The sequence below is a fragment of the Vigna umbellata genome, chromosome 10 (genome assembly GCF_029865625.1).
Source record: "Vigna umbellata cultivar VRB3 chromosome 10, Vumbellata_1.0, whole genome shotgun sequence".
Lineage (NCBI taxonomy): Eukaryota > Viridiplantae > Streptophyta > Magnoliopsida > Fabales > Fabaceae > Vigna > Vigna umbellata.
Genome location: NC_142174.1, coordinates 11,869,820 through 11,941,908, shown reverse-complemented (window position 1 = coordinate 11,941,908; position 72,089 = coordinate 11,869,820). Strand labels below are relative to the sequence as shown.

Here is a 72,089-nt window from a genome sequence, read left to right as displayed (position 1 = left end):
TGTTTGTTTTAAATTAAATTTTATGAATTTATTTTTAATATCATTTTAAAAACTTTTTATCAATAAAAATATTTTATATGTATATAAATTTATGTACATATTTTTATATAAAATTTTGTTTGTATTCTAACAAACAAAATTATTTTAAATTTATCTTAATATTTATTATTTATGTGATGTGGTTGTTATCCTACTATTTTCAAACTACTCCCATTACTCACACAATATATCTGTATTATATAAATAGATACAAAATTGTATTTTCTATTGTCTTGGGTTAAGAGAAAAATTCTAAGTTAAGATTGTACTATTGTGGAGAATGATTTGTTAAGTTTTGGTGGAGTTGGTTTTCAGTGTGATGTGGATATTTAATGGGTTTATTTGGTTCTTATGATCTCTACATATGGAAGAAAGCAGGGGACCTCTTTCGGTTTGCAAAGATGTTACAGCTATAAATTGTTTTAGTGACAGCAAATCATCACCTATGCATGATGGTGATGTAAAACGAGTCGTACCAAAGAAAAGTAAAAAAATAAAAAAATAAAAAATCCTTAAGTAATATAAATTCAGATTCGAACCTTCAAGATATGTTTTAAGCATTCTTGTGTATAGCTCTTAGATTTTTTAGAAGCGTCCATAAGAAAGTGGTCCAATCATTTCCCGTAACAAATTTTGAAAATCTTATATATTTGAAGGAAACAGTAAAATAGTAAATATTATTAAAATAAATAAATTTTGAAAGCTTTATGTATACGAATAATTTATGTTTAGAAACACGATTTTAAGAATGAAAATTTTTATTTTCAAAATTTTGTTATTTCTAAAAGTTAAAATTAGGTTTTTTCTGTTTTAGAAATACTGTTTTTATTTGTTTAATAACTTTTCTTTTTATAACCATGTTTTTATTTTTGTGCTTGTCCTTGTTATAGCACATTCTTGTTTCTTTTTCTAATTTTAATTTTTAAGAAATTGTTGCTAAGATATTTATAAATTTTTTTGTTTATTAAATGAACATTTATTTAATTCAGTTTTTTTTTCATTTATTTAAAAATGTAATTTATTACTTTAAAAAAATAAAAATGAATTCGTAATCTTTATTTTTAAGTTAATGCTTTCATTTATTTTATATATTTTTGCATAGTGCAATCCATTAATTAAAATAGTAATATTAATTTATTGTAATTTTAAAAATGAAAAAAAATAATAAGTAGACCAATAATTTGAATAAAAAATATTAAGATGATCAAACATTAAAATAAAATAAAAATTAAAAACTCTCATTGTTATATAGAAAATTCTTCACTTTTACATGTTGTTAGGAGAATAAAAAAAAATCTTTATAAATAATGGAAATGTATTATTGTTATCCTCCTATTCAACTTACTATTCTCTCACTCAAATATATCACCATCAAAACTCAATTCTAAAGACATCTATATGAATTTTAGCTTAAAACAAGTTCACTTGTGCTCAAGTTAACATAAAAATAGCACATTACTTTTATTAGCTTTACTCCATTTTGCATGTTAATGCAAATTGGGAATAAATCAATCCATTTTTTTTTTAACTTTTTGGCTTAATTTTTATTTCAATAGATCCTTTATTAGTCTTACTATAAATATTAATTTTACTAGAATATTACATTAATTTTAGACTTTTCTTTTATCAAATAAATGAGGTGAGTTACCCTTCTACTCCATTAATTTGTAACGGCCAAACCAGGTTCATATATCTTTAATAATACTTTTTATATGATAATGAACATCGGGAAATGCTGAATGATTTTGAATCTTTTATTAGACCATGTTAAATTAAAAAAAAATTATTTTAATAATTTCACATGATTTTTTTTTATAAATAATTTTTAAAAACCAGTCTTCTCAAAATATAATTATTTTCTAAACATTTTAAAAAATAATCTATAAAAAATAGACATAAAAGATGCGTTAGTAGTGTTGTTTAGATAACAAACCAATAGCATGTCATTGATTATCCTTTGTAACTAATAAAAAGTTTCAATATATTGACAATCACATTATCTTATATAATAATTATCCTACAATAATTTAATTTCAGAATTTGAACATTACCTCTGTAATTTAATATTTTATTATTAAAACATGTGACATGTTCATTCTACATATAATTAGTTTGAAAAATTATTGGATAGAAGGCATACTAGACAGGAAAACGCTTTATTCTGGTGAGATGTTATTTTAGATATGTCATACCATCTAAAGATAATATTAAATTACAGAATATAAGTGGGGTAAAATTTATTTTATAATGATGAGTTAATCTTAAAATTTTATTTTCATATGAAATTAAAGTCATATAAAATATATTTTAATGAAACTCATTATTTATTAAATTTATCATGTAATTTATTATTAAATTATTTATTAATATTTAATTTTATGTTTGAAATGTATATGTTGTGAAGATTTTATGTTTGGTGGTAAAAATGGATGGAATGTGGAGAGATAGATGTTGTAAAGTAAGAATGATAATGATTTTGACAGAAGAGAAGGGTGGTCAGTGCTGTTTAGGCAGTGAGTTAATAAACTTAAGGTTGAAAAGCCCAATATAAGTACTAGCCCTACTCCAACATGTCCCCAAACCCACTACTTTTTGTCTCTCTCTATATTTATCTAACAATATCTATATTTACACACACACTTGGTAGATTCAAAATAATGAAAAAATACTTAGACAGTCAAAGTAAGAAAACTTGGCTTCGTTAAAAACATAGCAACAACCAACAATCATATCCAATCCATATATAAACAAGGAGGCACTTCCCTTCCAATCCAAAGGAGAATGTATGGATAACTACTCTTGGTACTTCGCAAACACTTCATTCAAAAACTTACTGTAACAATACATACTTGGCAACACAACATTATTTCTTTAATTTTAAGAATTTTAAATTTTGATCAGATCATGAAAACTGAAATGTCCGAAACCACCACATGATGAGCCTGCACTCCATACTGCCTGTATCCATTCGAGGTGCTAACTAAATTATTAACAATGTCGTATTCCTCCAATTACACCTCACTACTGCATTCACCAGATCCAATATCCTTCATTTATTTATCTTCATCAGTACGCATGTTATGTATACAGTTGAATCACATAACCGGGCATTCAAATTAAGGCAAGAACATTGATACGGTTGCATTGCTTCACTGCATGGGAGAATTTTATAATTGCATTTCTGTCCATATATATGTAACCAAGTTGTATCACACAAGGAGGTGGAGGCACGGTACATTTTGCATGTGCCTTTTATGATGGCCGTTCTGTGCGCACTGCAGAGACATGTAGCTTTGTCTTCAGAGTCCTTGGGGCCATCCTCTCCCTTTTCAAAACTTCATTAACTCACCTTCGCTCAGATACTAAATCACATACCCTATGCAACAATTAAGAAAAAAAGGAATAATAATATATGAACTCTCATCTTTTATGATCTGTTAAAACTCTGAAATCATATTGTTAGTAAATAATGTATATATCTTTCTTTCTTGCCTACATGAGCCTGCTGAGTTTCTGAGTTTTTAGCAGTGATAAATTTGCATATATAGATGGCAAAATTAGAAAGAAATGGAAAAGTAGAGCAGTATCTGCCATGAGTATCCCGTTTTGTTGAGTGGTCCTGGATTAGCTTTTTCAGATGAAGTATCCTAGAACGTCAGGAGATTGAGATCACAAAGAAAGGGTCCATGGCCAAATGTCAGCAAAGTCCCAAAATAATTTCGTACGAAACTCAGAAAAGGCTCACATGGTTGCAGGACTTTGTATGGCTGCAGTCACAATTCACAAGTCCACTGTCGGATCATCAACTCTGTCCATTCATCATTGTCCCTCATCCATCATTGAACATCGTGTTCAGACCTCTCTGACCTCTCAGGTAATCACCTTGTCCATGCTTCTGCCATTCGCTTTCATTGTAACATTTCAGAGGCCTCGTTGCCTCATGCTCGTTATTCATCAATTTTTCTTACATCATTACTCTAGCCTGCAACAATTCTCCTTTACCACTTGAAAAAAATGTATATGATTTTTTTCAAGTGTTGACTTAGAAAAATCAGACATGCTTCCAAACTAGGAAAAAAAACCAGAAGAGCAAGCGGCATAAAAATAGGTATTGACCCAAAAACAAAGCTAATATACGCTAATACTTTCATATGTTTGCCTTTGTCCACGAATCTACCATTAACAACGGTCCAATTCCCTGCGTCTCAATCACTTCTCTTGCAACAAAATAAGAAGTATTTTCGCACACTACCTGGAACCTGCAGTTTCCCTTTTTTAATAATGCAATCATGAAAAAGAAGTTCAATACAAATAAATGAGGAAGAAGTTCAATTCAAATATCAAAAATTTCATGTTCTAGTTGTAATTAAAACACATGTTTCGTAAGAATGAAATTAAATAATTAAATTATAACTATACTGTGATTTAGTAAAGCTTTATATAATGATAAATGATGGATGAATTTTAAAGTGTGATCGTATTATAACTATATTAATAATAATAATGATAATTATATACAGACATCAAATTCTAAACAAATCACATTTCCTATTTCAATTTCCACAAACACTGTCCAAACTTATAATAATATATAATATCAAAAGAGAAAAAAAAACTATATAGCAAATATATAATTTTATATTCTCCTCTAACCATTGACCAACATGTTTCATAATTTTCTTAATGCTTTTACAGAAATATCTTAAAACTATATTATATAATGTGTTATAATTAATTAATCGATAGTGTAAAAATTGTTTCAGCACAACACATACCTACTAAACTTACATCAAAATCACCTGGCATGTGTCCCACAAAATACAAAGTTCCAATGAAAGCCAACTTCTGGCAGTAACTTGTTCTCTCTAAACAACACATGCCAGGCATGCAGTTGTTCATGACAGTGGTAGGCCAGTGAAATTGTGGTGGATTCCACTACCAGTTTCAGCAGTAGCAAGAACAATCACCTTACTTCTAAATCCAAGCCAATGCATTGATCATAACCTAAATGTGGATGCAATTATTCAAAGAATCATAAGAAACAGACATCATATGATCCATATAGTGAAGCTAGGTTCAGCCAATCAATATCTCAGCCTATCACTGTTTCCTCCAAATTTAACTGCTTAAAATTATCTTGGCAGTAATAGCCAGCAGTCCCCACCTGTAAACCCAATAATGTCATAAATATTATTTGTTTCACTGGTATTAGTGTTTTTCACATAATAGCAATGCCAATTATGCTGCCAGCACTCAATATAATAAAACACCGTCAACACCGATATGTCACTTCATAAATTCTCTCCAAAATTCAAAAGCATGGAGCTATCAGATAAGATATTGGTAGATGTCAAGACACTTATAAGATATATAGAATAGAACATTCTAAAGAAATAACTAATCCAACTGATAGGATCAAATTCTCAGAGATAAAACTCAGAGGCACATGTCTCAAAAGATGAAATCATATTAACATTTTAAAAAGTATTTTATCGCTTTAGGAATTGAAACAATTGCACTCAACCCACCTGAACTGACAGAGTATCATCCGAGACACGATAGGCATAAATCAACTCCAGCACCTGGCAGTAGTTCTCAGAGATATGATAACGGATTTCGATTCTTCGGAAAGAGATAATAGACCAAAGGGTTTCTGCATCAGTGCCTCTGCAAAACATCTGACAGCAGCAACAAATTTGCACATGGAAATAGCATGAACAACTGCTCATTTGCTTTTGTCAGCAAACACATCCTGTTGTTCGATGGAAAATGAGACAAAAGCTGAAAAGAAATTTTATACAGCTCTTCTGTACCTGGATGATGCTACAATACGTGTTCACAATTACGTGTCGGTAACTTTGTAGAGACCATCAACCGCAGATAATCAAACGCCAAACAACAAATTATACAACATAGATAAAATCTAAGCAATGATAACAGAAGGGTTTTCTCAAGAGTTCTGAGCAACTTTTTGCAAGATTTTTAGTGACAGAGGTTTGCAGTAGTTTCTGCCTCCGTATAAGGATTCAAATGCTCACGGATAAGAGTTTTCCGTCGAAAACAAATAAGAAACAAAAACCAGTCCCGTTTGAATGTGCTTCACGATAACCTAAATTATTAGGAAGACAAGACCCCACATCCATCACATTCTAAATCAATCTTGCAAAAAGAAATTACGTTGCGTCAGATTTTGCCGTGTCTCACTGTTACAGTTACTTTCTTTGCATCTATTCTTTTCATGTGTTGAATCATACAGTTTTTTAAAACTAATGACAAAAATATAAGGATGTTTGAAATACGAAAACTCGATTTAAAATGTGAAATAAAAACGTTGATAAAAATCGCATTAAAGTATGAAATAATAGAAAAATATTAGTTATAATATTTTTTAAAAATTTGCACATGTTTAGTATGACGTTGAGGAATTAGTTTTATGTCTTGAATTAGTTTCGTTTAAAAGTAATTTTAATCAGAATGAATATGACACACAGTGATCTTATGTCGTTTTTCACCAAAGCGGAAACGTGAAAGAGAAAGAAAAGAGAAATTAAATGGTTGTAAGTACAGACAAAACTGCCAGGGATGGTGAAGGAAAAGACTTGAAACAGTTTTATGTTTGCTAAAGTAAATTACTACGAGAGAAAAAAAAGGGAAAAGGACGTTCTCGACGATGCCTCATGCTTACCAGAGTAAGAACATTCATGTCAAACCCAATTTATACATGCATTACATAAAAAATTATGTTATAATTATCCGTTTTAATCTTTCTTTGTTATATTGAATATCTTATTTTACATATAATCAAATGCTTATGTTAATTACACTATAACCTATGCTTTTTATTTATATAATTTCACCTTAACCAGTTTATAACTGATATTTTTTAATTTGGAGTTTCAACAGTTTTAGCGGTCATGATTCAATATAGGTTATTGTTGGGCCGTTTTGTGATGAGGCCCAATAGCCTCTTTTTCGTGCTATTCAATGGAGCCCGATCTAACTGTACACTACAAATAAAAATAGAATCAGAAATAGATAAACAAACCTTCAGATTATTAACTAAACAAAAAGATTAACTGACAGTTTATGACACGCACGCTGCATGACTTCCCTCATTTCTATCTTAATTTTTTTTATACAATCAATACATATTATTAGTCTCTAAATCGTCATACTTGAATTAGAGCAAATTTATAAATCATTAAAGAACCTTTTCTAATCCACTATATATCTTCCTTTTAATTTCAAATTAAATTTTAAAATCTTCTAAAATATCAACAATTTCTAGATATTATAAACTATTTCATTTAATAAAAATATAATTTATATATAATTTCAGATGAGGGATCGAGGATAGATTTCTCTAAGTACTTCAAGTCTTGATCGTTCACTTATTCTAATTATTACTCCAACTAATCGGTATATTGGTGGTTGACATGAAGAAAATATTCCAAGACTTCAGTTAGATATGTTTATCAAAAGTATGTAGAAGAATTAGGTCATAAAAAATGTCATATCAAACATGTATTTACAAAGCTTGTAATAATAATTAAATCAAACCTATTAATTGACTATTAATAACGGTTAATATTCTTATTAATAGCCTATCAATGATCATGATATTTTATTAATTGTTCTTTAATTATCTCAATGATTGTTTATACCGGCTTATAATGTGTTGGCTATTGGTTCGTCTGGCTCTCTACCCAAACGGGATATATGTAGTACATACATATATCATTGTAATTTGAGGATTACTCCCTACTTGCACCACCACATTTTTTAAAAATTCCAAAACTATCATTTATATTTTAAAAAATCCTACACCCCATCTTCTTTTCTTCAACGAATGTCAACATCCATTAAATAAAAAATTCTTCAACGGATATAACCACATTCATTCAAGTTTTATGTTTTTTTTTTAGTTTTTAGTTTATAGATATTATTTAAATTTCTTTTAAATTTGTTATGTAATTATATATTATTTTATTTTATTTTATTTAATAAAATAATTAATAATAATTTAATTTAATTATATTATTTTTTAAATAATTATAATCAACGGATGTGGTCCTGTTTAAGTTTTTTTTTTAATTTTTAGTTTAGTAAAATATTATATTTTAAATTAATTTATAGATTATTTTTTTTTATAATATATTACGTAAATTAATTTTATTTTATTTAATTAAATAATAATTATTAATTGAATTAATTTGATTTTTATTTTACTTTAAATTAAATTAAATTAACAATAATTATTTAATAAAATAAAATAAAATAAATTTACTTAATATTATTAGAGGATAAAATTAATTTGATTTTTATTTTACTTTAAATTAATTAAATTAATAATTATTATTTAATTATATAAATTCAAATTAATTTACTTAATATATTATAAAAAAAATTAAATAATTTATAAATTAATTTAAAATATAATATTTTAATAAACTAAAACTTAAAAAAAAAAAAAAATTCACATATGTCGCGACATATGACATATCCGTTTATTATAATTAATTAAAAAATAATTAAATTAAATTAAAAATAATTATTTAATAAAACAAATAAAATTAATTTACATAATATTATAAAAAAATAAAAAATAATAATAATTTATAAATTAATTAAGAAAAAAATATAAAACTTAAACGGATGTGGTGGAGGAATTGGATTGGTGTAGAGAGTAACCATCTTGTAATTTTAGTAATTTTAAAATAATATTATACATAACAAATGGTTAACATTCTGATACCACTAATTTTAAGTATGTCGGGTGGGTCTCAATCTGTAATCAGTATGCACATGTTGATGTGCTTTTGTATTTGTAATTGGTCTCTTTAAGAAGAAGAAAAATAATGATGGCCTTTGCTATGAATTCTAATCCATGGATCCGAAAATCACTCCTTCATCATCGAATACTTTGAATAATCTGCTCCTCCGAACAAGGATTATGTATATTTTATCCTTTTTACCAATTATTTTTGTCTCTAATGATTACTAATAATTTTTATCCTCAACGTGTATTAATACAAGTTTATTAAATTTTAAAACATTCGAACGAACTTATGGCTCTCAAAAGTTGACCTTATAATTTATGTCATAAAAAATATATCTCTTGGTCTCTCAAATATATTTCATGTTATTCTTATAAAATATAAATACTATTAGTAAATAAAATATAAAAAAAATGTGGTACTTTAAAATCAAAGCATATTTTTATTGTTAGCGGTTAGTTCTTCCATTTTTCTTTGCTGGGCCTCGTGGCCCGTTTATTCATAAAATCGTTATTCGAAATAGTCTCCAACTCGAGAACAAGAGTAGTTTATTTTCCAAAATGATTATGTAAATACTTTTTATATTTTGATTCTATCAGAAATGTTAACTGTGAAAATTTTATTAACTTTCATAAAAATAAATTAAATAGAAACTACCTTAATTCAGTATAAGAGTTATTTATATTACCGTGTACTATAGGATGCCTAACCCTCCAACTGTCGACCAATAACCCGACAACAATTAAACCGCTGCAGGACCTTCTCATTACCCGCGTTGTCAACCACTTGATAACCAACCGTAATGACATACGATCACATAGTGTCGTCGACCACTTGACGCTCGACAACCAAATAAGTACGATCGCATAGTGTCGTCGACCACTTAACGCTCGACAACCAAATAAGTACGATCACATAGTGTCGTCGACCACTTGACGCTCGACAACCAAATAAGTACGATCGCATAGTGTCGTCGACCACTTAACGCTCGACAACCTAATAAGTGATATCACGACATAAGGTATACGTACGACACGCTGTTCGTATACCTTATGTCGGCACATAGAATGATCGACATACTGATACGACATTGTGGTTTAGCGGTTACAGATAAGCGGTTACACATATTGGCTAACCAGCGCCGTGAATCACGGAAGCAATTGACTCAGTATCAGCACACGATTTAGCGGTTACTTCTAAACAGTCAGTTTCAGTAACTGACTGGATTTTCAGGTAAACGGTTTATTATACTGTTTTAAATACACAAAGCACACCAGAAAAAAGGTACGTTTTTCCCCTTAGAGAGAATTTAATAAGATTTTCTTATCCTAACAACACCCCTGTTGACTTGAGCGTCGGAGTGCCTTTGCAGGTACCCAGCCCACCGTATTCAGAGAATCGAAGAAGAGAGAGAAAGAAAGGACAACACAGTGAAAGCAGCACAGAGAAGGAGCAAAGTTGTTAGGTTTGGATTATGTAAAAATTACAATATAAAATAATACACAAAATTATTTTATATTGTAATTTTTACATAAACTATTTTTCGAAAATAACTGAAATAAGGGTTAAATATGTTTTTAGTCCCAAATTGTACCTTACTTTGAAACAGGGACGAAAACCAGAAACGACCAATTTAGGGACTAAAAACATATTTAACCCTTGAAATAATTAACAGGTCTGGTGTCTTTTAAAAGTAATCTTTAACGTTAATTAAAATTTATAAAAGCGAAGTAAAATAGTATGAGCAGGGGGAATTTATTTATTATTGAGACAGTGATGAGTGAGTGGTCCTGGGTTGTTGTTGTGTGATGAGGTTTTTGAAATAGTTTAGGTGCTTTATGTGTTGACGAGGTTGCAATGTTTTGAAGAAGTCGATTTCAGGAGTTGGTCAGAAAGATGGGTCCTGCTATTCAACTTCCGCAGTTAAGAGTTGTTGATTTTGCAAAATCTGCTTTTGAAGAAGACAACATGATTAGGAAGCGTGATCATGATTCTCCATTTCTTTTCACAAAAGCGTTGCTAGATTTGCTTCGCCCTTTTTCTTAACACAATTCTATTCCATTCCATTCTTCTAACCGTCCCACTTCCAACTGTCACTTAATAATGATTAAATTAAAACTACTTGCTTGTTACTTTACTAAGAAAAAAAAAAGAGATTTTTAAATTTAAGCGTAGTAAGTAGTATTTCTTACGATAGGTGAAGAGGTAATTAAGAGTAGTGGTAAGTACAAGTATTTAAGTTTGGGTTTTATTTTCCCTGTGGCAGAACCCAGCTCATTGTCTTTTCTCTGTCATTAGTTAAGTCATTTGAATTTGCTCGCAGAAGCTTTGAATATTAATACGGCATGCAATCATTTTGTCAGAAAAAAGAAAAGACAAATGATAAGCATTATTCAAATCTAATATTCTAAGTAAAAATAAACTTTAATATCTACAAACACTTGGAGTGCATTTGAATGTGATTTTTAATGAGCTTATTTATTCTCAACTCTTCGATAAACGTCCTTTTCAACACCAAAAAGATAGGAAGCAAATTACGGAATATAGATACTAGTTATTTGAAGGTTGACGTTGAACAATTTGAATGAAGTTGAGGCATTTCCCGGTGGAATGGATTGTGCAGGCGTGACAACAAAGCCTGCCAACGCATTTCTCATTCGCACTTCCCAACAACCCAATTCACCAATTTTCACACTGCCATAAATCGTTTTTCTACTCGTAAAATCTGATAAATCGCTTCTCATTTGTGCAGTTTTCAAATGCTTGGTATTTTTTGTGCAAGCTTTTGTTTTTACAAGAAAAATAATCACATGTGGTGGTGGTGATGATATTGAATTTGTAAGAAACTTTTTGACTGGGGTTGATGGCCTCGTGTGTTGTTCCATTTGTGGAATTAAATAAGGTGAAGTGATAAATTTATACATAAGCTTTGATTATCTCCATATGATTGTCTGCTTGTGATAGAAGTGGCTAGAGGCCATTCTCACAATCTGTTAGTAACAGAACAGTGACTCGGTACCTACAATAGCTCCTGCAATGCAAGTAATCAATAAACAATGCTATTAAATAGTAAGATTTGCAAGAAAGTGGAAGAAAACCTGTCGTTTTATTAGTTTAAATTTCAGTGCTTTTTTAGATGCTTTCTCCCTCACAACTATGTGCCAGTTTCCATTCTTCTATTCCCCACACCACACCAACTATTCCACTGCAAACTCCCATGACATGTTCATTTTAAATTTGTGGTATCTATCTACTGCCATCACGCTCTCACCTTCTGCATTTTTTTATTACCAGTACGTCCACCCAGTTCAAAACCAAGATGATGGCCAAATTTTCATTGCATGGACGAATCTACCCCGGCTGTCAAAATCCAAAATTTAACTCCATTTCTCTATTCCCACTTTATAAAATGACGATCCAACACTGCATCTCTGTGTTAATGGTCGCTTTGATTTCAAGAAGCAACAATGCCTTCACCAAGCATTCTTGGTTAGAAAGACCAAAAACTTTTTTTTTTTTAGAGTGTGATTTGATTAGCTAGCTACTCACCATCTGAATATGAGCTGGGTTATTGTGAAAGCCAAGAAACGCAAAATGAGTTGAACATGGCTAGTGTTAGCAAGTGACTCGTGGAATCCACTTAAGAAGTTTAAACGAAATTGTTTTCTTGTTTATAAAGTTGTCCACACGTTTTTAATAGATTTTTTTTTGTGTGGTTAATTTTGTTAACAAACTTAGTGTGACTCCTACTTTTTTGTATACGATTCTTTTAGCTTTTCACAATAATGAATAATTTTAGTTAATTTAATCAAAGATGTGTTAGTTTTGTAAATAATTTAAACTGATTTTATTTGTTAAGTAGTAGTGCTTAGTATTTTCCTAAAGAAATCAGTACAGTACATTATTGGAAGAAGTCTTATATTAGCATATCGGACATTAGGTTAGGGTTATATTAAGACAGTCTTTTTCTCTTTTTCCTTAGAAAAAGTTTTAAATTAAAGTTAACAATAAATACTTCAGAGTAATAAAATAATTGAAAATTTTTAACAGAATAGAGATGACCGAAAAAAAACAGATAAAACAATGAGAAAGCGTGAGAAAAATGAGATACTGTATTTATGAGAGGGTGATGTACAGTGAGATGATGCAGAGAAGGAAAAAAGTGCAAAGAAAAGAGAGTGCACACGCAAGAAAAAATAAATAAACAAATACTATTTTTCTTCAAAGGTTATTAATTTCACCTAACTTTCTCGAAGAAAACAATTATTCAACTTTTTCTTTGTAAGAGAATTAAGCCATGCTCTCTTCAGAAAATGTATTTAGTTCGATTTTTTCAAAAAGACAAATTGATTTAGCCAAAAAAAAACATTTTTAGGTTTAAAATTATTCGACCATTACCTTAGATTTGTACCTAAGAATTGTGTATTTGTTCTAGATTTAAAACTGACACATAAAAGAGAAAGCACGGGGTAGCTTTTTCAGTTCTTGACTCCCATAAGAGCTCATGATAATGTTGAATACAGTCCTGTTGCTGACCCATGATTTACAGTGGGAGAGGAGTTTTTCCTTTGAAATTACCCAAAGCACTTGTTTCATAGATGCCCTACTTTTCTAGCACATCCCAAATCATAAATATTGAGTATTCAGCAGTATTATAACTTAAGCTATCCATATGCTGCAACTTTCATATCATTTTATCATTTCTTATTTCTCTACCAAATTTACTCATGTGCCAGTACATTAATGTAGACTGTTTATAAATATAAAATTATCAGGAATTTCTTTTACAGATTTTAATCCTTGTATGCATTGATCAACGATGGGTAGATGAAATAATTAGTGAATTTATGATAATTAAGTGATAGTATAAAAGTGCTTACATTAGATTAGATGTTTGAAAATGGAAGTGGTTTAATAGTGTGCAATTAATTTAGAAGTTTGAAATGGTGAATACTATGGCAGTAGCGAAAATGACTCTCCTTGAATATTATGACAGTATGCGTGCGTGGTCAGGATTCAGCTTGGTACGTAACACCAAATGAAACCTGTGAATTATGATGAGGTTTTTTGTTTTTGGAATTAATGGGATTTGTAGTTTTAGCAAAGAAGGAGACAGAGGCCACGTGGGTAATTCGAAGAAACTGAGAAGGGCAAAAAAGTGATTCCAGATAGCTGAGAGTAAAATCCATTTATTATGGCGCCATGTCCCATCCACTCCTCCTCTCATTCATTCCTTCTCTGCTGTACGAACAAAACATAGCCACAATGAGACCCCATTTCTTACAACTCCAAACAAAACCCAGAGCTACCGAAAGGTCTCTTCTTTAAGATAAAACAGAGAGATAGAGAGAGAGAGACAAGACAACATATCACAACATTACCGTCTTGTTGTTGGGGTTCGGGTAATGGCGAGTGGGTGGATGAAGTCATTGCAGTGCAAGTCAAGAGCTTACGAAGACGTCTACCATCCAAATTCTAAATACCTCATTCCCAGTTCGAGTTGCAGAAAGAGCGTTCAAAACATCAAAGACGTCGTCGTCGACACCACCAAGCCCAGGCCCAAGTCCAAGCCCAAACCCAGGCCCGAAAAGCCTCTTCAGAAACACCCCAGCTCCAGATACCCTCCATCCGCAGCCAAGCCCGATTTTGAAACCACTATCAACCGCTCCCGGAGCGTCACAGCCACCGCCACGCGCCACGCCGACCCTCGCTTCCCTTCTCTCACCGAACTCACCGAGGGGCATCCTTCGCGGAACGTGGTGGAGATAATCTTTCACACCAGCTGGGGGCCCAAGCCTTTCTCGGGCCGTGTCGAGATGATATTTAAGGTCCACAACGGCCCGAGAACGGTCTCCCGCTTCGAGGAGTATCGGGAGACGGTGAAGGGCCGGGCGGGAACAGGGACTGGACCTGCCCATGACTACGAGGAGAATGCGAGATGCGTTGCGGACGGGAATGAGGTCATGAGGTTTCACTGCTTGGGCCCCACCTCCAGCGGCGCCCCCTACGGCGGAGCCTGCGCGTTGTCCTTCCCCGGCGGTAAGGGCTCGGCTATTTGCACATTCGCCGGCAGCGGCGACGCCCATGAAAGCTCTGGCGGAGGTAGGGGCAGGAGGGCAATGCTTGTGTGTCGGGTCGTAGCGGGTCGGGTCTCCAAGCAAAATGGGTTCATGGAATCGTTGTTGGATGGACGAGTTGGGTTCGACTCAGTCAGTGGGGACAACGGCGAGTTATTAGTGTTTGACTCGCGCGCTGTGTTGCCCTGTTTTCTCATCATTTATAAATTGTAAAAACACGTATTTACAGTTTGCTTTTTTTTTTTTTATAAACACTTTCTTTTTTTTCTTGATTTATTTTCATTTGGGTGTATGTATGTTTCTGATTGTTGAGGTATTGAACTCAACCTCCTCTTATTGCATTTATCGACCACGCAATGTTTCTTCACCGATTCGGCAGTTACTTCCTTTCAGAACTCCATTTTTAGGGTTATTTTGGGGCATTGAAAAATAAAGTCAAAGTTTGATTATTTTATTTGAAGAACTGGTAATTAAATTTGAAGAATCGAATATAATTTTTTTATTGATTTTGAAGAATGTTACTTTTATTGGTTATACATTTTGGCCTAGGCGATACTTTAAATGTATAGGAAAGTACATACTCACTAGTTAGGTTTTTTGAGAAAATGAATTAATGAGACGGTTGGAAAAGGCTTTAACCAGGCAGATAGAAATGGTGAATGAAAGAATCACTGTCGCATCTGTTTGCTTCGTCGCTTTCAGGTAGTAGTAATGTAGAAGAACTAGGAATTATTGGGTAATAAGTCGTTTTAGTTAATTTAATTACTCCCTCTTTTCACCGAATTCCTAGCTGATGGGTAATGGCAATGGCTAAACCTACACGGCAATGGTTGGCCGTGTGGTTGGAAATTTTGGGTGTTGAAAACTCTAATTGAGGAACATGAATGGTGAAAGAAGTGGTTGTGTTTGAATTGAAAACGTGGTCTCCGGCGAAAAACGCAGAATAAGGATTGTTGTGAGGAGAAGGAGAAAGGGTCCCAGTGGCATGGGGAAGTATAGCGCAAGTTACGCAATGAGTTAAAATAAAGGCGTAACATGAAGTTGTCTGATAATGAAATGATATGAGAAAAATCAAATGACAAATTAACTAACTTCAACAGCACCGAGTCATTTTCTTTGACGCAAATTAATCTCTCCCAATCCAACTTCCTACTTCCCTACGTTTCTTTCCTTTCCCATTACCACTTCTTTTATTAATTGCCTTTCCTTTTATTATTTATTTTTCCTTATAACCAAACTTTCCCCTTCATCATTACTTTCCATAATGCTTCTCCTCAGCTATTGGTTTATCTTCTCGGGTACCACCCTAGCTCCTATTTATATTTAATTATGGATTATTCTTAATTAATAAATAAATACTTTGGACAGCCATGATTATTATCTATTTTGAAGTGTATGATCGGATATCAATGATCCAACATCAGGTGAGTCTTTCAAGAATTTAAAATATATTTTTAACTTTAAGTCCTCTTGTAATTGTTTATCCAATTTGTTTAGAAGATATATGTAGAATATATCGTGATATTAAAATCAGTTCAACGTTGATAATTCAAATATTAACAATGTAGATAATCACCTACCTCTTTACTTCAAACTTATGTTTATAGATTTTAGAATGATACCTTGATTAACAATGACCTAATTAATAGTTCAATTGTGGGTAATTACACTTTACCTATAAGTTTGTTAGCTTTAGGATTAATTGTCTTAACCACTGGTGGATCGATTCATCTTCCTAACCATCCAACCTTATTGATGGCTTGCTCATATGTTATTGCAAAGCTGACTATCTAGTCCATAGTTGACCGAACAATCATACAATACATTATCTTATTAGAACTAACTTTTTATGAGATTTTGGATCTTAATACCGCATAGTCTCTTTAGCCTTAGTATAGTAGAGTGTAAGGTTAAAAATTTCATTGACCCAATCGACATTGCACTTAATGACCCAATCTGTTTTGCGCCTAATACCACACAGTTCTCTTAGTCTTAGCATCGTAGAACATAAGACTACAAATATGCCTTTGAGTGTCTTAAGAGGTCGCTCAGTTTTGTTAGGTCACTTGAAAGGAGCCTTGATAGAACACTTTGAAAGGTCATTCTCGAGTGCCTTCATGTTGTCCAAAATCTTTAAATACCTTGTAAGTTTACTTTTTAGAAGACTAGTGTTCGCCAATCGCATCTTGAGAGTCTAATGCTTATCAATCGCTTTTTGAGAGACTAGTGCTGACCACATTTTTGGGAGACTAATGCTTAACCGTATTCTTGGAAAACTAATACTCAATATGTTTTATTGAAAAAATAATGCTCAACTAATCGCCTTTTAAGAGACTAATCTCTCGACTAAATTTTTGGGAGATGACGGCTCAACTAGTTGTTGGGAAGACTAATGCTCAACTAGTTTTATTTGAAGACTAATGCTCAACTAATCGTCTTTTGGGAGACTAATTTATTGGACAAATTTATAAGAGACGACAACTTGACCAACTTTCTAAGAGACTAATGTTTAACCAATCGCCTTTTGAGAGACTAATTTCTCAGCCAAAATTCTAGAGATGGCAACTCGACCAACTTTTTAAGAAACTAATGGTCAACCAGTTTTATTAGGAAACTAATACTTAATCAATCGCATTTTTAAAGACTACTTTCTTGACCAAATTTTTGGGAGACAGTCGCTTGATCAACTTTTCAGAAGATTAATACTCAACCAAATCGTTTTGAGAGTCTAATTTCTATATCAAATTTGTAGAAGATGACAACTTGATCAGTTTTTTCGGAGACTAATGTTCAGTCACTTTGGAAATCTTTAACAAGTTGCTTTTGGGTGCCTTAAAAGATTCATCTCATTTTTATTCATCACGAAAACATTGTAATATTAAGAACACTCTTCACCAACAGTAAGAAAACAATAATTATAAACAAAAAAACCCATACATAAAACATCTTAAGAAAAAAGAGCAGTCTACCGATAATTTTTTACCACAATATTAACAATGAAATAATATAGATAATATGACCCAGACAATTAAATATGCAAACATTTGGTTTCAACCTTCCTTCCAAAAATACAATTTTATATGCGTTTTTTGTCGAAAACATTTTCAGACGTTATGAAATATTTTTCATTTGTAAAATGACATTCATTTAAAACACCTAACAAGAGTAAAATAATGTTAAAAGAATGAATTTTTATAATTTTTTGAAAAAAAAAGTAAAAAATAAAAGAATAAGAAAAAGTAATATCAATGTAAAAAAATTATGTATCAAAAGTATCATTTTTCTTTTCATTTTCCTGTTTTCCAATTAGAGGAAAACAAATTTTAATCATTCTTCACTTTATCTTTTGTTGTAATTTTTTTAATGAAAAAATAGTGTAAAAGTTTTTCTTAATATATTAACGAAAGTTACCAACCCATCCTAATGACAAAATGAACCATCACAATATATGCATTCATAGTAATGATTTATCAACCCCAACTATTAAAAAAAAAACATTTTCATGCATCAAATTAAATAAAGTATAATAAAAACTAACCCTAGATAGGTGATTAAAAGATCTGGCCGTTGGTTTTCAAATACAGATAACTCTAGTTCCAATTTTCTTATTCATGTATCTAAATAGTTAAATATTAAATTATTCTTACTAGAAAGATCTGGCCTTTCAAAACCTTTTTCAGTTCATGAAACAAAAATTATATAATACTTAAGACATATTTAACCTTTTCGAACGTTTGTTTATTGAAATGTGAAAATATATTTAACTAAGTTACATTTTTGTTGATTTCTTTAACAATAATAAATGTTATTAACTTTTGTAGTTACATTTTTTTTAACACTTCGAATGATCACGTTTACTTTAGTTTTATTAATTTATAATTACTATGATAAGGTTGACGTTAGGACTCAATGGATCGGATAAAAATATTACCTACGTGTTATTATCTCACTCGTAATAAAAATTCATTTATTGCTCAACGAATTTCCGTTTAAAAAATAATAGCTAATATTTTAAAACTCACATATATTTTCAGATATTTAAAAATATTTTTTTACAAATTTTTAAAACAAAATCTAAATAAAATTAAAAAAAAATATAAATTAAAATTTAATTTTAATTAAAATTAATTTATATATTAATCTAAGAAAATATAAATTAATTTTAATTTTAATTTTAATTAAATTTAACTTAATAAAATAAAAATTAAATTTTAATTTTAATATTTTACGAATAATAAATATTCGTGGATAGAGATAGTATGATATTCGCACTCAAACTCATTTATAAATCATTATTAAATACATATGTGAGTGAGTACTAACTATTCTTTATAGATTTTATATGTTGATATCGGTGAACATATATATATTTTTTTCTTTTCATTCCTTGTTGACTATTACAATTTAATAACAATTAAAAGAAATGTGTTAAGAAAGAAAATGCATCTGAAGTATAATTGTTCCTGTGAACACAACAACAAATTAGTGACAAAGTTTGGTACTTCTCCATACACGCTCAACCTCTTTTTCATGTCTTGTGTTATGCTCAATATCTACCCATTTTAAATAAGAATTATCACCATATAGAAAATACATTTTTAACCATTTCCATCCCATGGCTTTGTCGTTGAAACATAATCGCAATTTTTAACCATTTGTTCGTTGTTTCATACTCAAACATATCAGCTCGTTGACGATTACACCATTAGTAATATCATTTTCTGATTAGTGAAAAATTTTCAATAAGTGTTTTTGAAAAGACGAGTAGCAGGTACACTACAAAATCAGCAGCAAAAGATGCTTTCCTTGAATAATGTTTTTTTGCAAATTTCACCTTATATAAAAATCATATTAGATAAATAGATATTATAGTTATAAGTGCATATTGAAATGTTGATTATCGATTTTCTCTGATTTTCTTTTTGAGTGTCTTATGTTTGACTAAGTTGCCTCCTAACAAGGAAAAGATTAAACAATCAAATATACCAAAGATGAAAGAAGAAAAGATGTTACTAATGATTGTTCAAGACTTAAAAGATATTGAATGAGATATGTGGCATGTAGATACTTGTTCCAATAACCATATGAGTGGAAGTAAATCTTCTTTTCATTTCTAAATGAATATTTTTTATCAACTCTTAGTTTTTGGGATTTCTCTATGATGAAAGAAATGAAAAAATATTATATGAAATTAAAAGCCAAGAAAGATTTCATTGAAACATTTGTTAATGTGCCGCATGTTCTTGATTTGAAAAACAATTTTTTAAGGTTTGAAAATTAGAATAAAAGAGCTACATTTTTAACATTAGCAAAGGTGCTTGTGAAATTTATGATGCTATTATATATGTTAATTTGTTGTAAAAATGAGTTCAAAATGACTTTTCCCTCTAAAGATTGAAAACATTCAATCTAGTTTAGTGGTCAAAGGAAAAGATCCTTCTTGGCTTTGACATTACCATCATGAGCATTTGCATTTCAAAATATTAAAATTCTTCAAACAAAAATAAATGATAATAGGTCTTCAATATATTTTTGTCCCTTCTTAGATTTGTTAATAATGTGTTTTTTAGTAAATAATAACAATCTAAATTTGCGAGCATAAAATCATAGAGGACAAATAATGTTTTAAAGCAAATACATAAGGACTCGTCTAATAAAATCATTATCTAATAGAGATAAAATATACTTAATTATTTTGATTGACTATTACTCTATAACACAATACGAGACTATTGTTTACAAGAGAAGTCAAAACCTTTAACTTACCTTTGCTTATACATCACAACAAAATGGTGTATCAAATAGCAAAAATAGATCAATTCTCACATGGTGAGAAGTCTACTAGCACAAAGCTGAAGAAACTACTTTTTTTTTTTGTTTAATTGTGACCCATCATTTTTTTTTACTCAAAGAAGGAAACTGGAGAAAAACAATGGATAATACAATTGGTAGCAAAAGCATTACAATAATCAATAGTGTATATACAAAAATATTTTGTATCCCTTTGTAAGACGTGACTCTTTGGTGATTGATTGCATTAACACAAAATTCTTAATGGATCTTATAATTTGATGTTACATTAGCATTTCTTTATCATTTAATATTAAAATAAAGATTTATGATTTTTTGACACACCTAAATTTTTTACATTCATTTGACACTGTCCTTACTTTTTAATCTTTTCTTTTTTGAAACAATACAAAAGTTTACACTTTTATAATCATTTTATCATTGTAGTCTGTTTCAAATGAATGTAAAAGTGTTTCATACCATTGCTCCAAAATAAAATATATAAATTAAAGAAAGGACTAAAGGATTCTCCAATGACTTTATACAGTTAGAATTGTGACATATTTTTTTAAATATTATATTTGTAAAATATCTTTCAAACACACATTATTTGTTAACGTGAGAGACTATTTTCTAACACTTCATATACCTAATTACAATAAAGTTTAAGTTTTATACATTCCTAATAGGTTCAGGTACTTGTGATTATTTTCTATCACTTGAGTTTTGAGTCAGCTATTCAAAAGTTATAAATAATTTGATTATATATAAAATGTTACAGATTTTTTGTTTCACTTATATGACTTATAAGCCTTCTAATTTATCATCTTTTAATTAAACATAAAATGTTGCATCATTATAAATTATCTGTTAAGAATTTACTTGGTGACTACTTTCTGTTATTTCGTGAGAGAGACAGTAGTACACATTATTAATTTACTAACTAAATATAAATAGTTAATTATAAAATTCAAACTTAATCGACATATTTAATTTCATATTTTTTACATGTAATTTCGTTAAATTATATTTTTTAGATATATTACTATACTTTTTTGCATGTGGGTGAATCATTTTGTTAACTTTTTGTTGTATATATATATATATATATATATGTAATTACTTATCTTTCTAGTATATGGTATTCTCTATTATTATCATTTAGTTAAGGAATTAATTTGAAGATTCATTGTATAAATTATTATCGTCATTTAATTTAATGATGCATTATATAATAATTATTATTATTATCTAATGTGTGTATTTTTCTCTCCTTTAATATTGCATTATTGTAACTTACCCATTATGGGTGCAGTGATGTGAATTGATGTGTTATATGATAAAATATTATTATATTGATTATTGTTCACACTTGTATTACATTAATTACAATTATATGTTTTGGTACGTTGTAAAATGTGAGAGCATTTGATATATGGTTATCTACTTGAAAGCGTATTCATTAATTTTAAGAGGCCTGATTTAGATGACGACAATTATATTATGTTTCCAACTATGGAAATATGTTATTTTGTTTATTCTTATGAAACATATGAATAGTTGAATAAGTATCCATATCGATCGGATATTATTTTGTTGCGCAAATTTTGGTATCACTGTTTAACATGTGTTTTTTGAATATAATTTTCATTTTAAATTAATGATTTTCATATTTTAATTACTAACTAATACTAAGAGAGAGAATATTAAATAAATCATAGATTATTATTAATTAATAATCAAAATATTAAAGTTAAGATACGATCATTCTTACATTATTGCCTAAGACAAATATTAGACTGAAATTGTGATAATACTCACCAGTTAATGGACTAGGACAATCAAAAAGACCTTAGTGCTAATAGAGATTAATTTGAATTCAAATAAACATTTATGATTAATTCTTTGACCATTATATTAAATTCACGTGCTATATTTTGTTATATATTAATGGTGTTTAAATCCCATAAGTTAGCACTTGCTTTAGAGTGTGAACCTGAACTACTTACAAAAAATGTATAATCTAAACTTTATCATTGTTTATATCTGTGATTACTTACTTATAGTAGAAAAAATTGCAATTATCTCTAATACTAAATCCTATTAATTTTAAATTATACTTCTTTTAATAAAATAATAGTTACAGTTTCTAATTTTAAATAGATACTTATATTTTTTTCATTTATAGTTGTAATGAATGACATCTATCTTTATTACATTTTTTGAAAAAGGACACTTATTTCCAATTAATTTTTTTCATAAAAAAATCTTTAATTTTTATATTTTAAAACTTCAACTTTCTAATTTTTATATTTTTCATTTAAAATTTTGTTAATATAATATTTTTAAATGAAATAAAAAAAAAACATAATGTCACTTAACTGAAACAAAAAAGTATAAGAGATATAAATATTTATTTAAAAACTAGATCAATTGGGAGTAATATTTCATTAAAAACGTTAGGAAATCAGATGACTACTTTAAAATTAGAGAAAATGTGAGTCCTAATCCTCCCTTAAAATTATTATTTTCACATTTTAGCGTGATGAGAATCTCCGTCCAATTAAATTTATATGTTTACTCTATTGTTATCTTTCACACACAAAAAAAACGTTATTATTAATATTTAATGCTGAAAAATAATTTCGTTTTAAACAACATTTTAAAAAGCATTTCCAACCCAAAATTATAAATAAACTGAAGAAATAGAACATAATGGGACCTACATTTTTAACGACTTTTCCTTCAAATTTACCTCGAGACAGCAAACAACTACCCATAATCATTATAATGTCTTTTGCATCAAAAAATTTCTTAAAGAGGCCGAAACAACATACGGTTTTTGTAGTATAAATTGTTGCAAAACCACTAATTTCATTACAATACTGAACTTCTATTGTTGGGTGAGTTATCTAACAATATACACTGTCTACTTACAAGTTAATCCATCTGCTTTAAAATATACACCATCTGCTTCTATTTTTAATATTTTGAGTTCGTACAAGATCAGTGAGGTTTTTTTTTTATTCTCAAAAAATTGAAGAAAATTAGCATTTTGATTCTTATTACATCACAGTAATCAATTATCTATTTACGTATTAAAAAAATCAGGTGAACAATATTAGTAGTGCTTATTAGTGTGATCTCCATGTAATACATCAACATGACACTTAAAGGTTCCTAAAATATATATTCATATATTTTAAAATAAATATTAGAGACCAAAAACTACGATCTTGAATTTTTATTATGAAAATAAAAAGAAAAATTTTAAAGAAACCAAAATCAAGATTAATGTACTTCACAAAAACCAAAAACAATGACTATTGTTTTAATGAGAAGAGAAAGTTCGATTTAAGCTGTCACTCAAAGGGGAGAAATCATTTTAGAGATAATGATACTTAACATTATTTTCATATTATAATTAATATTATAATTATTATTATTGATTGTAAAATAATTTTAAACCAATCACAAAATAACACGTGAATTATGTTAAAATGTTACTAAATAATATTATCAAAGTATCATTATCCATCATTTTAGTTTACATATATTATTTAGTTTAGTTAAAGCAAGTTATCTTAACAATGTGTGAAAGACAAAAAAATGAGATTCAAACATCACTATATACGAAACGAAAAGCATTTAGAAAACCTTTTAAGGTTTGATTATTACGAGGAATCACCCCTTCGAACAAAGCACACCCAAAAGAAAAAGGTAGTAGTCTGATATACTTTTATGAAACTGTGTGCCTTTTTTTTCTAAACTGCAGAAGATCCATTGCCCTTTTTACAGGAAACAATGGCCCCTGGGTTTAGAGTGAAAATGTTTTCCAACCTCTTAAGTTATTACCTGTTACCTGTTACCTGTTACAAAGTGTGTTGTTTTAAAGTGGTATTCTTCTGGCAGAAACAAAACTGGGCGAGGCTGATGATTAGTGACAGAAGCAATGCATGTTACAAAACGTGGAGAAGTAAAAATATGTACAAGGAGGATGGATGTCATAGGCAAAGATGTAAAATTTTATTTGAAAAAGGGGTGGGGAAGCGAAGGTGAGGCCCAAAGAGTGGGTCACAGAAATGCATTAATTTGATTTGATCGTTCCTACTCGAAGCAAAGATGGGAATCCAAATGGGAAAGCACCCACAGAGAGACACACATCATCTTAAAATATATTCTTTGCCTCCAACCTACCTTACTCATCACATCATCACTTCATTTCTCCTTATATTCCACCAACACGTACAATGGCTTCCCGTTCAAACGCTCACGACCCTGTCACGTAATTCCCAATAAATCATCAACAATCATCGCTCCACACTCAACCACTACTACTAATACACACAACCTCTTTTAGGCTGAACCAAAATTACACAACACTTCTACAACAAACAAGACAAATCACAGTTCAAAAGGGACCAGCTTTAAATTTAAAACATACATACATGTACCCAAACTATATAAAGTGCATCAGATATTTTCGTTATCTAGGCAACCAAACAAAATTTAATGGAAATCAAACCTACCATGCCAAACTAGGCTTGCAGCTAGCAACCAGTAGTCTATGAAAAACAGAAACGTGACAAGGTCATATTCAAATGTTGAGTCATCTCTCTCCTATGAGTGATTGAGTCCTATCTGATATTTATTAGGAGAGATAAGGATACAAGATTTGAACATGACCCGACATCTAGATAAGAGGATCCATACCTTCATTTCCGGTAATTCAATTACGCATGCACACTCCACTACTTCTGCTCCCACACGTTCTAAATGACAGCAAAGACAGCAATATAATCAAAATCCAAAAATGACATTATCTTGGGGAAATAATAAAGATGTTTAAACTGAGGTACTTGAGCAGATGTGCAGCTAAAAGTGTAATAAATACAGCTAGGGACGCATAGTGATCCAAAGAAACACATTACTGTGGCGTAATAACGATCCTAGTTCATGCATTCAAATTCAATAAATGAACAACACTGGGATCTACTTTATCCGTGAAATTCTTTTAGTCAGTTAATAAAATGAATCTCTTTATGCACTAATGATTCGAGTAAGAGCATGAATCGTGAAGTAATACACACTGTTAATCCTAATGTGCATACTTTGGTGCGTGTTTGATTTATTGATACCATGTGAGAGGACGAGTTGTGTTGAATATCTGTTGGAAGATTTCTAAAGGAAATTCAAACACACAATCTAGGTTTTTCCTTTCTATTTCAAAATGATAAATAAGAGTCAGTGCCAGGGAAAAAATCCCTGCTGACAAAAGATAGACTGAAACAAATGAACTACAGAGAAAGATCTTGGGGCCAGAGCAACTTTCAATGGTGTGGTTGAACAAATTAATAGATCACCAACATGTAAAACAATGTCATGTTCTGATAAAATAAATGTCCATCAATGTTACAATAAATGTCCATTTATGACAAGATTTCTTCACAGGAACTCACCTAGCAAATCCATAGCTGCACAGAGTGTTCCTCCCGTTGCAATCAAATCATCAACCACTAAAGCACGTTCACCAGATTCAACAGCTCCAACATGCATCTCAAGACAGTCCCTTCCATATTCAAGAATATATTCTTGGGAAATAACTTTTCCTGGCATTGAGGGAAGCTTTTGTTAGAATAAAACTAGAAAATAAACAATTTATAGTAACAATCTCAGCCAAACCTTGACAAAGCCGGAGCAACATTTCAAGAGCAATTTATTGAAGCACTTATTCAAAATTTGTTCCAATTTAGTCATGGTCTCATTTTAGATGACCTGGAAGGCAGATTATAAAAGGAAAAAAGATACAGAACGAAAGAGGGTGATCAAGGGGCTAAAAAGTCTAAAGACTGCACATCATCACTTAACAATAATTTGTAGACTACACTTTATAGTGAGCAAAAATCATCACAATGAAACTCTGGATACTAATCAGGACGAGCATCACATAAGTAAATAACATAAACTGCATAATTCTAGATTTACCACATATTTGCTAGGTTGAAACACAACAAACAAATACTTTCTCTTAAATATACTAAATATCAGTACATGCCAAGTAGGTTAGTTAAACCGTGAATCGATGATGAACCGAATGAGAAATGTTAAAGAACGAGTGATACAATCAACATGGAAATGAAAGTAAGATCTTTTAAATAGGCACTAAATTGTACCAGGCAACTTCTTTGGTTTCCTCAAAGGAACGAACTTTGCTCCTATAGCCAGTGCAATGGGAGGACCAAAAATAAAACCTCGAGCTTCAATTCCTACATAACATAATTATTCATCAGAACCACATAAGCGACAATACAGGCGCTATTGCAAATGACATGTAGTTCAACACCATCAAGGAACCGTGTATTAGTAACAAAGTGCTACATTACATGCTAAACCCAAAAGGAACAAACGACGTAATATATGATCGAAAATTTGCTTTGAAGTGGTACCAGGGAATCTTAAATGTTAGTATCATCATCTTCAAAATTTATCATTAAATAACATGAATTAGACAAATGATATATAATGCATAGAGAATGTGACCATAACGGATGTCAGAATTTGACTAAGAATTCCAATCTAAAACCCTATAAAACCAGTAAAGGATATAAATAAAAGTGAATGAGAAAGATTGTGACAGATTGAGAATTAGTTATACACAAGAGGATCAAAACCACATCGGCGCTAGTCATAGGTTGCCATTGCCAGAAGTAACTAAGGCCTTCTGGTAAAAAAGATGCAGCCTTATTCAAGCACGCTCACCTCAACACTCCCCCACCCACCTCCCCCATGTAAAAAGAAAGAAAAGAAATAAAATAAATAAATAACAGTAGAGGGGATAATCGGAATCACCTTATTCTCAAAACAGAAGCAAACACCCAAAAGTCGAAAAAACAATAGCAACAGATTTAATATATAACAGTGCCAGTTGCTAAAGGGCCTATTAATACAGTTACCAATCCACAATAATGCGGATAGGTAATACGTGATAATGCTGGACTCTATAATTGAAGAGAAGCTTCCGGAAATGTCTCACATTTCATATATATATATATATATATCCACATTCTAGAAAACCCAAATAACCACACAAAGACAAATCCTAATGCAAATGAAAAAAGACAAGTGACACCCAACCCGATTGCATTGTGTTTCATTTTCTAATCATACATAAAGAACCAAAACCGGTGCAAAGGACCTACAAGCAATTCAGATTTCAATTTACCCCTAAACTGTACACAAAATCAGACAGTGATAAATGGGGCCTCCAATCTAATCTTTGTTCTAACCAATAAAAAAAGTTTGCATCGCTACAACATCCATCCCAAGGCACCGAATCAGACAGAACAGAACTCAACCCATAATAGCCCCAGTTTCATAGCATACAGCATGTCCTCCTCGACATATCACACTAAACCCTCCAGCATATCTGGTCATGTCGGGGGGAAAAGGTTTAAAGCAGAAAAAAGCTGCAACAACGCAACACACACACAGAGGAGACACAAAAGCGAGAAAACCAAGCACGACGCACAGTGGCGTAGTACAGAACTAGTAGCAGTTCCTCACCTGCACCTATAAAGTGACGCTCAAGTTTTACCAAGGGTTTAGTAACGTAGAAAGGAACAGGAAAGTGCCACAGGATAGAGAAAAAAACAATCAAGTAAATAAATAGTAAACAAAAAACAAGAGTGAAATGGAGGAACCCACAAACGAAAGACAACAGTAGAAGGGAGAAAAAAAGAGAAGAGGGAGTTGAAACATGCGTCATGCGGGTCCACTTTGCACAAGTTGGAAGCGATGACCAATGGTGGTTTTTCTCCATGCAAATTGGATCCAGGCACATCTCCACGAACAACAGAATTTCATATTTCAGAATGGTAATCAGTGCGTTGAATCGGAAGCATGGGTACAGTTCCGTCATCTTATTTTTCTAAATTAACCTTCTATTTTAGCTTTCAATAGTATTTTCTAATTCGATAATCCTAGGTTAAAGTACATTAATTGCGCCAAACTAATGGATACTCCACAACCACATTGTATACAAAAATTTGTTCAATATAAAAGTTGTTTTTTAAGTAATAATGACAAATTATCTATCCGTTATCCATTTCATATTTCTACTTTATATTTTAATTATATTTTAAAATCAAAAAATAAAAATATCTAAATACTAAAACTAATTTACACCTATTTCAATAATACAAACAACTACAAATCAGTAATATATTTCAATAATATAATACAAAATACCCATTATTGTGTATAATCATCATTATTGAATTTATTTTTAACAAAACAACAAAACATGTTCAAAAAATTCACAAACAAGCAAAGACCTTTCGCTTATCTACGTTGTAAATCATATATTATAAAAAGCGGGAACAATTAAAAAGTTTTGTGGACAACAAGAAATGGTTATAATAAGATGAAAACTTATTGGGTTCAGATTCGGATTTGATATTTCTGACAGGTAGGGCTCATAAATATTTACACTGAGATATAATGGGTTATTTTTTTTTTTTATAAATGGTACATAGTAAACACCATTAAATCTGGACATGAGAGTAGAGAAAGTGAAATTGAGAGTGTAAATTTGTATATTCGACTCTTGTCCGATTATGTTTTTCTATAATGAATCCTATAAATTTGAGCATGCACAAGCATTAGAATGAAGAAGCACTAAAATCACAATAGAAGAAAATTGACTTTTAAGCAATATTGAATGGTTGCTCCTGTGCCACAGTGTTATACATTCTAATTTCTTATAAATGCTCATTCAAACATTCTAAAACTGAAAAGAGTGAATGAGTAATTCTTAGCATACACAAACAAGATACCTACTAAAGGAATGTGCCATTTAGATGAAAATCGAGGTTACTGTCACAGCCAATTTTGCATCAGAACAATATTTTTCTCTAGATAACAACAATGCTCGATTTTAAAAATATTGGAACACAGAACCCTCAACAGCAACAAGATTGTTGAGAATTCCAAGAAGGGTAAATGTGAACCCAAATTTTAAGAAGGAAATTTTGTGTAGAAATCTATAGCAATCAGAACCTCTTTAATGTTTTGTTTAGTGAAAAGGGTCACGGTGAAATAAGAAAAGGAATGAATTTTATATGCTTTGTATAATAAAAATATTGAACTTTTCTTTTTTCAAACAATGTTTTCTCTAATTTAAAAAGAAAAAAAAACACAAACTTTTAGAGCAATTTTATAGAAAAACGCTCATATCTAACCTTAAAATAAATAACACCTTTCTCGTATTTAAATGATAACTATTTTGTATATTTGTAAAGTAACACTCTAGCTCTTATATTTTATTTAAAAATATCATATATGATTTAACATAAACAAAAAAATATGAAAAATAAAAGTAGTAGGTACTACCGATATTTTATATGCTTTTTTAATTAACTATATTTTTAACTCTGGTGTAATTTTTTAGTGACATTTATTTCGCGTTCTTTACTCTTGGGTCCTCTTTGTTTGAGAATATATAAATAAACCTAGTAAAAATGAAAATGAGAAATAAAAGATGAGGAAAAACATGTAAAAGAATAACAAACACAGTAAGTATTTTAAAAAATTACGTTTTTTCTCTAAAACCATAGAATACCCTAAAGAACTCAGCCAATCATTTTCAGCCATGCATGATATTTTCATACACATGCCAAAAGCAGCCATTAGAGAGTGGAGATGTCCATTTCTTCCACTAAGACAACATAGTCAAACCCAAAATACCACTCTCAGAACCCACAGTGACTTCCATTCCATAATGTCCCTCAAAACCATTCAGAAGCACAACCACACCATTACTGCATACTCTCCCCAAATTTCTCCTCACCCTGGACCCCACCACCTTCTTCAAGCTAACCCAAAATCACATCAACTTTTTCAATGTTGATCCATTTTTTTTTTTTCAAAAGTAAAAGAACAGTGTTTTTTTTTCCTTTTGTTTACCTGCAACAACAGAAATGTTTTTGCCCTTGTATCTCTCGACGAACAAATCGATTGTGTCCTTAAATGCTTTCGGATCAAGCAATAGAGTAGTAATGTCTTGGAACATAATACCTGTCATTGCAACCAAACAAACAATTAGAATGGAAAGTAAAAGCAAGAAAAAAAACACTCTCAAGCCTATCTAGCTTTCTAGAAACTGGAAAACGGAACCGAAACGAAATATGAATTCAAAACCTCAGCGAATCCGATGTCGTTCGTTTTCTAAGTCCAAAAAACATCGTTAAAAAGGAAGGAGACGAAGAAGAAAAAGAAGATTAAATAGGGAGAAAAGGAACCGGATTTGGGGAAATTTGGGACGACACGAATCTTAGTTTTGATGCCATGAAGACGAGGATCCTGGTCTTTGTAAGCCGACATTGTATATATAAGTGGGGGAGTGAGTTTTGAGTACTACAGTACAGAGAAGAATGGGAAAGGAACACAAGAAAGAGAAGAGCATGACCCAGATATTTATAGAGAGAGAATGCGTTGTCGAAGATACACACATCTAGCAAGCAATTTGTGTGCAAAAAGGGAATATTCAAAATATTTTGAAACACATTCATATTCAAATAAAGTTACTGGCAGTGTAAAATTTAATAAAAAAAATGTCTTAAATACAAATTGACGTGTGACGTCGCTATTTGTTCCACTGTGTGGTGAAACTCTCAAATAAGATTGCGATCTTTTAAAAAAATGCACACACTATGGTCAGGATTTATTCAGGGTATGAAAGACTTTTAAAATTTGATAGTCATTGTCCAGAGGGGAATGGCGTATATAAAACCATATAATATATATTCTGGGATTTTTCTATGTATCTTTCATGTTGTAAGAGTATTGCCCATAAATCTTAAAAAATATAAGAAATATGTCTCGTGTTTATTGAATGAAAAACCTTAAAAGTGCTTTTATTTTGTAGTCAAAATAATACTAATTAATTTTGTATTTAATCCAACCAATTGCTTTGTCAGATGTGTATCTGTATCCATACCACAATTATTTACCTAATTTCTTTTTCTATTGTTTCCCCTCTTCAATGCTTGACTTTCTCTTTTCCTTAATACTGCTAATTTCATTTTAGTTGAACGCGTGAAATTCGAAATAGTTTTAATTCATAAATTTTATTTCGTATCACTCTACGAATGATAGAGACTTTGTTATTTTTAAACACCTCATTAATATTTGTCTTCTTTTTTAATACATACCAATATTCATTAATATATATTTTTTCTCCATGTGTGTTATTCAAGTATCATTTATTATTTTGAGTGCGATAGTATCTTTTAAAATGAAGGCACTCTCTATATACACCTCAAGCTATTAATTTTTTCTTATAATTTTCCAAATTTTATATACATGTATTTATATAATATCTTACTTTAGAAATATTGAAATATTCACTCACATAACCAAAAAAAACATCCTTTGAGACCTTTCATGCCGTTTTTAATAGTATCAACTTTTTCAATTAAACAATGGTCTTTTGTTTCAAATAATGAATAAAAGATTGTAATCATCAGGAACAATAAAAGGCTGTTTATTTTCAACGTGGTTCTTACACTCTATTTTCTTTCTAAAAACAGCAGAATTAGAAAGAAACAAAGTTTGCAAGGGAAAATCGGATGTTAGAAAAAAAAATTGATTCTTCTAGTTATACACAGTACCGATAGCTTATAAATGAAAAATTGTATATTTTATTATATTTTTCTTTTACCTAAATATATTGATTTGATTTTAGATATCACGCCGACAGAAATACAAACGTTTTCTTTGTTATATTCGTATTTTTTTTATTGTATTATCCTATTCTAATAAGTCAGAGTTTAATTTTCATATTAATTTTAATTCATATATTTATTTAAATAAATTATATGTATTAGGATTTATACTAGATATATGTAGTCTATAGTTTGAAAAGTAATATTAAAAAATAATACAAATTATTCATTTACGTGAAAAAAAAATACTACAATAAAGTTAAAAAAATATTAATAAGTGCACAGTTATTTTGATTAGATAATGGGTTTATCTGTCCTGTTTGTTACATACTTAATAGAAAAATATTATAAAATTTTGGATATTGTGATTTTAAAATAAAATAAAAACATAAAATGTGTAGATGAAATGAAGATATATTAGTTCTGCACATAAGGTTCTATACAGACATAAAAGGGCACATGTTAAATAAAAAACAATGAAAACAGAAAATAGTGATAAGGGCAATGACAGGTTCATAGTTATTGCGGGTAGTTACAATCATTGGTAAGCTGTGTTTCAATGATATTTTAAAGAAATAAATTGTTTTTTTTTTTTCATAAACGTTACTTTCCAAGTCAATGATATTTAGTTCTTAACATTAAGACGATTTGAGTTTAGCTATATAAAAAATTTACATAATTTTTTATGTAAAATTTTAAAATAATAAGTTAATTAATCTTCTATCTTTATATAATATTTTATTTTTTTCATTTTTTATTTAATGTTAAACTTAAACCTACTGAAATTTCCAACATTGAATCTCTGTTATCTTGCTTCAACCGTTTACCATAAACACCGATTATGATCTGTTTGGATTGAACCTAAAAAAGTTGTAGTTGATATCTCTGTCTTCGTGTTGATTAATTATCCAATCTAATTTGGAGGTGAAAATGAAATAAGTGTTGAAATGGGGAGCGAAAAAGAAGAATTTAGAGTGAAAATTTTGGTGGAAGTTAATTTGTGAGATTTGCTGATCTGCCATAATTAATGGATTCGAAAGTGAAGATGGCCCGAAGTGCAATGGCATGTTTGGGTGCATAAGTTTGGAGGAACATACATAAATATATAAAGATTGTGAGAGGATATTGGACCCACCACGAAAGCAAAGCATTTCTGGTGGTTGAGAAAATATTAGCATGGCGAATGATGATGCACACACACCACAACTTTACTTTATATCTTTCTATCTTATATCTCATACTGCTTCTAATATTATTCATCTCAACCCATCATTCCATTTCCGTAAGAGTCGAACCACACTGGAAAAAGAATATCATATTTCCAAAGGACGCTAATGATGCGACGCTGAATATAATGATAAGAAGATCTTCAAAAAAATTCAATGCAAGATTTTAGTTCTAGATTCCTATGCATTTTAAAGGACAGCATCCAATGTATATATCTCATGGAAACTTTTCTCATCACCACGCTTTTCTTCATCCATTCTGCACATTTTCTTTTCCCGAAAAACCTTACCTTACTTTCAACTTTCCTCCCCTCTTTTTCTTCTGTTCACTTCTGTTATATGTGATTCCGTGGGATATAAAGTCAACTAATTTTACATAATACATCTTCACAATTTTACTCTTTTTAGTTACATAAGTAACTATATTTGTCTTAGTCTAAATTATGTTTTGTAAACGTTCCAAACCGATTCAGGTACTTATTAAAAATACTCATATGTTTAGGTATGTAATTAATTTGGACAAGAATTAGAATAAAATTTTAAATTCACAATAAATGTGATCATTTATTTTTTACCTTTTACTTCTATTTATAGTTTCTGAAATAAGGTTAATCTTAGCCATGACACTTAATTGATACGTACCTTTAACCTTGATTTGCGATGTTTTTTAAGAAGTACTTAGTTGCTAAGATTGTCCATTTGACCTCTAACTTCACTTGGTCCGATGACCTTCATCTTGTTTTGTTCAAATTCGAGGATTCAAGTATATGTAGTTGACCGCCCTCTTCAGTGGTGCGATCGTCTAGCTATACAGTACATTGTTAATGATTGAAATTTTCAATCAATTAGACATAAAGGCAATTTAAAATATATAGATTTCATTTTATAAATAATTTTGTGAGATTGAGTTAGATTTAAATTTTACTGACATTAATTAAACAATTTGAACAATAATAAATACTAAAATTTATTTTAATAGATAAGTAAAAAAAACGATAGAGAGTGGAGGTTGGCTTGAAGAATGGCTTGAATTGAGTTAAAAATACAAGTGACTAGAAAGTAATAATGAAAACAACGTTGGAGAATGGTAGTTGTATAAGAGAAAAAAAGAAAAAGATATCAAGGGTGAAAATTGTGGTATGTAGTGGATACTGAAAGAGTATGGTATTTTGGGAAGAAATGAGGTTGGCATGGAATAGAATATGAAATAAAATGAGAGAGATGGATTTGATTTATGCAAGTTGAAGAAAATGTTGCAAATTGCAGTGGGGAGTAGTCTTCCATTTTGTCCCCTTCAATAGTTAACTATGGTCGGCCATGTTACTCGTTTTTCCTCTTAAAATAAGACCCTTCATCTCACAGATGTCTGACCCCAACTTCCACTTCATCTTTTCATCAAAAAGACCTTCTTTTCTCTGTTCTTTTCTCTGTTCCTTCTCTGTTCCTTCTCTGCTATTATGCACTATTTTATTAATACCACGTCCAATTTTACTGCTACCCTTTAAATAAATTCTTACTCGGGGACAAAATCCCTCACGGATAAAAGAAACATATTTAAATTACTGCAGTGGGAGATCTTTTAAGCGTCTTTTTCTTTATTATATTATCTCACCTCACTTCCTCTGTTCTTCATAGTAAAATTGTACAGAAAATCTGCTTCGAAAAAAATATTCTATTAAAATTTACTCTTATATGTTTTTTTATAATATAATAATTTATCAGAAATAAGATGAAACTATAATATATAAATATAAATGATTACAAGTATTATCGTTTTATCTTATTATGCGTCTAGTCTGTGTTCTGGTCAAACTGATTCACGTGAAAAAAGTTTAAAATATATTGGTTTCAGATCTTAACTAAATACAAGTTGGAGATCAACAAATCTTTATTTTTTAATGAAATTGATTTAAATAGATATTATTTTGTTAAAAACGTAAATTATATTAATAATTTAGTTTAAGTTTTACTTGAATATATATTTTATTTATTAGTCTCAGAGAAACGAAGAAGATATTTTGCGTTTTACTTGGCTTGCAAAAGATGATAAAAATAGATAAATTATGGGCATGGCTATGCAAAAGTTTTGCTTTGATATGTGATCTTATTTAAAATTATATTTTTTGAGAAATTAACTTATATAAAAATTTAAGTTAATACGAAAGAACTAAAATAATAACAAAACGTTAAGTTTTTCTAGTTTAAATGAATAAAATAATAATAATGCTAAGTGATACTTAAATTACTATAATGTGATTAAAACATTGAACAAATATATTTTTTTGTCATCACGTGATTAATCTTCCTTTTCTCTCCCACTATTTTTAAAGTAAAGAAAAACTTCTTTTCTAAGAAAATTGGTATATAAATACTATACGTATATAAAAGTGTGCGTTTATTCATTATTAATTTGGAAGGTGAATGTGAGTGTGTGCGTTTATCATACTGTCATCCGTTCCACGAATTAAAATGCTTGAGGCAGTCACTCCACTACTACTAGTCCAAACAAAGAAGTAGGTATCCCTGTAGAAACTTAAGTTAAATATAATTTTAAGTGCTATTGAAATAATTAATTTTAAAATTGAAGTTAAATAAATACTTAAAAAAGACAGGTAAAATATTTAACAAAATACTACCTTAATAATAATAAAAGAAAATGTTACATATAGAGAGTACATTTAAAACGCATATGATATAGTTTTAAATAAACTTACATTTACACTCTATAGCATATGTTGATTAAAATGTTTTAATTTCCGAAAAAGAAGACTAGAAAAAGTTGTTAAGTAAAATTTAGTTAGAATTGTAAATATTAAGTAGGACGAAAAAGAGGTGGAATTGGACTAACTAACCCATTAACACTATTTTTAAAAATTTAAAAACAATTTAAAAACATTGTTTTATATTATTTTGAATGATGCATATATTTATAATACAATTTAAACTTAAATAGTTAAAATTTATTAATTAAATTTTAATAATTAATTATGATAGAGTAATTTAACACTTCAAAATATTAATTAAATAAACACACACACACACACACACACACACACACACACACACACACACACACACACACACACACACACACACACACACACACACACACACACACACACACACACACACACACACACACACACACACACACACACACACACACACACACACACACACACACACACACACACACACACACACACACACACACACACACACACACACACACACACACACACACACACACACACACACACACACACACACACACACACACACACACACACACACACACACACACACACACACACACACACACACACACACACACACACACACACACACACACACACACACACACAACACACAGATATATATATATATATATATATATATATATATTTTTTTTTTTTTTTCTTTTTTTTTATATGAGCACTCCAATGCCTCTATCATACAAAACCATCACCATCTAATCTAATGGTCAAGAAAGGTAGAAATTAATACATAACAAAGCACTCAGCACAAACACTTCCATCATTATTTCTGGGATGAATCTTCATTATTTTCATCTTCAGGAAGCTATTAAATGCAACATTAAAACAATTCCTTTCCATTCTTCATCTTCATCAACATCATAATATAAATATTACATGGAATGGATTTTAAAAAAAACAAAAATATACATTTTAATGTGATAATATAACTTTTACTTTGTTATCTTTTTTTATAAAATTTAATTAATTGATATTAAAATAATACAAAGTACTAATATACCTTAAATATGACAGTAATTTTTTCTTTAAAAATAATTGAGTTAATAAAGCCTATTCCTTTATCCTCTCATCCCTACTAGAAATTATGTGAGAACTACTTCCTTGATATTAAACTTAACATGAGATTTCAAGACTCTGTGAATGTTAGTATCAAAATTAACCTAACTATATAACCTTTAGTCTAGGCCAAACAAAAAGACTAATTAGATATTTATGCAACGCATAGATTCTAGTAAAACCAGATAGACTAATTAACATGTTATGTGAATAAGCGGACTTTCCATGTACAAATGCTAAAACAGGAAAATATTTCAATTTGAATATTGAAATATTTTTAAAATGAAGTCTTCTTAAAGATATTTTTAGATTTAGAAATAGCTTTCAAAACATCAAATCAAATCTGGAATGAAGTTTTATGCTTTCCAAATTAGATATAAATTTTTTCAATCTGAATATATACCTTCTGTATCATCCAGTTCAGAAAATATTTGAAAAAAAAAAATACAAGAATTGTATTATGTTTTTAATGATGGATAATTTGGGAATTAAAATTTTTATGGGGGTGCAAAGAGAAAAAATGGTCCAGAAGCTACACAACCCAAATTTCCAAAGTTAACAAAACACCAAACAAATAAAAACAAAGGTGGCCTCACAGCTTGTGGAAGCTGCCTCTTCATTTTATTCATTGAATTAATTAAGGAATTTACATGTAAATAGAAAAAAAAAACTGGGTAGGACAAGACACAATCCTGCAGTTAAAACACAAAAGCGTTTTCTTTTTCTTCATAATTTAAGTCATCATTGATAATCCAACCATGCATAAACAGTGTTAAAAAAAAAAAACACTATGACAACATATGATGCAGTACCCAAAAAAAGCATTGTATGACAACATATGACAATGTTTGAAGGTTTCTGCTAATCAATCTCACCCTTTTGATGATTCATATAAATGTTTTCTGAATTTATATTTCTTCAATTTAAAATCATTTATCCAACTAAGCTCTATATAAGCACAATTTAATTAGGTTATAAGCATATCTTCTGGTACTTATAATGAAATTCTCAACTTAAAAGAAACAAAATTTTGAAAAAGATAATCACTGCAGAATGTGATCTAACATGCCAAATTTCTTTAATTTAAGAAAAAACTTATATATGAAATTCCTTTTTTAAGAAAAACAATACAATTTTTCAAATAAACTAAATAAGTTTTAAAAAGTATGAAGTTTTGAAAATTTGTTATAAAAGTAAAATTGAATTTGTATTTTCAAGGAAAATTATACGTATATATATATATGAATAATAATACTTTTTAGAATATTTTTTGATAATATTTTAATATTATTTACGTAGATAATAATAATCATAAATATTAACATATTCACGAATGACATGACGTATTAAAATGTTGTGAAATTAATCAAAGGCATTAATGCATTGGTTCTGTTCAAATAAATCCAAACAAGATAAATCTTGATCAAGAATTTATAATTTATTAAAGAAATATATCTTCTCATAAAACCGAAAGAACAGCAGGGAGCATTACTCTGTATTGCTGTGGGTAACGTGATGCTCTGATTCATTGGAAACCACAAAAGCAAGGCATGCCAGTCAAATCAATTATGTCTAGCACTGCTCCGCTTCTCACGTCGCGCCACGTGGCAGTGATTGGTGCCGGCGCCACCGGTCTTGTGGCGGCACGCGAGCTCCGAGGTGAAGGGCACCGGGTGGTGGTTTTCGAGCGAGGAGACGAAGTTGGAGGCACGTGGGTGTATACTCCGGAAGTGGAATCAGATCCGATAGGTTTGAACCCGAAGCGGAACATTGTCCACTCGAGTCTGTACGATTCGCTCCGAACTAATCTGCCTCGGGAGAGCATGGGTTTCCGAGATTACCCTTTCAAGAAGAGGGAGGAGAAAGGGAGGGATTCTAGAAGGTTCCCCGGACACAGAGAGGTTTTGATGTATTTGCAAGATTTCGCAGCTCGTTTTGAAATCAATGAACTGGTGCGGTTTGGAACGGAAGTGGTGTTCGCAGGATTGGATAAGGGTGGAAAGTGGAGGGTGACGTCAGCATCTCGGAATGCTGATCCTGTGGACGAGATTTACGACGCCGTTATCGTTTGCAACGGACATTATGTTAAGCCTCGTCTTCCTCATATCCCTGGTTACTTCTCTTCCCTTTATTATTAGTACAATTCCACTTTTGTATTCTTTTTTACATTTCATTGATACATTAAATTTTTACTCATTTCTCCTCACGTCTACATGTATCTCCTGTCAAAATTGTTATTAAGTATTTCAAAATTCTTTATTTTATCCTTCTAATTTTTTTATATATTTATTAAGTATTTGAATAGTCACCGAGTATAATAATCCTAATAAAAAAGGTTGACATTATTTTTTAAATTCACTGTATTAAAAAAAAATAGATGTTTTCTTTTTAAAGTATAAAATTTTCAATAACTGGATCCGTCAATTTCATCGAATTTAAAAATATCATGAAATGTTAAATCGAGTAAACTGCAGAATGCTAAAGTATCCACAGAATATTTATACTTTTAATAGTTCCTATTTTTTGCTTCATTTTACAGTGTAGAACCTTTACAGGTATTAACGTGTGGCCGGGAAAGCAGCTTCATAGCCATAATTATAGAAGACCTGAGCCATATCAAGATAAAGTATGTGCTGTATTAACTCTTTCTTCGATTCTGAATGTCTGTGTGTTATGCATAGCTGAAAGAGTTTTTTTTTCTTCTTTTTTTTTCTATAATTTTCGTTTAATACTTTCTAGTTCCTCTAAAGTTTAGTTTTTCTATATTCTCTGTTTTTTATATTTCATTTATGTATGTCCAAATGATCAGATAATACTTTAGTTTGATGATAATAAATGTATGGATGTCTGTGCCAAGAAAAATGTGAAGAAAATTTGCGGGATTTCCATCAAAAATATATTTTCTCTCAAATAATGAAATTTGTATGGAAATATTAGTATACCTTAGAAATTTAATGTCACAATTTATTTAAGGTCAAATTAAATGAAACACTTTGATCTTTTAAAAAGAATTACGGGACGTGGATTGTGACACATTATTTAGATTTTTTTAGATAAAAATGATTGGATTTCTTTTTTAGAATTTATGATAGATTTATTTTTATTTTACTTTAGTTTAAATTTTTAAAAATTAAAAACTCTTCCGAGTATAAAATTACCTAAGGCTATTGTTTAAAAATACAAAAAAATAAGTGATAAGTTTTTACATATTTATTAATATTTAATTATATTTATTTTTTATTATTAATTGAATTATCAAATTATCATATATAGAGAATTACTATCATAAAAAATTACTATCATGTCTCTTATACATAGAGAATTCATATATGAGAGGTGATCAATCTTTTTAATTTATCTGAATAAAAAAATTCCAACGAGAACTTGGCAATTGATAATCATGATATTGACCTATATTTTGATGTGTTATGACTAAGTCTGTTTGTTCGGGGTTGAGCAGGTTGTAGTTCTAATTGGTAACTCCTCGAGTGCGGTTGATATCTCTCGAGATATCGCAACGGTTGCTAAAGAAGTCCACATTGCAGCTTGGTCTCTTGAAGAAGATAAGCTAGGAAAAATGCATGGCCATGAAAACATGTGGCTTCATTCTATGGTGAGAATGGGATTACTTTCTTGTAAATGGCCACAACTGTTCTTTAGAATGGTTAGCTGAAGGTAGTATTTGTTAATCTATGCAGGTTGACAGTGTTCATGAAGATGGTACAGTGGTTTTTAAAGATGGAAATGCAGTTGCTGCTGACTTCATCATACATTGCACAGGGTACTATGAGTACTCTCTATAAATATTTTGGTTATTACTCTCCAAAATAATCTTCAAAGTGTTATATAAGTAGTTTTTGAAAAAGTAGAAATCATATTCCACTCTCTAATAAGCACTATTGACGTCCGTTTGTTCCTTTTCCAGATATAAGTATGAGTTTCCTTTTCTTGAAACCAACGGGGAGGTGACTGTTGATGACAACCGTGTAGGACCACTCTACAAACATGTTTTTCCACCAGCCTTGGCTCCATGGCTTTCATTTGTTGGATTGCCTTGGAAGGTTGTTTCCCATGTCCATGGTTCTTCTTTATTATCGTCCTTTCCTTGAAAGAAAGATCTTAAACCTCTTTATTTTCATAAGTTGCTTTAATAGTAATGCGTGTATGTCAGCAGATTGTTCCCTTCCCTATGTTCGAGTTGCAGAGCAAGTGGATAGCTGCAGTTTTGTCTAACCGCATTGCACTTCCTTCGAAGGAGGAGATGTTAGAAGATATTGAAGCTTTCTACTCATCGCTTGAAGCCTCTGGGACACCTAAGCGTTACACTCATAACATGGGCCTTCTTCAGGTGCTTTTTTAACCTTTTTGGCTAGTGCCTTTTATCTTAGATATATTAATCTGAGTGAGTTTAAGGAAACTATCAAGTTATAACATTTTTTTAAATCTGGAGTTTCCCATTTATGTTTTCTTGATCCAGTCTTTAATTAGGATTTAAAAATGAATGAGAACTTACTTGATTATACGGATATGTTTAAGATTGATTTATAGATATGTCTTGGTATAGAAAGTATCGAGGTTGTCGGAAAAATATTTACGAACATGTGAGTGAAAAGTCTCAGTGTAGTCGACAAAATCTCCATATAGACAAGATCTCACAGGTCTTTGGAATTGAATATTACAGTGGGAATACAATGATTGGATTGCGGATCAGTGTGGATTTCCTTATGTTGAAGAATGGAGAAAACAAATGTACTTGGCCACAGGTAAGAACAGGGCCTTGCGACCCGACTCTTACCGTGACGAGTGGGAGGATGATGATTTGGTTCAGCAAGCTGAACAGGATTTTGCCAATTATCTGATCTGATGTTTCCTGATTCAGTTTTCACGAATAATGATTGTAAAATCAACTTCAGGGCGTCATTTTTAAGAGCAGAAACTTTTATATTTAACAGTGATTACAAAATTACGTGTTCGGAACGCTTCTACAAATTCATGCGTTAATAGCATGCGATGGAAATGTAATCACTAGTTATTTCATCCGATAATAGCTACGTGGCATGCATTACTAGTTAAACTATAAATCGTGCACCAAACTTGGAACAGCTTCTTTTTCTCATTTCTTTTGCCTAAATTAACCTATCCAAACAAAAAGAAGAAACTATTTTATAACATAGAACAGCTTTTGACGTCTAGTGCAGACATACGTTTGGTTCCGTTTCCCCAAGGTGACGCGAGCTTCTATCTTTGGTAGGCTTCCCGCACATGGGGCTATCATACCAGAATATATCAAGTCATCAGAAAATAGTACACATGAAATGTAATATCCAGCTGGGAATCTTTTTGTTCTTCCTGCGACAGAATTAGCAGAATCGCATCAGTCAAAAAACCAAACAGCTTCTTCAGAATATCCAACGGATGAGCAGGAATAACTAAAAGCATTTCTTCTGAAACGAGTTTTTGCGTAGGAGTGCAGCTGAACTCTGAAAACTCTGGTCTTGCACTGTTTTAACCTTAACCGAACAATTTTATCGATGTGAAAGAATAACATCTGACTTCCTGACTTCTACTTCTCCTCAGACGAAACATTTCTAGATTGCCTTTGACGTGGTTTTTCTGAGGTATGATGCATACCTTTCTTTGACTCAAATGAGTTCCTTCTATGCGGTTTAGTTGGTCCTTCCTCTGTGAAGAGATGGCTATATTTTGCCAGTACCTTCTCTTTCTCTTTAACTAAGCCTAACATCTCATATGCATTTGCCACTTTCTGAATAATAGATTTATCCCGCGGTTTTCGATCAAAAGCTTCCAGCCCCTTGAAAAGCTTTTCATAAGCAAAGGAAAATGAAGAGAAGGTTAATTGTTAGTTAATTTAACTACAAGTTATATGTAACTGTCGAACAGGATGCAAACAATATCTCTGATCTTACTACAATATGCAAGCTGACAACCTCAGTCCACCAAAACTAATATAAATAAGTTACCTGATTTTTTTTCTTCAGAAGAAATGACTGGGTAAAGTAATATTTGCTGTTCATCTAATCTACGTTCAAATAATAATAATAATAATATTATTATTATTATTTATTAATGACAGACAAGTTTTTGTAATATCCTCCGTGATGAGTATTCATCTTTTCAAACTGCTTCATAATTTCAGTCCAGATTCTACCGGTTAACGTTTTGAAGAGAAAAATGGGAAGTACAATGCAAAACATAAAACTCCAAATGAAGATCAGAAACTAAAATTGAATGTATACTGCAAATGATGATTTTGAATTATTTAAATTCTCTCTTGCTGCTTGCTACTTGCTACTGAGAGATTTATCCCATAAAAAAAATCAAGTAAAGCATACACCAAAATTGTGGACATTTTAGAAGGGAACACACTGCAGATTAATATTAGCATACAACAATAACCCAGATTTGTTCTGAAGTCAACTACATAGATTAATCAACACCATCGGAATGGAATCTATCAAAAGCCAAAATTTCCAATTCCATTTCGGCATAAGAATGTTCAGAAGTATCACACAGCCAAGCAAAGAAACACATTGAAAAAATTATACAAATGACATATCACAAATTGGAAACATAAGAAATGTCATAAATAATGAAGTCTTACCTTAACAAGATCTTCCAGCATGTTGTTTCGGTAATATACAGATATCATGACATGACATACTTGCCAAGGAACTGAATGCAAATCAGAACCAATTTTCATTTCCCAGAATTTGTGGGCTTCTTCCACTCTTTGGTCCATATCTAAAGCTCGTATCAATTGACCATACGTTCCCATTGTCATCCCCTGCCCTTTGCTCAGCATCCATTTAATTACCTTGGATAGAATATTAAACAACCTGAGTAATTTACTAACAGTACTACTGAGGTAAACTAAAATGACATCTTTTTCTGACTCAAAATTCACAAAAAATCCTAAACTGACATGCTTACAGATCACATAACTTTATCGACAAAAGAAAGAAAGCAACAAATGGATAAATTGAATACTTTAAAGAAACAGACTACAAAAATCGTCTACAAGCACAAAGAAATTACTGGTTATGTAAATATTAAGTGCACTTTACAAAATTGATAATTTCATAGCATGCTAGACATTTTTTTAAGCACCAAACAACCAACAGAATCACTAGAAAAGAAAGGCACATAGGTCTTTTTTGGACAAAACTTCTCAGTAAAGACTTATAGAAGAAAATAAAATAAAATGGTAGATGAACAACAGTTTTCTCGTAAGGTACAACGACTGTTTCATGCAGATTAATTGGTCAGATATCAGATGGGCAACTTGAACCACTATTAGACACAGTTCATATTGACAAAGATAATGCATAAAAGAAGAAGATAAAGTAGATAGTAGTGCTACCTGCACAACCCTATGCCACTGCTGCTCCTTCTCGAGGGAATTCAATATTCTTTTCAATGAGGCGATGGGGAAGCTTTGCTCCCACGCAACCCATGCATCAAGAGCACCATAAACAGCATCCTTACTGTCGTTGAGTTCAAGAAGCTGCATTATTATTATTATTAAAAAAACAAATTCAGTTTCACTCACCTGGTTTGCACCTTAAAACACCAACATCTAAATATGAAGCAAGCCACATAAATCTATTATCATGATTATATACTTACTGTAGAGTAAAGATATTTGGTCCTATCTTTTCTGGATACGTTTTCCCCAATATAACTCCTCGGAACTACGGTGTCAGGAGGATCATATTTTGTCTGCGAGGGAGGGAAGTTAATTGGATTTATATAACGGTAACGGCATTAAGCATGGGCGGTAACAAACTATGAACGACGAACAGATACAAACCTGTTGCAAACTCGATGGAGGAGGCGACACCACAGTTTGACAGCAACGATGGTGCTGCACCTTCACATCACTTAGTATGTTAATTTGACTCAATCTACCAACCTGATGAACGAAGTCACACTAATGAAAATGGAGGGGATTACGAAAAGCGACGGGATAAAGAGAGAAAGACAGACTCACCAGATGAGAGATTCGAGGTGACCTTAACCTCCACATGGTGCTTCGCGGTGGTGACGGCCTCAACCAACTGAACCCGCCTTTCTCTCCTTCTTCCCCCTCTCCTTTCTTCCTCCACGCACTCTGGCCCAAATCCATTTGGCCCATTCCATATTTTTGGGTAACCGAAATTTATAAAGAAAAAAATAAGATGGATGTTTCTCTCTCCACCTCCAAAACTTCTTCCTGCACTTATAAAATTACCAAAAATGCCCTTCAATAAATATTTTTGAAATACATGTAAATCTTAAATGGATTTGAAAATCCGTCTACCTTCAACAACAAATTTTTTAATTCAATTAAAGAATTTAAGAAATTTCAAAATCCGATTAAAAAATAAAATAAATTTGAAAATTTTAGAAAACATGACATATTTCAAAATTCATTTAACATTTTTCTTAAATTTTATTTTTGAATTTAATTTTTGTTTAAATTTTATAATAATAGTAATAATTAATAATAATAATAATATAAAATCTGATTTAATATATTTAAATATATTAAATTATATTAAACGGATCTATGTTAACATAAAGCATTTCAAAATTTATTTAACAATTTTTTTAAGTTTTGTTTTTAAATTTAAAATTTAATAATAATGTAATTTAATTTAATATTTTGATATTATTTAATATATATTTAAATTTTAATTATTAATATATTATTCCTATAATTATAATAATTATATTAAATAATAAAAATAATAAAAATAGAAATAAAATAATAATAATAGACGCATTCAAATATCTCATAATCCACTGTCACACTCACTTTCAAATAGACACATTCAAACACGAAAAAAAACTGAAAAAAAAAACTCCAAATCAACTGACAATATAGTTCACTCATGCAAACACATACTAGAAGTTGAAAAGTACAAAACACTATCATTTAAATTTTATGTTATTGTTATTCAGGCGATGTCAGTTTTTAAATTATGACTTTCAATATTAATTTTAATCATTATTATTTTAATTACACAAATCTATTTATTTTCAATAAAATATTTTTATATGCATCAAAATACATATATCATCATGTAATTTATATTATATGGCAAAAGATCCGAATGAATCAGAAGTTCAATCACAATCAATCTAATTATTGTCTGGGTGTATTTGTTACTCTGGATAGAAAGTGGGAATGTTCATAAAAGAATGAATGGAAAGAAAAGAAAATGATTAAAAATACACTTCTCGCGTTCTATTGTTATTGCTAAAAACTCTACAAATAATGTCTATTTTTTAAGTAAGTTTCACTTTTAATTTAATTGTTATAATAAATTTTAACATATAAAACATTTTAGACTTTGGGTGGAATCCACCAATTTAATATTGTCAAAATTCCACTAATTTAATATATATATATATATATATATATATATATATATATATATATATATATATATATATATATATATATATATATATATATATATATATATATATATATATATATATATATATTACACTTCTAAAAATAATATTTTTATCCTTTTCTTTTCATCCTCTCTTCAACCAACAAAAGCTATCCATATTGAATTAATTTTTTCTCCTATCCAAGCTATGTTAGTATGAATTTAATGGTAGATCCTTCATCGATCTATTTTCCTGTCCTTCTTCCTTTTCCATTTAACTTCTCACACCTCTAACAGACAAAACCAAATTGAAAGGCGTAAGCTTTTACGTTTTCAAATTGAAAATAATTTTAATCAAATCTGTAGTTAGTCTGTATTGACAGTCTTTTGAAAACTAATGTGCGATTATGGTATATATATATATATATATATATATATATATATATATATATATATATATATATATATATATATATATATATATATATATATATATATATATATATATATATATATATATATAGCAGCTTTGTCCAACTTTCCATTGAGAAAAATTGTTTTATGAATTTGTAACTTCTATAAAATGAAAAGCTTAGAATATTCACAAAGCTTTCCAACACTCTCAAGTTTTGATCAATAATAAAGGGACTGGATATAAATTGCATAACTGATAAGGAAGTCAAGAACAGAGAGACCAAGTAATAAAAAATAAATTTCTATAAATCGACAACATTATAAAAAATGTCTCTGGCTGTTTTTGATTCAAAAAAACAATTTGTTGGAGAGGATATGTTGTTAGTACAGTGGAGATCGATGAGGAACACCTTTTCGCCGGTTCACCACGGTGTACCAGATCTCCGGCACCATTTCAACATTGCCACGTTTCTTTTTGAGTGAATTATTCACAGTCTCTGCAACACCATCCTCACCGATACTACTCGTTGACCCAGAAACTGTGGGTGAGTCTAGTTCTGAATCTGTTGTGATTTGGCTGTCTTCAATCTGTCGTGCATTCTCCCTGCATCGTTCTTTGTCAAGTAGCACAGAGAATTCATACTTGTTCCAAGTTCCTTCCATGGTTGTGCTTTTGGTAATCAGTAGAAGATGTTGATGCACCTGCTACAATGATCATGCGTCCAAATCAAGGCCACCCAATTAGCATCAAAATTTGAAAAACGAAGACTTCAAATTTGTGGTTTGTTTGAATAACACAAAAATTGAACCTTGCAAGACAGAGAGCAGAAGATGTAAGGGTCTTGAAGGTTACGGTCACACGTGATGCAAAGGTTGCCAGAGCCTTTGTGAGAACGAGTGTGAGGCCTCTGTTTCAAAAACACAACCTTGGTTTTATTTGTTGTGTACGGCTGTTCATTCATCAATTCAGAAAGAGTTAGAATAACTAGATCTATACACTTTTGTTTATCTTTTATGACATTCATGCTTTTGCTTACTTGAACAAGGGAACAGTTCAACACTGTTTCGGCATCACCAAGCCGTAATACATCATTGTACATGTATCTTCGTATCTGACACAGGAAACATAATCCGAAACTTGGGTTAAGAAAACGAATGCATTTTCGTTTTCATGTGTAAGAAAAAAATGTTTTTCACCTGCAGAAGGACGTGAGAGCGATGAAAGGGCAAACAGTGGAGGCAAATGCTCGTGCAGCAATCTAAACAAAAGATGTTCTTCTCATTCTTCTTTACAGAGCCATGACTCAAACAGCGACTGAAAAACTTCTCCTCCTTGAGAATGAGAAGCCAATGAGGAACTGAGTTGAACTCAGCCTGAGCATCAAACAACAAACACTATAATAAACGACAAAGACTGTAATAAAAATGATTGGAAACTATAGAAGAAAAAATTACCATCTTAAGTTGTTGAGAAAACGATAGAATGAATGGAGGCATGATGAATCATAGGAACATGATGAAATGAGAGAGCAATATGGTTTTCACATACATATATAAGGAGTGACCGATTGTTTTGGGTAAAAGGTTTAGATTGAAACATGATGAGGAAGGTTGGTTGTTATTTTTGTTCAGATGCGGATGGTGAAATAACATGGCCAACTTTCCGCAATTTTAGACCATAGTACAGTTCCGTGTTGAATGTTGCATGCACAACGCCAGTGCCAACGCGTTGATATTATGTAGGGTTTGCATAGCTATGCCGTTTCTCAGAGTGACAAAGAGACATAAGGCAAAAATCACGCTTCCTTTATCTTCATTCTCAATTGTTGCTATTCAAAAAGGCTTTAGATTGAATTGTACCAACAAAATTCTGCAGCTAATGCGTTTGTATAGGATAAATCAATTCAATCATTTGTCTACAATTTTTCTATTTTCTATACCTTGTCGATCAACTATATATAACCAAGTATTATGAGTATTACAGAGATATTTGTAGACAAAAATAGAAATATTCAAAACTTCAAAACTCCTATGTTCTGTAATTTATGTATGTGTGTGTATGAACAGTAAAAGAATGTTTATCATGGTAGATTCAATTACCAATCTTCTCACCTTAGTGTATTCCAGTACTAAAGTGCTACAACTAATGCAAACTTTTAATCACGGTGTGTTATACAGCTATTTTACCTTTGTATTAGTTCACAGCTATTTTTATTTAACTATTAGGGTTTTTGCATGTAGAAAATATGTATATGAATGGGATGATGAACAGATACAACAGAGAAAGAAGAAATATATCATGAGACCTCTCAGTGTAGTTACAATAGAGTTTGATTTCAATGTCATGTAAACCCAAAATATTATTATTATTTTAGCATAACAACAAATTATTATTAAAATAAAATATATTAGTTGCAGTAATTTTTATTTGTTTTAAATAAAACTATTTTTTTATTACCAAAAAACAAAAATATTATATTAGAAATACACTTTTCATTAAATGAGATAACTAGTTTTAATTATTTTAGAAATACACTTTTCATTAAAAGAGATCACTAGTTTTAAGTGAAATTAAAATCTAAAAAAATATGTCAAAAAATTATTCACTTAAAAAGAGCTTTTAAACTTAAATAAAAGAAGACAAACATATTAAAATAACATGATTTATCTTTAAATTTAAACTAATTCTAAATAGACTTTTTGTTTTATTTTTGATGGCTTAGTTTCATTTACTTATAGTCCTCGTTAACTTTCTTTTTCATGGTGCTTTGATGTATTATCAAGGTTGTCAACTAATGTATTGATTAAATCATTAAAAGTGCGAAATCAGTATATAATGTTATTGAAAACTAAAGCAAAAAATTATTATAATTATGAAAACTAAAATAAAATAAAAATTCAACTCATTTACGGAGACTTAAAAAAAAGGACTACAACATATTTGCCGTTGATAAGTTATTTATTCTTTATAAACTTTAAGGAGAGTAAGAAGATTGAAAATGTTTTTTATTTTTTTTTCAATTCTGACAAGTTGTATAACTTTAGTAGCGGAAGAATATTTGCCACATATTAGGTTTTCGATTTATTTTTAAAGATAAGATTTTTCTATTTTCAAAACTTATAATGATTTTGCATGAAAAAACTGAATAATTCAGTTTTAGTTGTGATTTTCTTAATGTAGCTCCACAATCCAAATATTTTTTAGTTTCTATAAATATATTACTTTTTACTTTTGATGATGTAAAAATGATCTAGACAAATGCTCTAATGTTGTATATCACTCAATCGTTTTTTATTTCTTTCACACATCAAACCTTTTCTATCTTGGCCATCACCTAAGAATCTATGGGCCAGCGATGGTTTGGACAACTTGTGTGGGCCAATCGCCAGATCTACTGCTCGGGTAAGAGTGTTTCATCCTACACCTCCAAGATCTGCACCTCCAAAAATTCCAATTTTATCCTTCTGACATCTCATATCATCCTGCACCTCCAACTTTTTCAAAAATTTATTTTTAACTTTAATAAATATTTTTTCATTTTCTTTTCTTTTTTATTAAAAACAATCTTCACTACCTTAATAATAATTTAATTTAATTTATTTTAAAATTTAAATATTATTAAAAATAATTTTGTATTTTAATAATTATTAAAATATAATTTATATTATAATAATAATTATATTAAAAACATAAAAATAAAATAATAAAAATAATAATAAAAATTGTAATAATAATAATAAAAATAAATTTGAGTTAATATATTCAAATATATTAAATTATAATAAAATATTAAAAATAAATTAAATAATCATTGAATTTTAAATAAAAAAAAAAATTTTAAAAAGCTTATTTATATATTAAAATCTATAAAATATGTTAATACTTTGATTTTTATTTAAAATTTAATAAATATTACACTTAAATAAAAATTATAATATTATTTATTATATTTTTATATTTTAATAATTAATAAAATATAATTTATATTTTTAAAATAGTTCTATTAAAAAATTTAAAAAATAATAACTAAAATAAGAATAAAAATAAAAATAAAAACAATACTTAAAATCATATTTAATATATTTAAATATATTAAATAATATTAAAATATTAAATTAAATTTAATAATTATTAAAATTTTAAACAAACAAAATTTTGAAAAATTTGTTAATCGGATATAGATATCCGATAAGTTATAAATCGGATATCCATATCCGATAAAGAATGTTTTTAAAATTTTATTTTATATATAAATTTTAATAATTATTTAATTTAATTTAATATTTTAATATAATTTAGTATATTTAAATATTTTATTTAATATAATTTTATTTATTATTTGATAAATAACTGTTTTAAAATTTTGTTTATTATTTAAATTTTAATAATTATTTAATTTAATTTAATATTTTAATATAATTTAATATATTTAAATATATTAAATATTTTATTTAATATAATTTACATTTTTGTTATTATTTTTATTTTTAATTATTTTATTTTTATATTTTTAATATAATTATTATTATAACATAAATCATATTTTAATAATTATTAAAATATAAAATTATATTAAATAATATTTGAATTTTAAATTTAGTTATTATACCTTTTTAATAAGAAAAAGAAAAAAATAAGAATATATTTATTAAAATTAAAAATAAAATTTTCTATAAAGTTAAAGGTGTAGGATAATGATGAAATGTCAGAAGGTTAAAAGTGGAATTTTTGGAGGTGCAGGATGAGATCTTGGAGGTGTAGGATGAAACACTCTACGGGTAAAGGTCATGGATTTATTGTTGTACAAAATTCAAATATGAGGTTACTCCCAACACCACTGTATTTTTTCTAAAATTTCAAAACTATCTTTATATTTTAAAATATTCTACATTCTCACATTTACTCTTCCACGGATATTGACATTCGTTGACGAAAAAATACTTCAACGAATATACCACATCCGTTCAAGTTTTTTTTTTATTTTTTTGTTTATTAATTTAATATCTTTATATATTTAGTTAAACGGAGTTAAGTTTTTTTCTTAAGTTTTTAGTTTATTTATTATATTTTAAATTAATATATAAATATTATTTAATTTTATTTTAAATTTATTACACAATTATATATAAATTAATTTTATTTTATTTAATAAAATAATTATTATTAATTTAATTTATATACTATTATTTAATTAATTATTATAATAAGTAAATATTATAAATGAAACGGACGTCTTTTTTAGTTTATTAATTTATATATTTTAAATTAATATATAAATATTATTTAATGTAATTTTAAATTTATTATATAATTATATATAAATTAATTTTATTTTATTTAATAAAATAATTATTATTAATTTAACTTATATTATTATTTAATTAATTATTATAATAAGTAAATATTATAAATGAAATGAATGTACCATCTGGCCACGTCCGTAAGCTTTTTTTTCTTTTTTTTAGTTTATTAATTTATATATTTTAAATTAATATATAAATATTATTTAATTTAATTTTAAATTTATTATATAATTATATATAAATTAATTTTATTTTATTTAATAAAATAATTATTATTAATTTAATTTATATATTATTTAATTAATTATTATAATATATAAATATTATAAATTAAACGCATGTGTCTGTAGGTTTTCTTTTAGTTTATTAATTTATATATTTAATTAAAATGTAATATTTAAAAAATTAAAAAAATACTTAAACGGATGTGGCACATCCGTTGAATATAATTAATTAAAAAATTGGGTATGGGTGGTGAAACGAATGTTGATATCCGTTTTATGTAAGGGTAAGTTGGGTATGGGGTGTTGGAGGGAGCAACACTCTTCAAATATTTACAGGAATCTATTTAGGGTGTTACTCCCTCCACCACCACAACTTGCTTCCTCCACCACCCCATTCCCCTTTTACCCTTTTCTTTATTTTTTTCATTCCTTTTTTATCTTTATTAAAATTTTATGGTTAATATTATTTAAAATCTCATATGGACATTTATTCTCTTTATCATTCTTCCCTTTTTCTCTTTATTATTTTTCACAGGTTGTCTCTTACGTTCCACTACCATTGGGTTGTCTATCATGTTTCACTTCTTCTTCTCTTTTACAGAATTGTGACGTGAGAGTGTGGTGGACTTTGTGTTTAGTAAGATTGAAATTGGGGAAAGCAATTCATCTTCAGTCGTGAGTGTGGTGGTGCTTCAAGGTGCTGGTTCAGAGGCGTAAGAGGTTCAGAGGTGTGAAGGTGCGTAATAAAACCCTAAAATATAAACCGTATAATCTTTAAACGGATGTTGACATCCGTTGACGGATGTTGACGGATGCTCACATCCGTTTAAAGATTATACGGTTTATATTTTATAGTTTTTTTTATATTAATTTTGAAGATATTTAAATAATATAATTTATATTTTTTGATATATTATTTTTGAATAATGGATATGGAGGAAAGATGGAAGATGAGAAACGGATGTCATGGAGTTTGAGCATGGAGTTTGGGTGAGAATCTGAGAAGGTTGGGAGGTGGGTAAGAAGGGGTAGAAAGATAGATTTTAGGGTTAAAATAAATAATTAGGATTAAAAAGTAAAAAGGTTATTTTTGTAATTATAAAAGGTTAGTTTTGTAATTCAAAAAATATGTAATAAAATTGGGGAGGTGGAGGGAGAAAATGTGGTGGTAGAGGAAGTAACACCCATCTATTTATAAATTGATGGCCCACAAATAGAAGCCAACTTTTTTCTTCTCCTCCAACATGCTTCCCAGCTTAAAAATAATAAATTACAAGAGTCCATGAATTCCACAGTCAAAACAATATAGAGATGTTTAAAAATTGTCGTCCGTTAATTTTCATAAAAAAATTCACTGGTCACTCATTGTTATTATTTCTTGTTGGTCTGTTTGAAGTTAAATTATATTAACATGTTTATTTAACCATAATTCAACAATAAACTCTTTTACGCACTAAAAATATTAAATATAAAGTTAGATATTTGTAAGTAATAAAATAATTGTACCATGTGACCGTTTAGTCAATCACAAGTTGGACGATCAATTATTTAGCCAACGATAATTACCAACTCGAATAGTTAACTAATAGATTAGGTGACAAATCATCAACTCAGACGGACAATTAATAGATTGGACGATTACCTATCAAGTCAATGACAATTACCAACTCGGATAGTCAACTAATAAACCATATGACCAATTATTAAGTCGACGACAATTACCAACCTGAATGACGGTCAATCACTAAATTGGATAATCTAAGTAGATTAACTCCAAAATTGTTTTACTTAAGATTAAAAGTTTATTAGTCATGTTTTGGATCATAATTAAGCCAATCTTAATAAAAAATCTATCACAAAATTTATAAATAATGATTTGAGATAAAAAGATAGGTTACACGTTAATTACAACATTTATTACTTTTTGTCTAAGTTAACCTAACTTTGATATTCAAATATCTTCGGCAAATACTATCAGAAAAGTTTGGATTCACGGGAGGCTACTCAAAATATATAAAACTTGAACATCTGAAAACCGAGTCATTGGATATGAAGAATTGATCACACACAAAATACAAAAACTTAATAAATCAAGATAAATTTTAAAATCATAATATTAAAAAAGTAATTTAAAATCTAATTTAATTCGACAAAATTATTTTATAAAATGATATTTACATGTTTTTATAATAAACTGTAAGGTAGTCGCCAAATATTTAGTAATAAGAAACCTCTAACAAATTAACAATAACCTTACAAAAAAAATATATAAAAGAATCCAGCAATCTATAATATTTTTTTTTAATAAAAAAAAGCAATGTGAATTTCACAGTTCCTTGTCTGCGGTTTCTTGTTAATACGTTTTCATTATATAATTTTGAACATACGAACGCTCTTTGTTGTTGCTTACTTATATAATGGATATGGTTACACATTTTTAATGAATGATTTATTGAAAAACGAGAGAGTATATAATATGAAATAATTCAGTTCAAAACAAATCGTTTTCCAATTTTTGATTGCCCGCCCATATTTGTTCTTTCATTTTAAATTAGTAATAATAGTAAAATGGAAAACTTATTCCAGTGAAATTTACTTTATCCACTGCATGCAGCATGGCGAAGAAAGTAATTCTGGCATATTTGTGTGTTTAGGAGAGGAAGGTAGACGTAGAACGTGGTGGTGGTTGGTTATCACATGCAAAGAAATTATGCAAACCAAACCAATGATTAGCGTGGGCATAATTCACCAAACTGTACTAAAACTACAATTAACTGAATTATATTATACTTAAAAAAACTAAACTTATTTTAACTAAAACTAATTAAATTATTCTACAGTTAAGTTAAAACAAACTGAAATTTACACAATTTAAGTGTAGTTAACTATAAACCACAATTTCTCCCTGACTGAAAATTTCTCACTCCCAAATTGAAAACTCTTGAAACTAGGGTTAGAGAGAATTGAGAGAAATTAGAAGAGAATTCTATGGTTCCTTTATGACGATGGACTAGGAGGCTTGATTCAATGGACCAGAAACTGCCTACAAAGATTGAAGCTACAAAAGGGATGATTGAGGGACGCGAACAAAACCTTTGCTTAAACCTTGGCAATGATGATGATACTTCTAAGAAAATTGTTTTGGAGACATGAATGGGACATTGAAGCACTAAAACAGTAACTAATTAATTAATGACATTCACTTTTACACATATATAAATAATGTGTTATAAAAATATCCTATCTCAACTCTATAAAATAAAGTTTGTAATATATTAAATTTTTAGTGTATGATGAAGAGTGTGCATGGATAGAATGATGCAAGAGCAATAGTTTGTTAGGGTGGGTTTGGCACCCCGTCTTAGAAAATTTTGCTGGTTTGAGTATGTTTTGTGAGACACGTAAACACCTTTGGAATTGTAAAGAAAGAAGAAAGGTGTGTGGTGAATTATGAATTGAATATGATGCTGCAACATGACTACATAATAAAGAGCATCACGCAACCCAGTCTGGAGTAAGATGGATACAAATAATTTCGTCAACTAATACTCCATCAAAAAAATGAAAATTCTTTTTTTACTCCATCAAAATCTAATCCAACATTAAATATGTATATTATTCGAATATTCACATGAAAAGATATAAATAATTTATATTATATATATATATATATATATATATATATATATATATATATATATATAAAATAATCGAATGGAAATATATTTTACAAACCGTAGAATTAAATTTAATTTAAAATTTACTTCTTAATATCACATTAGAGTTTAGTTAGAAATTATCATATCAAGATTTGATATGTATATTATTCGAATATTATGTATATTATTCGAATATTCATGTGAAAAGAGATACAAATAATTTATATTATATTATATTATATATATATATATATATATATATATATATATATATATATATATATATATATATAATAATCAAATGAAAATATATTTTACAAACCGATTTCGTACAATTAAATTCAATTTAAAATTTATTTCTTAATATCACATTAGAGTTTAGTTAGAAATTATCATATCAAGATTTGATATTTGTTGAATATATTGTTTCATTTGTTAAAATCATTATTGGACCACTAATTCATGTTTAGTTCCTTGCCTGAGATATATATAAACATGAGGGGATGTGTTAACACATCGACAAGAGATAAAGTCATTTTAAAGTATATAATTGAGAGCAAATATTATTTCATAAGTTAATTTTATAGGGTTGAGTTAGACTTAAAATGTACTTATTATATATGTTGTATAAGCCCTATAATAAGTCTTCTACTGTGAATAATCTTGATATCATTTCCAATTTTTCATATAATCTTATTTCTTTTTCTAAGTTAATTTCTCTTATTGAGTGTTTTATCCGGTACAAGAAATACACAAAATATTGGTATAAGTAGGATAAAATATAGTTTATATGTCATCAAGAATTACTTTCATGCTTGCAATGGTGTTGTTAAATGCAACATTTGACATATGCGTCTAATCACCTTGTGCAAGACCTCCAAATCCAATACCAACAACCTTCTCTGTTATATTACAATAGTTCGATCTGCAATCTAAATTGTATCTAATCATCAAGTATTTCATGAGTGCACCAAACACATAAATTGATTGTCACTTTATTAGAGAAAAGTTAAAGCAAGGCCTCGTTAAGTTTCTTCATATCACTGTTGATGTAATGAAACTACGAATTACAACAAGAAAAAAATCTATTTCCAAATTTTTAACTTTCAGATCAATAAGAGATTTTGAATGAATATTTATGAGTACAAACAATTGTAGTTTGTGTAGTTGTAGGTAATAACATGAACTACATTCATCTTATTTATAATTATTTTTACTTATAAATATCTATTGAAAATCTTTTATTGACTTAAAATGTTAAAGAGTTTTTGCACTGTGAACAACTTAGTTAACCACTTTGAAGACTGCTCGTTAAATCCAATAAAAAAACAATAACAATATTAAAAATTCAAGCTTAAGAAAAAGAACACAAACAAACTCCCCATGATGATGGTGGAGAATGACATAAGCGAAGGGTTTATGGGTGTGTTTGGCAGTTCTGTTTGATTAGTTTTGTTTTGTTGTCAATAATGAAACATTATTGAGGGTAGGTGGGGCCGAAGCATTACCAGCCTCACAAAAATGGAAACAGAAAAAGAGAAAGTCCCTTACAGCGTCACCTATAAAGATTGAAAAAAAAGCCAATGAGTGTGTGCCAAAACGTTGTTTATGTGTGGTAAATACAAAAGCCACGGCAATCTGTGATGGCAAATGCATTATTGTATGCAGTTGAAAAGTGACTGCGAAGATGAGCAACAGGGCAACCTCCATCTGACTCGGCAACAATAATCATATGGGGGAAGCTGATTGCATGGTAGATGCTGAATGTTGGACTTGGATTTGAAATCATACACAATAAAATAAGCATGATTACCCATTCTTATGATTCTTTAGTGAAACTGGATGACAATTATTACCAATAATTATAAACCTGATCATGTCATCTACCAAGTTTTCTGAGGTGGCGCCCATGCTTCATGGAAATATTCAGACTGGTATGTTATACTCAATCAAATAATTAATTTGATGATGTAAATTTTCTTTTCTCATCTAGATTTTGTAAACAGATCAGACTGTATTAAAATAGTAAAAAAACAAATTTCAATTTTATCTTAAAATTTAAAAATATAAGAATCATGAATTAAAATACTTAACATTTATATGTTTTAATATAAATGGATGTGTTAAAAATTTTACATCAATTCAAAGTAAATTTAACATATACACATTTATCCGATAAATAAACTCTGGTATTAAAAATTTTAATAATTCTTTTATACTACGCCACCGTGTCACTAAATAAAAAGACGGCTTTTATTAAGGAGGGAAACATTATTGGCGTTACTGTCCGTCTTTGATTTAACGTTCTTAAATTCAATGACGTGGTTTATATATTTGGGCATTCTACAGATATTTTGTTATTTAATTATCAATAATGTTGATTTCTTTTACATTAATCAATAATGTTGGTATACAAATAAAGTACAATATTTTATAATAATGTTTATGTTTATTACTGAAAAAAAAATAGTCCGGCCAAAAAATAATACGTTAAAAAAACTCTATTTTTTATCTACAAATTATGAACTTCATTAAACAGATAATTTTTTTTATAAACAAATAACTGTTTAGTTAATATTGTAAATATATTTTATTCTTTTACTAAAATATTTTATACTCTTATTTATCTACACTTATATATGTAAAGAGAGAGTAACTTTTTATCTCTTCATCTATTTTTCAATTTTACCTTTTAAATATTTTTAAAATTAAAATAATTATTTTATTCGATTTTTATCATGTAAATTATCGTTTCTTTAAATTTGACTGTTTTTTAAACTTAATTATAAAAATTATTTATATCTAATTTTATAATTATAATAATAAAATAATAATAATTTTATTAATGTTTATTATTATAAAAAAATAAACACACTTACGCTACGTGCGTGTGTTTTTCTAGTAAAATATATTTTGAATTAACTATAATCACATAATGTAGTTTGTATAATATTACTAGTACGTATGAGTGTTAGAGTGAGTAATACTCCCTTCTAGAATGTAGTTCAAAAAATAACGATTGCCAAAATCTTTTTTTTCAAAAAGATAAATTGTTTTTACGTTTATATTTTTATTAACATATATATGTTATTTTATTTATTTTTTGCTTTTACAAAATCAAGTTGAGAATATTTTTTTTTCATATTTAAAGATTAAAGATTGTCCGATGTGAAAATATTATGTCTGTCCACCTGGATTCTAACATTTGTTATCAACTTTTTTAATGTATGAAACAAAATTGAAAACAATTTCTTAACATATTTTGACATACTTATACTTTGTAGAAGAGAAATCATGATTGTGTACATAAAAATATAACTTTCAAGTTACTTTTATATTATTTTGAAGAAATTGACCTTTTTTTTCATAATCACAAAAAAATACTGAGATAATAATAATTATTATTTTCTGTTGGTAACAACATAATTGTAATATATATATATTTTTCTAAAATATAATCATCTTTGCTAGCTTTCTTATTAAGAAAATCATAATAAAAATTGAACAGTAATTGTTATTTTCTGTTAGTAAATCAATAAAAAAAATTACAATATTATATACATACATTATGTATTTTGTTATTTCATCTTACTAACATATAAAAAACTCCTTACTCCAAATATTTTTTATATTGATTATATTTAAAGTAGTAAAAATAATATAATAATATTGTATTTACATTCTTTAATTCTAATTAATATATTAATCAAAGTAAACATCTCATAATACTCTCATTGAAATACAACAAATAAATTGTTAATTCACTGATACTCACATATTACATAAAGTATTTATCTTTGTCTTTATAATTATAATATTAGAAAATATTGTATCAATCGTTGTATAAATTGTCTATCACCTATATGTTAATTAATATAAAATGAAACATATTAATATTCATTCAATTTTATTATCATATATATTAATTCCTCAATTCAAATTATTGTTATAAAATAAGTAACACATTTTAAATTACAATATATGGAGTTCATCAAAATAATTATTATATCAGAAAAATATAAATACGATAAATAAGACATACCATAATTATCAACAGTGAGCAATTTAAAAGTAAATAATTTTCAAAACTAGCTAAAAATTGCCAAATTATATTATGCAGTCATATATGAATATCTATATTGGAGACGTTTTAACAATAAGGGTTGAGAATATGGAAGAATAAAAATATTAGTGGACAAATGATACGTATTTTGATATTCCATTTAGCGAAAATAACTTTAATTATTTGCATCGCTTGTATTTAATATTAAATCAGACAAACAATATATATTAATAAAATAAAATACTCTGAAAATATTGTTTTTACAATATATTGTTCTATCTCGTACTTTATTTTTCAAACCTAATAGTTTAAAATTTTTAAAATTTAATCTTCACTCTTATACTTTATTTTTTAAGTTAACGTTTTAGAAACAAATTATATTTAAAGTTACTTTTTTTTTCAATTCTTGTATCTTTTTCTGTATTTCGTTTCTAAGGATAAAAAAATTATATGTATTTGTAGTTCTATATAAAGATATGATGATATTGTTTGTACCAACGGATGAAATACTTATAAAGTATCTAATTATTAATCATTATCCAATAATATTTAAATAAATAATGAATTATTTTATTTAAAAAAACAAAGCTTAATAACTTTGTTCGTGATCTTTAATATATATATATATATATATATATATATATATATATATATATATATATATATATATATATATATATATCTATATATATCTTTATCATTTATCAATAAGGAATAGCTTAATAAAGATAAAAGATTGAAGCATAAAACCATGGAGATTTATACAGAGTATATAAAAGAAGGATTGAAACATTATTCATATCATAATTTCCATCTTATGCTCAACTTCGTATACAACAGTTGAAAGAGATTGAAGAACCATCTGGGGCTTTATTACTATTTGGGTAAGAGCATTGTTATTGTTATTAGGTCAATTAATATTTTCATTATGTGTAATTGTTCTAGATGATTCGGAAGTGGAGACTATGAACAATTAATATAAACTTTTTTAAAAAACAAAATTATAAATTTAAAACAAAATTTACTAACATTGAAAATAAAATAGAAAAAAAAGGCGGGAGACAGAGATGTGAACTCAATTATTTTGTTAAAATAGTAAAACTGTTTTGGCTGTATTGAAGTCCACACTGGCAAAAAACACTCTTATAAATATTGCCATGTCATATGTGAAAAAATGCACCTCAAAATTTTCTGATTAAGTTTACAATTTGTGTGGCTGCTCCTTTGGTTTCCAGCAAGCATCGAAAGTATTCCCACCAATGGCCCGCTCCCTCTCCTCTCATTCCGAACTCCCTTGTTCCTACGTTCCTATACCCGACGGATCCTATTCTCCGGCGGAGCCTCCAAAACACGTGGCGAAAAAGGTGCTTCTCATCTCATCTGGGTTGCTCCTGCTGCTTCTGTCCTTGGTGACCTTCAATGCCTACTACCCGCATTCATCTGGAGACGGAGATCGTGCTTCATTAACACCAACAACGCCCGATGAATTCGAATTCAGCCCTCACACGGTACCAAGCTCAATGTTGAAACCATTTTCACGTGGCGTCTCTTCAGGGGTGTCGGAGAAGTCCAGCTGGATGTTGAAGAGCAGCAATGGAGAATCCTATCCTTGGAGCAATAGCATGCTGTCATGGCAGCGAACGGCTTATCACTTCCAGCCTGAGAAGAATTGGATGAACGGTAACTTCCTTTTATTTCCATGCTCTGTCTTTCCTTTTATTTTAAACTTTATTTTATGGTACAGTTTAACAGAGTGTTAGTAAAAAAGTTTAAAATTATTATGTATAACCATTTATGATTGAATGATCATTTTTACCGTGCATTAATCGTTTTATTATTTTTGTTTAACGATTATACTAGTTATAATGATAACATTTGACGAAAAAGACATTTTAATCTTTTAAGAAAAAACTACAAACTACAAAAAATAGACTGTTAGGGAAATTTATTTTATAACCCTTTCATTTTCATTGTTGACTGTTACAATTAACCAGATGTATTAATTTTAGAGAAGACGACCGTCAAAATCAAAATATTGTTTGCAAAGGATTCAGTCGGCGTATTTTATAAGTAAAATTACTATTGATTAAGATTGTGATTTAATCTATGCAACAAATTTAATACAAAAAGAAACTAAAGTACTCTGTCCAAATTATTCTTTCAATTGAAATTGAAAAAATATATTAGTGTTGAATGTAAAGGATACTAACTTTTTTCTTGTGTCTCTGTGGGTGTGGCTTCGGCTTGCTGTGCTTGGGGAACTTGGTTTGTCTGCTTCAGATCCTAATGGTAAGAGCACCCTTGCATTTTCCCATTGTTTTTACCTCACTCGCATTAATTCATAGACATGATAAATAAATAAATAAAAGAATACAACATAAAATGAGTTGTGTAATGGAGAGATGAAGAAAAAATGTTGTATATTTTGTTGTATAAACTTTCTTGAACTTTCATTAATTTCTCCCTTTTCTTTTGTTGCCCAATAATTTGTCCCATTTCTTTACCGTGACTTGGCAAAAATTCTAAGATTATTTTATTATGTATATGCTTTTTCTATACGATCATTGGTCACATTCTGTTGATCTTCTTCTGTGCACAAAATCTAGTAACTTTTTGCACAATATGTAAACGATAATTAGACTTCCAATTTCTCACAAGGGGTTAGATTTTTTCAAAACCTTGAACAAAATGGATGAACCGCAGTTCTTAATAATAGTACTGTCCAGCAGTCTGGTTTTGAACAGCTTGTTTGTATTACAAGGCAAAGCAGTACAGCTATCGTTTTAATCTTAGTTGAAATGCCTTATATTTTTAGCTGATATTAAATTACAAGTAAACAAATTTTATTTTACATATTTATTTATTTGTAAGATGGTAAATCTATAAAAAGCCCCTTCCCCTTTCTTGATCCAATATCAATATCAAATTCTAGAAAGTTAGACAACCAACCGAAATACAAATAATTTTTCCAACAATGTTGGAATTATTGAAGTTCAAAAAAGGGCTTCACAATTTTCCCTGGACCACCTTTTTGACGCAGTTCTTACAATTTGGGCAGGTCCTATGTACTACAAAGGGTGGTATCACTTCTTCTACCAATACAATCCGAAAGGTGCAGTTTGGGGTACCATAGTTTGGGGGCACGCTGTATCAAGGGACTTGATTCACTGGCTTCACCTTCCACTGGCAATGGTGGCTGATCAATGGTATGACCAAAACGGTGTGTGGACAGGCTCTGCCACCATCTTACCCGATGGTCAAGTCATCATGCTATACACTGGTTCCACCAACGAGTCAGTGCAGGTCCAAAACCTTGCATACCCTGCAGATCCCTCTGATCCTCTCCTTGTTGATTGGATCAAATACCCTTCAAATCCAGTTCTGTTCCCTCCACCAGGCATCGATACCAAGGATTTTCGTGACCCCACCACAGCTTGGCTCACCTCAGAAGGCAAGTGGCGCATCAGTATTGGTTCAAAGCTTAACAAAACTGGCATAGCCTTGGTTTATGATACCAGTGACTTTAAGACCTACGAGCGTGTGGAGGGACTGCTCCGTGCCGTGCCTGGCACTGGCATGTGGGAGTGTGTTGACTTCTTTCCAGTATCCAGTGAGGGTGAAAATGGCTTGGATGCTTCAATCAATGGGGAGAATGTGAAGCATGTGGTGAAGGTTAGCTTGGATGATGATAGACATGATTACTATGCAGTGGGGACTTACGATGAGAAGAATGCCAAGTTCACACCAGATGACTTGAAGAACGATGTTGGTATTGGACTCAGATATGACTACGGTATATTTTATGCATCCAAGACATTTTATGATCAGAGTAAGGGAAGGAGAGTGTTGTGGAGTTGGATTGGAGAGTCTGATAGCGAATCTGCTGACGTAGCCAAAGGTTGGGCATCCATTCAGGTGTGTTAAATTTATTCACCCATTTTTCTTGTTTATCAATTGTGTCCTTTTAAATGGATTGACCGGACCATCATAATTTCTCCTTTTAAACTACTGCTGTATAAGCTAGCAATAACATTGATTGCATTTATTTTGTATAGGGTATTCCAAGAACAGTGACACTTGATAAGAAAACTGGTAGCAGCTTACTTCAATGGCCTGTAGCAGAGGTGGAAAGTTTGAGATTGGGAAGCAACGAGTTTGAAAATTTGAAGGTGAAGCCAGGGTCAGTGGTGCCACTTGAAGTTGGAACAGCTGCACAGGTTTGGGATCATGTTAATTTTATTGATTGATAAGTAGTTAGGAGAATACAAAGTTGAATGTAACAAATCTAGTATAATTCAATGACACGCAATTGCATCTTCCAATGCAACAGTTGGACATTGTAGCTGAGTTTGAGATAGATAACAAAGCCTTGGAGATGACTGGCCAATCCAATAAGGCGTACGAGTGTAGCACCAGTGGTGGAGCAGCAGAACGTGGTGCCTTAGGACCATTTGGTCTTCTAGTTTTGGCTGATGATGATCTTTCTGAATACACTCCCACATACTTTTACGTGGTTAAAGGAAACGATGGACAACTTAAAACTTCCTTTTGCTCTGATCAATTAAGGTATATAGGACTAATATTCTTTTCCAGGCTTGTAATGGCATTGTTTGTCTCTTAAGAAAATGAATGTGTTAAGTTGTGATTAAATACAGTGTTGATTAAGTTACATCATGTTTTGTAGGTCTTCTCTAGCAACTGATGTTGGTAAGAAAATCTTTGGAAGCTCTGTTACAGTACTAGAAGATGAAAAACTGTCAGTGAGGATCTTGGTAAGCTGTGATTTTCTTGGTCAAAGTTTAATATATTTTTGTGTGAAGATGAGATAGCTGAACTAATGAAGTTGAATTTTTTATGCTGAAAATTAGGTGGACCATTCTGTGGTGGAAAGTTTTGCTCAAGGTGGAAGAACATGCGTGACATCTCGAGTTTATCCAACGAAGGCAATCTATGGAGCTGCTAGATTGTTTTTATTCAATAATGCTACCGAAGTCACTGTGACTGCTTCAGTTAAAGTTTGGCAAATGAATTCTGCATTCATACGCCCCTTCAACCCACAACAAAGTAATTCTATATAAGGGACTAAGGACTCACAAGTCAAAAGATTAGGAACAATTCGCTACGTGACAAAGCTGTTCAATAACCTTCTCTTCTACTAACCTAAAGGTTAGGGTTATTGAACTTAGGTCTCCTGCCTCAATTTTGTCCAAATCTTTTTTTAATAGGCTTGATTTTGTAAAATAGTAGTGATATTTGTAAATTGTTATGACAATGAAATAAATATTATGTTTCCTTTTCATGAAAAATATTGTTGATTATGATTAAATATGTTTTTATTTTTTAATTTTTAGTAAAAATTAAAATTAGTTTTTTGTTTCAAAATTTTAAACTAATTTAGTTTTTTTATAAACATATAAATTTAGTTTTTTAATTAAATTTTATTAAATTTATTTAAAGATTCAAGCGCATTTTTTAAATAATATTAAAGAAAAAATGTTAAATAGTTTACATAACTTAAATATTATCATAAAAAAAATTAAATTTATACATTTCCAAAATTAAGAAATTAAATTAAACTAAAATTTTTAAAAAAATTAATTTTTATTTTTATTAAAAAATAAAAAACATATTTAATCATTTTTCTTATAAAAGTTATTTCTACAAAAATTTTATGACTCATACTCGTTACAATTAGATGGTACTTTTTAATTACCTTAATGTAGATAAATGATGATTATGGTTAAAAAAACAGTTAGATTTTTTTAGTTAATTAAAAAATAGTAAATCTTAAAGATTTGTTAGTTTTCTGTCTTTTGTTCTAAAGTGGAAATATATGTGATGGGGTGAAATCAATAATCACTAACAAAAACACAACACGAACAATTTTAAAGTAACTTTTATTTAAGTGAAAGGTTATGCAAAGAGAGATTTCTTTTAATACTTACTATAATATCATACATGTAAAGTACTCTATATATAAAAAGTACGGATTTACTTTTCAAAACAATAATAATTAAAATCTTTTATTTAATTTCAAATCAACATATTAGATTAATTAACATTAATCAAGTGTATTGAGTTTCTCTGAACTCTTTTTATATATATACATATGCATCATGAATGATATATATTATAGTTTGATATTCTCTTTTCTATTCTCCTCTATTCTCCTCCTTAATAAATATGTATAATATATGTTAGTGTTAAAAATAAAGATGAAAGGGCAACAAAATAATATAAAAGGGACACGGAAACTTATTATCCAAAATTCGTGGGAATTGGAAAAGTTTTCTAAAACTAAATTTCGGAAAAATTATCCACTGAAATGTCATGTTCTTTCTCGCAAAAAATGTCGGAAATTACAAAAAAAATTAAAAATTTATGGAAAACGCCTCCTATGAATATATTATCCACGAATTTTTGTTCGTGAAAAATGCATAGAAAAAAAATATTATCTCATGAATTTAATTGTGGAAATTTTGATTTTTCTTGTATTGAATTCAAATTGAAAGCGATAGATATGGACATTGTCAGCAAAACTTGAAAAAGGAAATGACAAAAATACCAAAGAATAAGACAAGTGTAAAACGAAGATGCACGAGTAAAATAAAAAATTTGCTACTAGAAATGACAAAAAAGAAACCGAAAAATAGATAACTGCCAAAATATTAAGCATGAGTAATTGGGTAAATTTTCTACCAGTTTCTTATCTTAGTTTTTATATTAGACGAGGGAGTAAAAAATGTAATATATAAGTCATTTCACTTTCTACAGTAAACGAATCCTTAATCATATCCCTTTAAACTCAAACATTATTATTAATCAGCACGTATATTTATTGATAATAATATTTTGATAACATTTTAACATCATTTATACATCATAATTGGTTCATATCGATTATGATTAGTTATGAAACAATTTTATACTCACCTAATCACATGTTAAAATATTATAAAAGAAAATGTTCTTGCCTATCCGTACATTATTAAAATAAGCGTTAAAGTATTATCATTTAAATTATCATAAAATATGATTTTCTACATCTCTGTTTTATTGGAGCCAAATTAAAATAAATAAATTATTATTAATCATAAACATTTATTCTGTTTTAATTGTTTAAATATATATAAAATGAAGTTTATATCATCTAATGAGTACTCTAAACACCTTAATCACCAAGATAAAAGTTTAGGTTTTGTCGCAAATCCCATAATTTACGTGGCATGTTTCGAAAGCAGATAACGCTTGAATACGTGTGCTTCTACTTACCACTACTCCATGATTCTTCCACTTTCACCGTGAACAACTGAATTGCAACATCCGTTCAAATCGCTTCTCCTTCCTCGTTCCTTTCGTGGACAACCACTGCTTACCATGATGGCGCTCAATTCGTTGTCACCACTTTCCGTTAATTCTCTTCTCGTATCTTCAAGCTTAACTTCCCTCACTTCGGATTCTCATTCAAAGCCCTTTGCCATTTCCTGCCAATTGAACTCAAACAGAGTTAACTCTGAAGAAAGAAGAAAGAGTGTTTGTTGTAGTACAGCGCCTGCCAATGCCGAATTCAGGAAATGGGGGAAAGTGGTTTCGGCCACGCTGGCGGCCGCCGTCATTGCCTTCGGCTCTGACATGTCTGCCCTTGCTGATCTCAACAAATTTGAGGCTGAAATGAGGGGTGAATTTGGAATAGGATCGGCTGCACAATTTGGCTCTGCAGATCTCAGGTTGGTTTATTTCATTCCATTTTATCTTTGCGGATTCATAAATAACACTTTCGGACTAAGTTTTAGGCAAAAACGAAAGTGAATTGTCTTCGCTGATTGTTTTGCAGGAAAGCAGTGCATGTGAATGAAAATTTCAGGTAATTTTTTATTTCAATCGGCTATGCGTAATAAAGAAATTAGAAATGAACATGATGCAATTTTATTGTTATCCTTCCTACATTAGCTTTATCAAATTTGTAATCATAAAAGATAAAAAAAGGGAAAAGGTGGAAAATAGAATGGAGAGTCAATAGGATTTCTTTTTTCCAGTTATATTTGGTGTGGTAGACATTCATCTTTACTTATTCCTTTGGCCAATGTTATTTTTTGTTGTTTCAATTTTACGTATAACATGCAGAATGTTTGAGTTAGCGCGACCTCTTTAGTTTTCCTTTATCTAATGCAACGTTGTCAATAAACACAAAGAAACTCTACTGATGTGGACACTCCAAACCGAAGATTAGTCGGTTTTGTTATGCTTTTTTCAGCGCCATTGGTTCCTCGGGCTGATGTTTTACTGGAGGCATTGCTTCCATATAGAAGTACTGATCTGGCGAGTGGGAAAATAGCTACAATGTTTATTTCGAATTAACATTAGCAATTTTATGAAGTTCACTATTTTATGCACACACACACACTAGCGATTAAACATAGTAGAAAAGTGTTACTTCAATTAATTTGAGTTGTCACTTCATAGAAATTTATGGAATCTAATAATGTATAAATTTGGAGTCCTCTATTCATAATGATTCTGAATGACTGATACAGAAGAGCCAATTTCACAGCTGCTGATATGAGAGAATCTGATTTTAGCGGTTCAACTTTCAATGGTGCATACCTTGAGAAAGCTGTTGCATACAAGGCAAATTTTTCAGGTATACGCTTATTGCAATATAAATTCTTCACAGCATGTTTTGAATGCAATTCTAAGTTATCTCTGTTGAGATAAATAAAAAAGTCTGATACTTCAACTAATAGACTCCGTTAGACCCACTGTTTGCTCAAATTATCTGATTCCTTTACATAATAGATTCTATTGGACCCAAGGCTGATTTCCGTTCAAAGTCATGGTTAAGCCCTGTATGCTTGCACATCCAAAAGAGTGTTTACTCAGTTAAAAAATATAACCATAAATTCCGGCAGAAGACATAAAGAACTCGTTTATTTTCTTTATTCAAAGATTGATGTACAAGAAATTTTAAAACATTTTCACATTTGTTTCCTTCACTTCATACATTTCTTGTGCTCATGTATACCTTTTACTTTATCATTCTCATGTATCTCTTCATTTTCTTTGCAGAAAATTTCCTGTGCTTCTTGTGTATAATTTTTGACTGACTCTAATTTTTAAATGTTTTTCACAGGGGCCGATTTAAGTGATACATTGATGGATCGCATGGTAACTGCATCAAGATGATTAATTTTATCAATATGTTTGATATTATTTTTTCCTTTTAATTTGGTTTATATATGATTTTCTTACCTCTGATTTACAGGTTTTAAACGAAGCCAATCTCACTAATGCCATTCTCCTTAGAACAGTCCTCACACGGAGTGACCTTGGGGGTGCCATCATCGAAGGTGCTGACTTTAGTGATGCTGTGTTGGACCTTACCCAAAAGCAGGTATGACCATTGATGTCCTATTAAAGGGATGGATCCTCTAATCTGAATTGGGGGATGATTTAATTCTCTCAAATTCAAGAATTTCCAATCCCCTCCTCCCCTTCCATTCCAAAGACAAACCAAGGTCAATCCCCGCATGTTTTCATCTTCCATGATCGCTTTCCCTTTTTATTGTTCTCAATTGACAAAAATATTCTGACACAGACTCAATCGTGACCTTATAATAAAAACAAGATCTTTTTTTATCAATTCTTTTGCTATACCCTTTCAAATAATAGGATCTTTGTAAAAGGATAGATAAAATACCAAATGATAAATAAGGTTGTAAATTTTTCGACAGATCCTTCTGTTCATATGGCCTTTTTAGTGTCTTTATGTTGCTGTTTGAGTTGTCTCTCTCCCATGATCAGGATCCATGACCCATCCTTGCTTGGAATATCTACCGTTGTGATTGAAATGCTTTGTCAGAGCATAATTTTTACCTAAGGTGACACTGATATGACGTATACTGTTTGATTAAATTGCTTAGGCTTTATGCAAGTATGCCAGTGGCACAAATCCTGTTACAGGAGTGAGCACAAGAGTAAGCTTAGGTTGTGGAAACAAACGACGAAATGCTTATGGCTCCCCATCATCTCCCCTTTTAAGTGCTCCACCACAGAAACTGCTTGACCGAGATGGTTTCTGTGATGAAGCAACAGGACTTTGCGATGTAAAGTAGTTACTCGGAGTAATCTTTGCTACAAGCCATAGTCGTGTAAATATATCAGAGACTATAATTGAGGTCTGTTTGTCTTTTGGACTTCTGAGAGCATATCCGCATTCATGAAAATGATGCCACTTCTTGAATCTATGTTGGGTATTGTTGGCCTCTGTTTAACAAGCCAGAACCTATTTTGGCAGTCATCTTTCTCCTATGTAAGATCTGCTGGATATAAGATTATGTTTCGTCCTTTGCACATAATGAACCTTGTAAGTCCCATTTCTTGTTTAAGTTTATCCTTTGCACATGCACTTTTAATTGATTTGTATAATTTTTTTCATAATTATAACTTTGCATATTACATTAATTTGTTTATCTAAAATACGATAAAGAAGATGGATATTAAAAGGTAATCAAAGCATTTAATAAAATTGCACGCGAAAGGAAATATTTAAAAATAATATTTAGCTAATTAGTGGTCGGATTTGTTTAAGTTAAAAATAAATAAATTCATAAAAGGGAAAATTTCAGTCTGTTAGGTTTGAGTTTCATGAAAAATAACCAAATCAATGAATTAATATAAACTAAATTAATGAGTACCTGTGATTATTGTGAATTATATTCTCATAAGAAATTAAAAAAAATTACAAGTAATTTTTTTTATATTTTAAATTTAATTTCCCTTTTAGACATTATAATTAAAAAAATTAACTAGGAACTACTTGATAAATCCATATCCCAATTCAACTTACATTTTTTTTGAATTACAAAATGTTTACTGAATTTATACTCATGTAATACGTGATAAAATTGTTTAGTATTGAGAAGGAAAGACAGACAAAAAGAAAGAAACTATTTTTAAGAAGATATAAAAAAAAAACATTAAAAAGATATGCACAGAGCTGACGTACTGCTTCCTTTCCTTCTGCAATGATACTAAGAGCTTCCTTAGAAGGCAAGGTCAACTCAGGGAGAAAGCAACTTTGTAATACTTTAGCAAAAAACAATTTCTTTTTTTCTTTTAATGTTACAATTATGTAAATGACTTCAAGGCTCCTATAACCCTTATAGGCCATAAATCCAATAGATTAGATAGATAGATAGATATAGCATTTGTATATGATACTTCATTTTTTTCTCTATTTTGTTATTGTATCAGTCATTTTGTTCTGTATTTTTGGTTCTTCCATTTTATCTTTCACCAATTTACGATAGAACTAAAATGAAGCTCATGTGCGATGATAGTGTCGTTATCTTGACTTGGAGTTTTATTATCTCCTCCCATATATTCACATACAGTGGTCTGTCACAAAGAAATCTTACATAAACCAAAATTATCATATATACTCTCACTATCACACGCCGCCTAAGTGCACATGGCCACTCCTTGTTTTGGCTTTGCATAGGTATGCTAGTCAATTGATTTCATCTTCTCTAGTGTGACAGAGAATTGTACCAAGTC

General features: G+C 29.7%; 7 protein-coding genes and 1 long non-coding RNA gene across 16 annotated transcripts; 4 read left to right on the top strand and 4 right to left on the bottom strand.

Moving 5' to 3' along the window:
- Positions 1-2,829: 2,829 nt before the first annotated feature.
- On the bottom strand, positions 2,830-6,270 carry LOC148191917 (uncharacterized). 2 transcript variants are annotated; one of them, XR_015782558.1, is made up of 2 exons: positions 5,568-6,270; positions 2,830-5,203 (listed from the first exon to the last, which is right to left on the bottom strand). It is a non-coding gene; the product is annotated as an uncharacterized LOC148191917 (long non-coding RNA). The 2 variants fall into 2 exon arrangements; XR_015782559.1 differs by having other exon boundaries at positions 2,830-5,043.
- Positions 6,271-14,033: 7,763 nt separating this feature from the next.
- Positions 14,034-15,260, top strand: LOC124819508 (uncharacterized). Its single transcript, XM_047291041.2, has one exon. It carries the CDS (start codon positions 14,222-14,224, stop codon positions 15,104-15,106), a length of 885 nt encoding a protein of 294 aa, XP_047146997.1. The 5' UTR covers positions 14,034-14,221; the 3' UTR covers positions 15,107-15,260.
- Positions 15,261-24,685: 9,425 nt separating this feature from the next.
- LOC124819517 (adenine phosphoribosyltransferase 4-like) lies at positions 24,686-31,150 on the bottom strand. 4 transcript variants are annotated; one of them, XM_088100443.1, is made up of 6 exons: positions 30,982-31,150; positions 30,647-30,757; positions 26,857-26,949; positions 26,143-26,292; positions 25,397-25,455; positions 24,686-24,961 (listed from the first exon to the last, which is right to left on the bottom strand). In XM_088100443.1, the coding sequence occupies exons 1-6, from the start codon at positions 31,061-31,063 to the stop codon at positions 24,902-24,904; spliced, it is 555 nt and encodes a 184-aa protein (XP_087956569.1). In that variant the 5' UTR covers positions 31,064-31,150; the 3' UTR covers positions 24,686-24,901. The 4 variants fall into 4 exon arrangements, with proteins under 4 accessions (XP_087956569.1, XP_087956570.1, XP_047147014.1 ...); XM_088100444.1 differs by having other exon boundaries at positions 30,881-31,125; XM_047291058.2 differs by lacking the exons at positions 30,647-30,757; positions 30,982-31,150 and adding an exon at positions 28,247-28,616.
- A 7,761-nt stretch (positions 31,151-38,911) lies between these two features.
- Positions 38,912-42,414, top strand: LOC124823831 (flavin-containing monooxygenase FMO GS-OX-like 4). The gene is made up of 7 exons (XM_088100496.1): positions 38,912-39,577; positions 40,021-40,091; positions 40,926-41,078; positions 41,164-41,246; positions 41,391-41,526; positions 41,640-41,813; positions 42,147-42,414. The coding sequence occupies exons 1-7, from the start codon at positions 39,016-39,018 to the stop codon at positions 42,327-42,329; spliced, it is 1,362 nt and encodes a 453-aa protein (XP_087956622.1). The 5' UTR covers positions 38,912-39,015; the 3' UTR covers positions 42,330-42,414.
- Positions 42,415-42,559: 145 nt separating this feature from the next.
- LOC124823832 (pentatricopeptide repeat-containing protein At4g18975, chloroplastic-like) lies at positions 42,560-45,606 on the bottom strand. 3 transcript variants are annotated; one of them, XM_088100497.1, is made up of 7 exons: positions 45,477-45,564; positions 45,297-45,356; positions 45,113-45,205; positions 44,847-44,990; positions 44,088-44,300; positions 43,097-43,286; positions 42,560-42,814 (listed from the first exon to the last, which is right to left on the bottom strand). In XM_088100497.1, the coding sequence occupies exons 1-7, from the start codon at positions 45,510-45,512 to the stop codon at positions 42,624-42,626; spliced, it is 927 nt and encodes a 308-aa protein (XP_087956623.1). In that variant the 5' UTR covers positions 45,513-45,564; the 3' UTR covers positions 42,560-42,623. The 3 variants fall into 3 exon arrangements, with proteins under 3 accessions (XP_087956623.1, XP_087956625.1, XP_087956624.1); XM_088100499.1 differs by having other exon boundaries at positions 45,297-45,398; positions 45,477-45,533; XM_088100498.1 differs by having other exon boundaries at positions 42,605-43,286; positions 45,297-45,398; positions 45,477-45,606.
- Positions 45,607-47,485: 1,879 nt separating this feature from the next.
- On the bottom strand, positions 47,486-48,841 carry LOC148191916 (protein RGF1 INDUCIBLE TRANSCRIPTION FACTOR 1-like). Of its 2 annotated transcripts, none has more exons than XM_088101033.1 (5): positions 48,739-48,841; positions 48,481-48,657; positions 48,321-48,395; positions 48,093-48,233; positions 47,486-47,988 (listed from the first exon to the last, which is right to left on the bottom strand). In XM_088101033.1, exons 1-5 carry the CDS (start codon positions 48,778-48,780, stop codon positions 47,665-47,667), a joined length of 759 nt encoding a protein of 252 aa, XP_087957159.1. In that variant the 5' UTR covers positions 48,781-48,841; the 3' UTR covers positions 47,486-47,664. The 2 variants fall into 2 exon arrangements, with proteins under 2 accessions (XP_087957159.1, XP_087957161.1); XM_088101035.1 differs by having other exon boundaries at positions 47,486-47,985.
- A 12,881-nt stretch (positions 48,842-61,722) lies between these two features.
- LOC124841653 (acid beta-fructofuranosidase-like) lies at positions 61,723-65,839 on the top strand. Its single transcript, XM_047317968.2, has 7 exons — positions 61,723-62,213; positions 62,814-62,822; positions 63,592-64,448; positions 64,589-64,750; positions 64,864-65,099; positions 65,218-65,305; positions 65,402-65,839. The coding sequence occupies exons 1-7, from the start codon at positions 61,793-61,795 to the stop codon at positions 65,609-65,611; spliced, it is 1,983 nt and encodes a 660-aa protein (XP_047173924.2). The 5' UTR covers positions 61,723-61,792; the 3' UTR covers positions 65,612-65,839.
- A 1,947-nt stretch (positions 65,840-67,786) lies between these two features.
- LOC124841645 (Pentapeptide repeat-containing protein) lies at positions 67,787-70,945 on the top strand. Of its 2 annotated transcripts, none has more exons than XM_047317955.2 (6): positions 67,787-68,260; positions 68,368-68,397; positions 69,068-69,174; positions 69,664-69,698; positions 69,796-69,924; positions 70,454-70,945. In XM_047317955.2, exons 1-6 carry the CDS (start codon positions 67,911-67,913, stop codon positions 70,643-70,645), a joined length of 843 nt encoding a protein of 280 aa, XP_047173911.1. In that variant the 5' UTR covers positions 67,787-67,910; the 3' UTR covers positions 70,646-70,945. The 2 variants fall into 2 exon arrangements, with proteins under 2 accessions (XP_047173911.1, XP_047173912.1); XM_047317956.2 differs by having other exon boundaries at positions 68,119-68,260; positions 69,085-69,174.
- Positions 70,946-72,089: the final 1,144 nt, after the last annotated feature.

Bases quoted from the DNA above. Each gene is read 5' to 3' on its own strand.
- LOC124819508 (XM_047291041.2), top strand. From the start codon at position 14,222: ATGGCGAGTGGGTGGATGAAGTCATTGCAGTGCAAGTCAAGAGCTTAC.
- LOC124819517 (XM_047291058.2), bottom strand. From the start codon at position 28,601: ATGACGGAACTGTACCCATGCTTCCGATTCAACGCACTGATTACCATT. The intron at 26,293-26,856 runs GTACAATTTAGT...CCTCAATGCCAG, and splicing joins GAAACCAAAGAAGTTGCCTG to GAAAAGTTATTTCCCAAGAA. The intron at 24,962-25,396 runs GTATGGATCCTC...ATTACGTGACAG, and splicing joins TTGAATTACCGGAAATGAAG to GGTCGTGAGCGTTTGAACGG.
- LOC124823831 (XM_088100496.1), top strand. From the start codon at position 39,016: ATGCCAGTCAAATCAATTATGTCTAGCACTGCTCCGCTTCTCACGTCG. The intron at 40,092-40,925 runs GTATGTGCTGTA...GGGGTTGAGCAG, and splicing joins CTGAGCCATATCAAGATAAA to GTTGTAGTTCTAATTGGTAA. The intron at 41,814-42,146 runs GTGCTTTTTTAA...TGAATATTACAG, and splicing joins ATAACATGGGCCTTCTTCAG to TGGGAATACAATGATTGGAT.
- LOC124823832 (XM_088100499.1), bottom strand. From the start codon at position 45,512: ATGTGGAGGTTAAGGTCACCTCGAATCTCTCATCTG. The intron at 44,991-45,112 runs GTAAGTATATAA...ATAATAATGCAG, and splicing joins CCAAATATCTTTACTCTACA to CTTCTTGAACTCAACGACAG. The intron at 44,301-44,846 runs GTAGCACTACTA...ATTCTATCCAAG, and splicing joins AGTGGCATAGGGTTGTGCAG to GTAATTAAATGGATGCTGAG.
- LOC148191916 (XM_088101033.1), bottom strand. From the start codon at position 48,780: ATGCCTCCATTCATTCTATCGTTTTCTCAACAACTTAAGATG. The intron at 48,396-48,480 runs GTGAAAAACATT...TTCCTGTGTCAG, and splicing joins GCTCTCACGTCCTTCTGCAG to ATACGAAGATACATGTACAA. The intron at 47,989-48,092 runs GTTCAATTTTTG...TGATCATTGTAG, and splicing joins TCTGCTCTCTGTCTTGCAAG to CAGGTGCATCAACATCTTCT.
- LOC124841653 (XM_047317968.2), top strand. From the start codon at position 61,793: ATGGCCCGCTCCCTCTCCTCTCATTCCGAACTCCCTTGTTCCTACGTT. The intron at 64,751-64,863 runs GTTTGGGATCAT...CCAATGCAACAG, and splicing joins AAGTTGGAACAGCTGCACAG to TTGGACATTGTAGCTGAGTT. The intron at 65,306-65,401 runs GTAAGCTGTGAT...GCTGAAAATTAG, and splicing joins AACTGTCAGTGAGGATCTTG to GTGGACCATTCTGTGGTGGA.
- LOC124841645 (XM_047317955.2), top strand. From the start codon at position 67,911: ATGATGGCGCTCAATTCGTTGTCACCACTTTCCGTTAATTCTCTTCTC. The intron at 68,261-68,367 runs GTTGGTTTATTT...ATTGTTTTGCAG, and splicing joins TTTGGCTCTGCAGATCTCAG to GAAAGCAGTGCATGTGAATG. The intron at 68,398-69,067 runs GTAATTTTTTAT...TGACTGATACAG, and splicing joins CATGTGAATGAAAATTTCAG to AAGAGCCAATTTCACAGCTG.